At 37.8% G+C, this 72,089-nt stretch overlaps 1 protein-coding gene and 1 pseudogene across 1 annotated transcript; both read right to left on the bottom strand.

Annotated features, from left to right (window-relative positions):
- Window positions 1–14,567: 14,567 nt before the first annotated feature.
- On the bottom strand, window positions 14,568–16,748 carry LOC145802175 (lignin-forming anionic peroxidase-like; annotated as a pseudogene).
- A 6,075-nt stretch (window positions 16,749–22,823) lies between these two features.
- On the bottom strand, window positions 22,824–23,385 carry LOC145802176 (uncharacterized). Its single transcript, XM_082894843.1, has 2 exons — window positions 23,317–23,385; window positions 22,824–23,159 (listed from the first exon to the last, which is right to left on the bottom strand). Exons 1-2 carry the CDS (start codon window positions 23,383–23,385, stop codon window positions 22,824–22,826), a joined length of 405 nt encoding a protein of 134 aa, XP_082750969.1.
- Window positions 23,386–72,089: the final 48,704 nt, after the last annotated feature.

Consider the following 72,089-nt stretch of genomic DNA (forward strand, 5'->3'; position numbering starts at 1 on the left):
TTTGAAGGGGGAGGTCGGTCGGCTTAGCAAAGAGGAGAGTCAAAGTTAATGGTAGTGGAGACAAGACTAGCTGATTCACCACCCATACTTCGAGAGGTTCCGTCACCAGCTCTGCAAGTTGAAGTCAAGGTCGTCATTTTTTTTTGATGGGCAAAACAAAGAAACTTTATTGATGTAAAGCATAATACAAAGTACAAAACAAAATACATCAATAAAGAAAGGCAAGTGCAAAAGCATCAGAATGGCCTAAATCATCCCAACTATGTTGATACCAAAAAGTCCATTCTATCATTTGTTAGCTCCCTGAGTTGGTGAACAACAAACCAAAGAAACAAAAAAAAAACAAAAACAACCACCAACTACCACCAACAGCCCACCAGCAAGAGCAGGAGAGCATAGATGCAGATTACCAACAGAAAAACAAAGCATCACATTAGTGCCGATTCATCCTCCAAAACATTAGTGCAACAGTGTAGACTCATCACAGTGCATCAATTCAAAACAAGACCATTCCACATTCATAATCAGAAAAACAAACAAGGCCTCAGTCCAAATCATGAATGCACATTAGCCATCAATTCACTTCAGATACCAGAATCAGATTCATCCTCGAAACTAGATCTAACACCCATTGCATCAATTCAAATACCAGAATCAGATCAACCATCAATTCATATATTCACTACAATAAGTTGGAACATCAATGCTGCATACAAAAGTTGTATATTATAAACCAGATCTCATGTTCATAATGTGACATAGAGCTTCAAAGTCAGCACAGTAGCACCAAACCAGAGAGCAACCAACAACACCAAACCAGTAAGCAACACCAGCATCAATCCACACCAGCACAGAAGCACCTCTGCAGAGCAGGCCAATAAAAATAGATTAACCGCCTTCTGCCAGTAACAACCATTCCTGACACAGTACTCAACACCAAAATAGACTCAACACCACAGCTCTTTTGTACTCCATCTAGTCAGAAAAACAGTTTATAGATCAAGCAACAACAGCTTCTGCTCACAGAGTAAATCAACAATAACCAGCTCCAGCAAAAACAAGATCAATGAGCTACCATTGAAGAAGCAAAAGAACAGCAAGACCTCAATCCATATGAAATCCAAATAATCCCAGAAACAGGACAGATATAACAGTTAGAAGAAACAGAACAGATCTTACACAAGGATAAAATAGACCTCAATCCATCTGTTTAAGTAGACTAGATCATACCTCAGAAACCAGGCCTTACACAAGCTCATGCACCATTTTTGCTATACAACAAATAAGCCTATCCGCCAAGAGCCTGAGCGTAGCAGGGCAGCCGAGAATCAAACACCCAGCAGCAACAAACACACCAACAGCAGCCATACTATGTTCTACCCAACAGATGGTTAGCTCAGCTCCCATTCCTAATACAGTATTGAACCTGAGGCAAATTGAAGACTACATCATTGATAGAGAACTCCATTTTAGCTGGGGAGAATTGGGCCCGCAAAGAAATTCTTGCTTTGACAACCTTACACAGTTCCTCAAAATTTGGCTGGGAACTATTAAAAACACAATCATTTCTATGCTTCTATGTGGACTGTTGGGATCTGGGATCCCGCCCAAGACCTTATAGAAATTATTCCATGTAGAAAAACACACCCACACTCAAGGAGACACAATATTTAACGTGGTTCGGCCTCAATGCCTACGTCCACGGGAGAGTAGCCGGTTATCACTATAACAATGGAGATATTACAGAAAGATTACAATAGAGGAGGTGCTCATACTCTCCTCACTTACCCACTCACCCGTCTCCCTCGCTCACACCGAGGGAGACGGTCTCTCCGCCTCACATATCTCACTCTCTGTGGCTTGCTCTGCTCTCTTTCACTGTTCTCCTCTCACCCATCTTCATGTATACACTTCAGAATGGTGGATGGAGGGGCTGGCTGTAACGCCCTCAAAATAATAACAATAAACCCATCAGATAAGACATGCATTTACATTTAAACTAACCGCATTCCTTTCATTCATTAGAATTCCAAGACATAAGTATTACATGTTAACCTCATAACAAAATGCCCTACGGGCTTACAGCTTTCCAAGTTAACACTTGGTTACAACAAAGAGTTCTAACTCGTTTACACATTAAGCCCTTGGCTTGAAATTACATGTAATACATCAAAAGTAAAACGACAAAACTATGCCCGCCACTAGCCTCCCAGCTATGTCCTTGGAGGTGGCATGCTACCTGTACCTGAAAATGATATTCCCATATAGGGTGAGCCACAGCCCAGTAGAAATACACTAAACCAACCATGGACAATGACTAAAACATTAGCAATTGATAGTTGGTCAACACTGATACAATCACATAAATTACATATTTATGTCAACGACTTACAAGTCCCAATTACTTTTCATTTTCCCTTTTTCAACAGATAAGCATGCTAGCTCTATCATCATTTCCACAGATATGTATAAAAACTATATCTCACATTCAGACAAGCATAAAAGCTATATCCACATTCTCAACAGATATGTATATCAACAATATCCACAGATAAGCATACAAGCTGTATCCACATTCTACAACAGATATGTATATCAACAATATCCACAGATAAGCATACAAGCTGTATCCACACTTCACAAAGATAAGCATATGAGCTCTATCTTCACTTCTCTAGACAAGCATATGAGCTCTGTCTACGGAGTTCATCCCCTATCTCCTCCCAATACCTATCCGGTTTAGAGGTACATCCCCTATCTTCCCCTAAACCGCGGAGTACATCCCCTATCTCCTCCTCTACACATAACGTATATAAACACATTGGTTCTATATACAATCACACAATACACACAATTAATGTATTCTATCAACCGTCAAGTTCCATGACACATTCCATTGATTAGTTTCTGTTTACCTAATCATCATGCATTGTCTACAACAATCTCGACTATCCTCTACCGATAGCCCAAAGCAGTTATTTCTAATACAGAAAATAAATGCACAAATGGATATTCAATCAACATTTCATTTCCTCATTTCTCACCAATTAATTATCCCAATTAATTAAACAATGTAATTTGGCCATTTTCCATAATTACCATTTCAACCCTTAGGTCCCGTTTTCATCAATGATTCACCAATCATTCCATTTTTCCATGCCAAACATGCATCTAGGTTTATTATGTATAAAACCCCAACCTTTGTAAAATTACACAAAAGCCCCAAACTTTCACAAAATTACCCAACCAAGCCCAACATCTCAAAATACCAAAATTTAAAGACAAAACCCATAGAGAGGAGTAGGTTATCCCTACCTCAAATTCGGAGTCCCAAAGGAGAAGACGACAAAACCCAACGTGCTCCAAAACCCGAGATTTTCAGATTAAAATGAAGCCCTCGACGATCAATAACTTTTTTGTAAAGGCCAAAGGTGAGTAAATCACTCCTACTAGATCAAAACCTAGAGAGAAGGTAGAGTCTAGAGTGAGAGGCTCAACAATGGTGATTTTGGAAAAGTAAGAGAGAGAAGAGAAAGTGAAAAAGTGATTTAAAGAGTCACAAATTCGGGACTTTAACCCAGGTCTCCGCTCGAGCGTAAAACACCCCGCTCGAGCGTCCACTCACAGACTTCCGCTCGAGCGGCCAACCTCCCGCTCGAGCGCAGAATGCACTCGCCCAGCACTTTTGCAGAGCCAGGCCTCCGCTCGAGCTCCCAACCCTACGCTCGAGCTCACAACACTGCACAACAAGATACTGGATGGATGTGATCTACGCTCGAGCGCCAACACCTCCGCTCGAGCGTACAGGCCAAAAATCTGGGCAACTAGTTTTGGTTTCTAAACTCAACCAACCTGAAACAAAACCGCCCAACACATCCTATAACTCAAATACGAAGTAAAAGGATGTAAACACAATAATAAACAACTACCAACATCCACGGACACATGTCCGGATCACGGTATAACAAGGGTAAACCCGGGATCGCTATACTGGCCAGCACATGGCCAGCTTGTGCCAACTCCTTCTTCACATGGCTAAAGGTTCTTCTTGCGTTGGCTTCCTAACATGGCCAGCTCATGTGTGTTGGCTTTGCACATTGCCAACTCTTGCAGCACATGGAGAATCACCCCTCACATGGGGTGATGATATCCCACAAATCACCTCCTCAACCCATGTGAGGTGATCCACAACACACATTACTACTAATCTTGTTACGCCCAAATTCAACACAGTTTGCATCTCCTCACTGAGACGCTGCATCCCTTGAAAGCTAGAGATAATACACCAGAGATACAAGAGGAGGAGGGAATCCTACATCCTCAACTCAACTCACACCACTCTCTGATTTGGAGAGAACCGCTGCTCCTATCTCCTATAGATCTCTTCCACGCTTTCTATCTCGGATGTCTTCAGCATAGTCTGCATCTCCTCACTGAGATGCTTGCACCCCCTGAAGCTAGAGATAATACACCAGAGATATAAGAGGAGGAGGGAATCCTACATTCTGAACTCAACTCACACCACTCTCTGATTTGGAGAGAGCCTCTGCTCCTATCTCCCATAGATCTCTTCCACGCTTCCTATCTCGGATGTCTTCAGCATAGTCTGCATCTCCTCACTGAGATGCTTGCACCCCCTGAAGCTAGAGATAATTCACCAGAGATATAAGAGGATGAGGGAATCCTACATCCTCAACTTAACTCACACCACTCTCTGATTTGGAGAGAGCCTCTGCTCCTATCTCCCACAGATCTCTTCCACGCTTCTGTCTCGGATGTCTATACCTGGTATGCTTGAACTTGCGCAACCAAGATATCCGACACCCCCTGATTGGATGTCCTACACCCCCTACTGGGATGCCCTTGACTGTCATGCATTACCGTGCAACTCCTTGCATGATGAACACGGGAGCAACTAGAAAACTTCAGAGTTTGACACATCAATATCCTCAATTTTCCTTGCTCGGAGCTTATTTCTGAACAACCAGCCTTTGCTTTCTGCACTTCAGAACAACTTCCCAGCGATCTCATATGCCCGTTGTCTGTGCTGCAATCCCTGATGTTCGGTTCTGTCTCACTTGTACATCCGTACTGATGTTTGACAATTAGCCCTTCTGCCAAGACAACTTCCACCGGTCTGTACAAGTTACCACTATGCAACTCCGTGCATAGTGCTCACACCCCCTTATTGGAGTGCATTGCAAAATGTCTCTAACACGGGAGCAAAAGAAACTCTCTTCTTCACTGGCATAGTCTCTACAGACTTGGTTTCTTTGCTCTGAACTTTCTTCAAGATTGGCTTCACTGGCTCAGATCTGTGCACCTTTGAACTGCTTCCTTGCGTTCCCGTGCACCGTTTTTGCCATTCCTGATGAAACCCTTGCTCAATCATACGCTTTGGTTGCGTATGTTCTCTCTTTGTACCCTTCGACTGGCATTTGACAACACTCATCTTTGTCAAAACTTCTCCTTCCAGTCTGTACAGTTTGTTGCACAATTTGCCTTGCAACATTGCTCTATCACCTCTGTGTACATGAAGAACCCCGCCACTAGATGAGAAACAATTTCCTTTTAGATCTAGCATACTCAGGGAGATTAGATTCCTCCGTACTCCTGGCACATGTCGGACCTCAGATAAAATTACTTTTCTTCCATCCTTAGTAAGGAACCGCACTGTCCCTATGCCGACAACTCTGTTCACTGTGTTGTTGGCCATCCGGATAATGCTACCGCTGACTCTTCGGTAAGTGGAGAAAAGCTTCCTATCCGCACATATGTAGAACGTACACCCTGAATCCAAAATCCAGCCGGGTGTCTCCAACTCTGACGAGATTGTAAGCATCACCTCTTCATCGTCAGAGGAATTCACTGCAACTGCTGTAGTTGAGGGACCTCCGTGTCCCTTAGCCTTCTCTTTGGCTTGTCTGTCCGCCTTTTTCTCTGGGCAATCTCTTATTACGTGATCCTCTTGATCACAGTAAAAACACCTCCTCGTGTTGTCCTGTCTGGACTGTGAACGCCCTCTACTTTTACTTCTTTTTACAGAAACTCTGTCTCCAAAATCTGACCGTACGGATGTGTCCGGAATACTCCAAATAGTCGGAAACCACTATTGGATCACCAAAAACGGACTCCAAATGAAATGGCTTCGATTTAGCCAAAACATTTTGTACGCCTCAAATCTGCGGCTGTACCTTCGCCGCAAAGCACTGGATCCTTCCTCCTGCGGCTGCACCATTGCCGCGTAGCACTGGATCCCTCCCTGCCTCTAGTTGACGGGGCAGACACGTGGCATACCTTTGCTGACGTGTCACTGACAGTTGGCCACGTTCCGGTGACGTGGATGGCCACGTGGCGCTGACCTGGACCGCGTCGTGGACGGACATGTGGCACCCTTTGCTGACATGTCGCCACGTGTTGACGACGTGGCACGCTGACGCGGCCTGCGTGTGTTCCAGGAACGTGGGTGGACACGCGCTGCCTGCCCACTCGTCTTCTTCCTTCGTCCGCGCGTGTGGCGCGTGGGTGAGATTGGGACCACGCGCCGGGTGCCTGCATGGCGCGTGTTGGCACATGACGCGACTGGGACTCACGCGCCAACTTCCAGTGGCGCCTGAGGGCGCATTCGGCCTCCGTTGGGTGTCTGCTTTATATTTCTGGACTCCTTTCGTCGAGCCCTTGCTCCTAGTATGCTCAAAATCTGATTTCGAGCAATACGATTTCTGGGCAGTTTCAAACATCGCACTGTTTTTGTTTCAAAACGCCGCCGACGAAGCTCTGATACCACTTGTTGGGATCTGGGATCCCGCCCAAGACCTTATAGAAATTATTCCATGCAGAAAAACACCCACACTCAAGGAGACACAATATTTAACGTGGTTCGGCCTCAATGCCTACGTCCACGGGAGAGTAGCCGGTTATCACTATAACAATGGAGATATTACAGAAAGATTACAATAGAGGAGGAGCTCACACTCTCTTCACTTACCCACTCACCCGTGTCCCTCGCTCACACCGAGGGAGACGGTCTCTCCGCCTCACATATCTCACTCTCTGTGGCTTGCTCTGCTCTCTCTCACTATTCTCTTCTCACCCATCTTCATTTATACACTTCAGAATGGTGGATGGAGGGGCTGGCCAGCACATGGCCATCTTGTGCCAACTCCTTCTTCACATGGCTAAAGGTTCTTCTTGCGTTGGCTTCCTAACATGGCCAGCTCATGTGTGTTGGCTTTGCACATTGCCAACTCTTGCAGCACATGGAGAATCATCCTTCACATGGGGTGATGATATCCCACATGGACCACAAAACAGCCAAAGGCACAACCTTCCACAGCAAGTTCTCAGTCTTTTTCTTTTTGGAAAGCGACCACCATTGCAGCAGCCCTTCCACTTAGTTTGGAATAGCCCACTGAGTCAAGGTCGTCGTTTATCGTCGAGGAAGGAATCGGCGAAGATGGAGGAGTGAGATTGAGGGGAATTGAAGTCGGTGGTGGTGGTTGTAGAAGAGGAGTATGGGTCAACCGTTTTTAGGGTTTTGATGAGAGAGGTTAGTGATTTGAAGCACAAATATACAGTTAGTTCATATGTTCTCCTTTCTGGTCAACAATATTGGCTATTGGCCATCCGTCCATGAATCATTTTACGTAAATCTATCTTTCAGATATGAGGGGGTTTGATTGTAGAGAGTTCAATCTGAACAGATAAGACACACATGAATTGATAGGTATATATATATATATTGGAAGTTTGGTCTTTTTACAGAAGTATGTCCTTATGAACATAGCAATTTAGTAACACTTTTAGACCGAAGAAATTTGAAATTGAATTTATCGAAAAATGACTTTTTTTATTGATCCCAAACTGACCCTAAATTTTTATTCCAAAAGATAATTTGAGGGGGCCCATTTGTAATGAATTGGTAAATTTCCTTGCATAAATACTCTTTACCTTGAAATTTGTGGTAATTAATAATAAATATTTTTCCTCACTAAAAACCAAAAATAGCTTGAAATTTGAATGAAAAAATCTGAAAATTTGTTGCCCTATTATGCTTTTTCCTTTTGTGTTTTTGTTTTTGTTTTTTTAAATTCCAATAGTTCTCTTCCAAAAATTCAAATATAATTTTGTGTGTTTTACGTGTCTCTGTGTCTTCGTGACATATTTGCAACTAAAATAACGAATCTTCTTGAAATTGGTAGCATCGTCAATAAAATATGAGATATTTTCGGAATATCATGTATAATCTCGACATGTAGATTGAAATCTCATAGATAGTGACAGAAACCCGATTGATCGATGACAAGCTTTCTAACTGAGACCCAAACCACGCCTTTTCTTAGCTCTATAAAGAAAAAGAAGAACTAGCGAGAGATTGACTTTGAGAAAATTGGTAAGGCAGGGTGTGCAAGCATCCACCCTTTTTGAGCGCTTGCCCAGTCCGAGTTTATGCCACTACCTCACAATAACAAGAAGGTGAGGCAGCTAGGATGTAACTCTAATCTAAGGACCTCATTTCCATTCTTCCCTTAGGTGATTCTTTAGCGGTGATCCTATCTGTGCAGATTTCCCAACGACACCAACAAGAAGTACAATACAATAAGAGTTATGGCATTCAATCTCATATTGTGAAAAATCTAAGAATTTCTGGGGGCAATAGGGGAATAATAGCATAGTGGTAGCAGAAAAAAAAATTATAAATTAATGGTAAAGTTTATACACTTTAACAATTAAAATGTTATATTTTTTTCATGATTATGTATTATCATTATTTTTTACTGTGTCGCTGTATAGTTATTTCCTCTAGATTAAGTGAGTTCCTTTGTCTCACAATTTTCCTAACAAAGGTGAGTCCGCATAGCATATCTCACTTGTAAAATTTTGAGATATGCTCTCTTCCATACCTCATCTATTCATACCTCTTCATACCATTCTTGTAGGCCCTAATCTAGATCCACACCGATAATCTAAACAGTATATCTCATAAGTTCCACAATAAAGGTCATCTATGTAAAAAATAAATTTCAGCGGACAATTAAACACATGAACAAATTGCATTTTGTTTTATAAAATAAATACTCTAAGTATATAATCATATTTGTAGTTCATTTTATAAAATAAAATGTGATTTGTTTCCAAGTTTATAATTGTCTGATGAAGTTGGCTTTTTTGCATGGATTTAAAGTGCCATGAGATAGACGGTTCGAATTATTTGTGCAGGTTCAAATTAAAGTCTACAAGAGGAGTCTGGAGAGATGAAAATATAGAGGAGAGCTAATCTCTAAAATTTTATGTTGTGTTATACGTTTGAAATATCATACAAATAATACCATATGATATTTCAAAACTATTGAATAATTACTCATACACACATTAGACACTTGTATTTGTAACAATAGCCCAAAGGGCAATTCTTAAGTTTGCAAGTGAATACCATCTGCACTTGCGTAAAATCTTACAAATATACATAAGGTGTAAAAATTTACATAATTTTGTGGGATAACTTACATATATTTGTAAGAACTTATGTGATTTTGTGAGGTAACTTATGTATATTTCTGAGAACTTATGCAAGTGCATATGATATGCACCTTGCCCATCAAAATACTTTTTCCAAATAATAGCTATAAAGAATAAAGTGGGATTGTAAGGCTCGGGAATTTTATAACAAATTTATTAAATAAAAAAAATTATATATATTTTTTGAAGAGTAATTATAATTTAATGCATAAGATATGGAAGTTTGGTATTCTTTTTGAGGGAGCCGTTAGCCAAATCAAAGTTTTGATAAGCATTCAATTCCATAGGTCAGTCAACCCAAATATCCTTTCACCTACTGCAAATTCTTATTTATCAGCAAATGATACAAAAAATTATACAGTACAAAACTACAAAATATTTGCAAAGGTGTATTTGTAATTTAGCCCAGTTGTGATTCTAATTTTAGAAATCAAACAAATGCATCCATTCTATCCAAATACATTAAACATGGAGCACTTTCAAAACAAAATTACAAATACAATTTGAAAGCGCATATATCAGCAACAAATTCATACTCAAACTAATGAAAGAGAAAGGAAAAAGAGGGGGAAAAATATATGAACCTAGTAAAATCAAACCATATTTCAGACATCAAACCCATACTAGTTTGTCTACCATCTCATCAGCTTAGATTTAGAATAAAAGTCCTATTTCATTGACCATGTAATTTTATTTTTAGTTTTTTGTTTCCCTCATTTGAAAGCCATTTCACCAACTGGAAAATAAATTGACTCTATTTGTTCATATGGTACGGTATAATGACAAAGATGGAACTTAAAAATACTTGTTATTATTACCCAACTAATCCACAGCCAGATCGCAATTCAATGACCTTCTTTCCTTGAAAAAGCATCGTCCCTGATTCTACAGCATGCTCTAAGAACTTCGCCAATTCAACTCCATTGTCCCAAAGCACTGATTCTGTTATTCCACAAGTTCCCTAAAGTTATAAAACAATAAAAACAAATAAAAAAAAATTAAAGATCTAAAAATGATCATAACTATAATATAAACAAAGTGAAAAGATGGTCAAAATAGTAAGTTACCTCACAAAATATCGCCTGGCTTTGTTTAAATATCAATATTAAATATAAGTGCATAAAAGTGTAACAAAATAGTCTAGATCAAGAAAAAAGACTATATGAAATAAAAATATAAATACATGAGATTAAGTGGGTTAAAAAATTCTTTTATGAACTTATTGGGTTAAAACACTTCTAAATGGGATTTATTAATAAAAATTTCAAATTAAAACATCATATATAATCTGATTAAACTAAACAACTTTAATAGGTTTAAATACGTACCTTTATTCTCGCCAATGCCATGAGATATTAAACAATGATCTTCACAATTGAAAAACTCTAGCATGATTCTTCCTCTCATTTTCCTAATCTTTATGTTGTCTTTTAATGGGACTCACAATCCTTTGATCTACATATATGTAAACCTTAATACATTAGGAGAGGGAACTAAGCTTAAACAAAACAATTATGGGGTCCTCTCATTAAAAAACTCAAATAACTTAAAAAAGGCCTTACATCTCCATACTACATATAAAATTATAAACACAATAAGATGGATCAAAGCCTAAAACTTTATGGATCACAATACTAATTTTGGACTTATACCAATCAATTTGTTTGAATTACTTTCAACCAATGTTTCACAAACCAAACAAAATATAGTTAATAGCAGTCTAATTAAGAAAATTTCTTAAAGGTGAACTATAAATCCTAAATCTGATTCTTTAACCATTCCAATATAAAGAATTAGTTAATCAAATAATACATAGTAAATGGGTTAGTTTGAAAATAAATGATTCATTTTCAAATAGAAAATGGATTCAATATAATTAAAAAAGATAAGATTAAACAAAATAGAAAAAAATTCAAATAACTCAAAGCTATCTTCATATTTCTATACTGGATGTATTAGAAATTATTTCTATATATATATACAGTGGCGGAGTCAAGAAAATAAATCAGAGGGGCACTTCTTAATTATAATATTGAAAATATTTATAAAAATATTTCACATAAATTTTTACGATTGACTTTGAGAAAGATAAAAATAAATAAATAAATAATCAGTGTGTTTGGTTTGAATTTTTTGAATTAAGTTTTTTATTTTTTATTTTATTTTATTTTATTTTATTTTTTTAGTGAATATTTTTAAAATTTTAAGCATTTTTTTTTACTTTTTTAGATGCATGATGTATCTAAAAAAAATAAAATATTTGTGAAAAAATATTTTAAAAAATTAATAAATACATAAAAATAACAAAAATGTACTATTTTTTGTATTTTTTTATATTTTTGGTATTTACTGAATTTTTTAAAGATTTTTTTGCAAAAATTATACTTTTTAAATATATTTATGTTTGGTGTGTCTAAAAATTAAAAACATTGCTTAAAATATTAAAAAAATTTAATAAAAACAAAAAAATACGAAAAACAAAAACATTGAATTTTTTGAAAAGTGTTTTTAGAAAACTCAAACAAAACAAAGTGAATATGTTATTTGTAATTAGTGTATTATGGACAATATTAAAAAAAGTCATGGATATAAAGTTTTAAAATAAATTATATAATGATAACATAATTTTTTATACAAAATATGCATAAAAATGCAATATAATAGTCATATCACGCAATCATTGACATGTGATATTACCAACTAATAATAAAGAAACACATAGAGGATGAACCCTGCATATTAAATGTAACTAACAACTCAATAAATTTTATATTTTCATTGAGATTAATTATATTTACATATATTGTGATAGAGGTCACCATTATATTGAAATTTTCATAGATAATAATATCGTAGTCTCTTTATTTTCAATCAAAACAATCTTTATTGTTCTTATAATTTTAAAAATATTATTGACATTTTACTCTAAATAATATTTTTATAAATTTTTTTATATAAAATTTCAACTTTACTACAGACCCCCACTGGGGGTCGACCCCCAGTGAGGTGGCAGCCCCCTCTTTCGTCCAAATCACAAAAAAAAAAAAAAAAAAAAAAAAACAGTTTTTTTTTTACCAATAGGAAGGCTCCATTCATGACCCCAGTGACCCCCACTGGGGTCTGAGGCATTTTTCATAAAATTTTCCCTTTATGTTTGTACAAAAAAAAAAAATAAATAAAAAATTCAAAACTCAGGGGGCACGTGACCCCCCGGGCCCTCCGCCCCTGTATATATATATATATATTATATTCACCCAGTAGACAATAATACATACACCAGAAGAAGCTCATATTATAACCCTAAAAACATTTGGATTGAAAGAGCAATGCGACTCCTATTCGCATTACACGTAAAAGTATTTGGATCAAAACTGTAACGCGACCCAATGCTCAAAGTGCGTGGGGCTAGCTAGTCTTATTAGGAAAAGAATAATACTATATATATCAATTAATTTATTAATTAATATATTAACAGATTATGTGATATAATTTTAAAAATTTTAAATATTTATAATTTGTGTAATAGGTTATGTCAATAATAATATTATAACACTAATTAATATATTAGTTGGTGTATATAGTACCATCATTAAAAAAAAGTAGTATAGTTAGAGATTATTATTCCTTATTAAGCCTCGTTTGGGAGCATGTTTTTTAATATTTTTTTAACTTTTTGTCTAAAATACAACGTAAAGAAAAAATAGTATTAGGTATTTGAAAAGTTGGTTAAAAGCTGACTTTTTGGCTTTTCTAATTTGTTTTTGAATTTTTTGACTAAAAAAGCTAAAAATCTAAAAGTCAATTTTTTTGATTTTTTGGCTTATTTGGGATGATTTTTTAATTTTTTATGAAAAAATATATAAAAAATAAGAAGACAAGAGAATATTTAATTTTTTAGTATAATTTATTGATTTTTTAATTTTTTTTAATAATTTTTAATTTTTAAATTAGAAAATAATATTATCAAACGATGTCACTTTTTTGGGCAAGAACATGCTTGTGGCCAAAATCCGGCTTCCAAAATTGAAAAACTTACTTTTTCTGAGAAAATGAACACTTTTAGCCAGTATTACTTTACACTTTAGCGTCAGCAGGTAATTAAGGGTGTTTTTGAGATAAGCCTTTTTTTAGCTTTTTTTTGTGAATTTTTTATTATTATTATTTATTTATTTATTTATTTTTTAAGATCCTTCTATATTAGTTGGACTTGAAAAGTAAAAAGAAATATAAATAAATAATACGAATTTTAAAAAGAATAAACTAAAATTTAAAAAGTTAAAAAAATACAACGATTTTTACTGGTCTCAAACTCTCGCCCTAAATATTTTTTGCAAAAGATAATTTGATCACAATGAATTGGCAAATTTGTCGCCCTGTCATAATTTTTTCTTTCCTCTCCCCCAAAAAAAAAAGTTCTTTGCTGAAAGTTCAAATATCATCTTGTGTGTTTTATTTGTGTCTTCATGAATATTTGTTGCTAAAATAATCAATGTTCGTGAAATTGGTTGTGTTTTTTGGAGGAATTAGTGTGTAAAGGGGATTGGATCTGGGGGGTTCATAGCTGAAAATTTATCATTTGAGGGACTCGTGGTCCTGTGTTTGTTTGACTAGATTAATCCTTTTTTATATGAGGATTATCTAATTCCACTCCCATTCCATGGGATTATTGGTCCTCTTTATATATGGTTGTAAAATATCATTTCCGTTATATACATTATAGATAATCAAATTAAATTCGACTTGATTAAAACTCTTTTAAAAAAGACTCGAAAGGTAAACAAACTAAATTTAAATACATTTTAAAATTATTTAAGTTTTCAAACTAAAGTAAAAATAAGAGTATGGGGAGGGAAGGGGAAGAGAGAGAGAGAGAAAGAGAGAGATGGGTGTTAACAAAAAAAGAAAGAAAAAAAGTCCATGTTTATTTTTGGACTTCTATTTTTGTTTGTCCTTTCAAAAAATTAGACAATTTAACAACTTTCATCATATTAGTAATTTTTTTTTTTTTGTTTTTTCATTTGGATTAGAAATCAAACATAACAAAACCAGGCCATATATTAATTATTGATTCACAGGTTGAAGAAATAACACCAATTCATATACAATTATCAAAGAGCAAACCTAACTCCCAAAAATGAAATAAAATGAAAGAAATAAAAAGCAAAAAGCCCAAACCCATTTTTTTGACATTTGTCACACGCATTAAATTTTTTATGACTTCATCCGACAAAATTAAATAAAAAAAATCTAATAAAAAAGCATTTTCCAAACCAATCTTAATTTAAAGCACTGCAAATCCTTCTTATGACCCCATCTTGTCCAGCGAGAGGCTTTTAATATCTCCCATTTTGATCATGGCCAACGCGAAATCAGAATTGAAGGTTGAAGGGTTTTTGCTATATTCCAAGACAATATTGTCCGTTGATCCTCCATTGAAAAGTACTTGATCACTTGGAAGCAGACCCTTTTTTTGAATCAAGTTTTTGAAGTAGTTGTTGTCAAAAGAATTGGGTGTCACCAAATCAGGAGGTGCCAAATTGCTATTTCCACTGCTGGTAGAGGCAGGGCAGCCACGGCAGAGGGTGCTAGCAAAGCCGGCATCAATGTTGCTCCCATTGTCGTATATCCGGTTGCGAAATGTGAAGCATTGTGCCTGGCCGATGGTGTGTGATCCTACATATTGAATAAACCTTTTTAATTATTGTTGGTCCACAAAAGGAAATTTATAAAACTTATTTTGAAAAGTAGAGAGAGGGATGATGAGAGGTGGTTGCCAGCAATTAGAGGAGATGGTTAAAGGTGGATGTCAACTTCCAAAGGTGGTGGTTAGAAGTAGTTGTCATTGGAAAATGGTAGCCAGAGGAGGTTGTTGTCAGCAAGAGGTGGTTTTTGACAATTGAAGGTGGTTGTCGAAAAGAGGTGGTGGTAGAAGATGGGGGTGGCCAGAAACACTTTTAGGCAATGGGTACCAAAAGTAGTAATAATAAACAATTTTTTTTTTTTCAAAATAAATTATCACAATTTTATTTTATTTTTTTTGGTTACAATAAATTTTTTTTATTATATAAAGAAGATTAGATCTAAACATTTTGTAATACCTGACAAGGCAACCATGTCCCTTGCATTGAGACCCTTCCTAGCAAAGTTGGGGATAAGTTGGCCAAGGCCACTTGTAAAACTTGGAAGATCACTCTCTGCTAAACTACGACTTGCTTTTGTAGAATCTCTTCTTCCAAGCTTCGCTGTCCATGACGGTCCACCCACCTGATTGATTAACACAAAACCAAACAAAGATTAGTACAAGTTTTATATTCACACTCTCTTAATTAAATGTAAATATCCAAGAATTGGCATGGAATGGAATTAATTTTGAAATGTATTTACCTATATCTATATAATAAAATAGATTAGTTTTTAAAAAATTTGTGTGTCTGTGTTAGTTAGTGTAGTATTTACTTACATAAACGGAGGCATCACGTGCTGCTACTACAAGTATGTCTGCACAAGAAACAACTCCTGGACATACTTTCTTCACCGCAGACTTAGCGGCTTCCACCACTTCATAACCTCTTATGGAACCCTTATTAGGCCCTGCACTCCTCTCGCTCGTGGGGGTAGCCGATTCATCAAGTAAGATTGATGCTTCACAACCCTTTAAAGCCAAGAACATTATAATTAATACAATACCCGTAGACAAACTAAACTAAATTTGGACAAAACATGCACAGAAGACATATCCAAATTTGGTCAAAATTACATAGACAAGGTTTTAAATAATCATGATCGTTTTTGTCAAAAATGGGCGTAGGGGTATTTTTGTCAAAATATGAACAAATATATAGATGCAGGGTTATGTGGTTGAGAATCATTTACAACAAACTAGATAAATTGGAGATCAAATTTATGCAATTAAAGTATCAAAACACATGCTACTTTGGGGATTAATAGTGTATTTTACCGCAGTGGGTTAAAGTGTGAATTACCTTAACAAATCAATCGTGGAAATGGAGGCGAATAAGTGATGCAGTCATTTGACGCTCAAGCGAAATCGATTGTTGAATAGAAGTTCTAATAGCGCTCAGTGCATTTGGACATGTTTGGTCATAAAAGGTGGAAGATAGTTGTGCATTACAAGGTGCGTTCGAATTCAAAATCAAAAGCATGAGAAGCATGAAAGAAGCAATAGTTGCAGAAAATTTGGTAGAAAAATTCATTGGTGAAGAACTCATTTCTAGTAATTTAATAGATAGCCTAGAAATACAAGGCAATACAAATACAAGCTCAAAATGCAATGCAATGCAAGTGAGCAAGAGATATGTAGATTTTAGGAATGAAGATGATTGAGAAAGTGTAAGGGACATGTATCAATTTATAGGGCAATACACTGCAATGCAATGGAATTGGCTCAATGAAGCTTTAAAAGTCATTATTGTCAAAATGCAATGCAATGCAATGCAAGTGAGTAAGAGATATGTAGATTTTAGGAATGAAGATGATTGAGAAAGCGTAAGGGACATGTATCAATTTATAGGGCAATACAATGCAATGCAATGGAAGTGGCCCAATGAAGCTTTAAAAGTCATTATTGTCAAAATGCAATGCAAAGCAATGCAAGTGAGTAAGAGATGTAGGTTTTAGGAATGAAAATGATTGAGAAAGTGTAAGGGACATGTATCAATTTATAGGGCAATACAATGCAATGCAATGCAATGGAAATGGTTCAATGAAGCTTTAAAAGTCATTATTGTCAAAATGCAATGCAATGCAAGTAAGAGAAATGTAGATGTTAGGAATGAAGATGATTGAGAAAGTGTAAGGGACATGTATCAATTTATGGGGCAATACAATGCAATGCAATGGATCTGCCAAACCGTGTAGCCAATGTTCAATCTATAGTTGCAATATGACCTGGTCTTGATTGGCTACATGCCTTGAAAAATATACATTTATTAATACATATTTACCTACTACAATACTCAAATTTTTAATAACGTGACACAATATTTAGTGCAAATTAGTTTTGTAGTTTATCCCTTTTACCAATTTGGTGCCCATAGTAATAATTTTACCATTTGATTTTATATAAATATATATTTTTTTTCAAATTAGTCTAATTGATAATTACCAAGAAGATAAAAAATTTCCATGTGCTGCACATGTGCCCATTTTTCATGGGCATAACAAACAAAACATGAAAAAAATAGTATTTGCACTAATGGTCCCTGTGATTTGCTTTTTGTGGCAATTTTGCCCTTGTGATTTTGATTGATTGGAATTTGTTCCTTGTGTTTAATATTTACAATAGAAAGTGATTGTGAAACTCCTTGATGTTAATTACACTTTCACCAAATTTTTTTATCATATTTTTTATTTTTAATTGTGATTTTTCTTCATAGACTATATTTCTTCATCCATTGCAGTACTCCATTCTTTACTAACAGGGGATGAGAGAGCCTCTTTGAGATTCTTAGGCTCTATCTCATCACTCGGAGCAATCATTAATGTTTTCCCTTCAATCTCAAAATGACGACGGGGTATAGCTCCACGTTTGCTTCTACGTAGTTGAGAATCCTGAGAATCCTCATCCATTGGATCTAATCCATGGGCAGGTAGATCGCTTCCATTGTCCCTAGGAGCTTGAGGAATTATCTCCTCATTCTCTACTAGGCTACTAGGTGCGCCTTCAAGTAGATCTTCCATCTCATAGAGTTCTACTTCTCTAGTTACCTCACCTCTGCTAGGGAAATCCTCCTCTAGGAAATCCACATCCCGTGACTCAATTTCAGTTACACTTCCATGCGGATGCTCCCCAACAAACACATAGCCCTTAGAATGCTCACTATAGCGAATGAAGATACACTTCTTTCCTCTAGGGCCCAACTTCCCAAACTTATGAGAAGCGTTGTGTATGTAAGCTGCCGAACCCTAAGGCCGCAAATTGCCCAAATCAGGCTTTTTGCCAGTCCACATCTCATACGGGGTGGAAGGAACTGATTTGAAGGGCACACGGTTAAGGACGTAGGCAGCAGTCAACAAAGCATCTCCCAATAAGAAATGGGAAGATTAGCTTGCGCCATCATTGATCTAACCATGTCAAGCAATGTGCGATTCCTTTTCTCCGCTACACCATTTTGCTACGGAGTCCTAGGAATTGTCAATTGCCTGATGACTCCTTTTTCCTCACAGAACACTTTAAATTGCTCAGATAGATACTCACGTCCTCGGTCAGTCCTTAGAGCCTTAATGCTCTTTCCTAATTGATTCTCAACCTCATTAACATACTGTCTAAAGCAATCCAATGCTTCTGACTTCTGAGAAATCAAATAGACATGACCAAAACGCGTGCAATCATCTATAAATGTGATGAAATAAGGGACTCCATGCCTTGCCCTTACATTCATTGGTCCACATATATCAGAATGAATAAGTTGTAATGGGATAGATGCCCTTATGGCTTTCCCAAATGGTTTCCTTGTTGCCTTACCAGCAAGACAATGCTCACAAGTAGGCAAAGTGACTCTAGCGAGTGGGCCTAAAAGACCTTCTCTAGCCAATCTAGTCATCTTGTCTTGCCCTATATGGCCTAATCTAGCATGCCATCTCATAGAATCATTATCACAAAAAGATGCAATATTCGAAACAGAGCCATTGGCATTTTTATTATAACTAGAATCATCCACATCCAAAACTAAAAAACCATCTGAAAGATAACCAAAACCATAAAAAATTGTTCCCAAATAAATGCTAACACCATTATTCTCAAAACAAAAGCTAAAACTAAGGCTCATCATGCTAATAACTGAAACTAAGTTTCGCCGAATATTCGAAGCATAAAGAACATCATGAAGATACAAGGTGCGCCCTCGTCGCATTTCCAGCTTGTATGTGCCAATGCCAAGCACCTCCACACTGGTCTCGTTCCCCATGTAAACTTTTCTGCTCCTAGCAGGTACTCGGCGATACTCAACGAACCCTACTCTGTCCCTCGCGATGTGGTCTATTGCTCCGGAGTCTACAACCCAAAAATAAGGAGAATGAGCAATTAATGCTTGACTAGACACAAAGCATTGAATACGAGAAATTAAGTAAGGGAGTACCTTCTTCTGCTCAGGGCAATCCCGAGTGAAGTGTCCTTCTTTGTTACAGCATGTCAATTTAGCCTTTACCTTCTTGCCACCTCTCTTGCCCCTACGCTTGAAATTTGTAGCGCCATTGGGCTTTAGCGCAGCTGCTGCTTGCTTCTTAGGGGCACCTTTTGCTTTTCAACGTTTGAACTGAGAAGTCCTACATGAGCTCGACTAACCACCATAGCAGAACCATTAGACTTAGCCTCCTCAAGGCGCTCAGCCTCTAGCTTCAAATGACGAGATATGTCTTCGAATGTTTTCACACTCTCATTATGCATCCATGTTTTGCTTCATCTGCTCCCAAGAATTTGGCAGAGAGCGAATCACAGCTTGTACTTGATGCTCTTGAGTCAAATTGTGCCCAGCAGTCGCAAGCTCACGTATCATGGCTGACATGACTCTCAAATGCTGCTTCATCGAGTGATGCGCCCTTTTCTGATAGGAGTCAAACTTCATAGTCAGCCCACGTAGCTTTGCCAAAGAGGTAATACCAAACTTTTGCTTGAGAGCTTCCCACATCTCAAATGCAGTCGGGCAATGCTCAAACTCACTAATCAAGTCGTTGTGCATGCTGCTCAACATAGTAAAGCGCGCACACCGATCTTTGTTACGCCAAGTCTGAAAGACTTCAAGATCACGATGATGTTGAGCTATATTGCCCTGCTCTGGCTCAACCATCACTTGTTCAAGTGTGGTCAACGCTTCTTGCTCATTGAGGAGGTATTGGATCTTATGGCGCCATATATCATAATTGTCGCCATCCAATTTCTCTCCCTTAGTTAAGTCTACCACCACTGTCTTAGCAGCCATTTCTACATACAGAGTAAACAAATGCGCAGGGGATATTAATGATAGCAACACAAAAAATTATTTTGCAGCAAAAAAACTAAATTAAATAATGATAATATTACACATGTCTCAAGATCGAAAATTTGTTATGCTCGTAATCATCTCTTGCGGCTCTAGTGATACATGTGGCACAAGTGATTTTTTTTTTTTTTTTTTTTTTAAGAGCTCAACTAAAAGTAAAATAATTAAAGTAAGATTTTTCTTGAAAGTGTAGAGGATGAATAGTGGGATTTTATAACATAATTAAATTAAGTTTAGATAGATGTTATAAGTGGCCAAGCCATTTCATCAAAATTGTTCACCTCATATACATATAGAATATGATAGGTTCTACTTTTTTCTTTTTTTTTTTTGGGTGGTTAAATTACACTCTCATCCTCAGTCTTTTCCCTAGATTTTGCTTTGGTCCTACCTTTTAATTAAAACAATTAAATATTTTGACTTCAATCTGTATTTTAATGTGGTCCTCCCATCATTCCATCATTTAATTGAAAGTTAAAACATAAAACACCAAAGTGGAATTTAAATGAAAATTAAAGGGTGAAGAGTATAATTTTTCATACAAATTATTTCCTCTAAAGCCCTAAAATATGATCACTTGGCCACATGACCACTTTTGGTCTAAATTTTTAATGGTAAGTGACTGGGGGATTAAATTGAAACAAATCACAAGAGCACTTTCTATCTAAAATTTTAAGAATAAATTACTCGAGGATCAAATTGAAACTTCCGTCTACAAAAAATAAAAAATCAAATTGAAGCACATTTAAAATTTAAGAACTTAATTATTATAATAAAAAGAAGAAAGCTAAAACAGAAATTTAGGTGAAAGCTTGGGACAACAAAGTATAATTTATTATTATTTTTAAATGACTTTTACATATATTTCTGACACAAATAAATGTAAAAAGAGAAATAAAACAGTAAAAAAAATGTTATGATAAATATATAATTATTTAAAACCAAAGGTGAGAAAATGAGAAAAAGATGCCAAAAATGTGTTCTATTTGGGGCTTTACTTTTGGATTTATTCAAATCATATATAATTATTTAAAACCAAATGTGAGAAAATGGTAAAAATATGCCACTAATGTGTTCTAATAGGGGCTTTAACTTTTGGTTTTATTCAAATCAATGGGATTAGGATTGTTGAGACCTACAAGAATTTGGGCATCATGTGTGCCCAATGGTCTTTATGGTTAAAAAAAAAGTGATTTGAAGTCAAATGCAATGCTTAGACGACCAGCTTGAACTCTATGCATGGATTGAAACTAACAACCTTATACTTTGTCTCTTTATTTGTGTTATAATTCTTTCGTCACTCACCGTTATAAAAATAGATTTATAATTTGATTAATTATAGTCTTTATTTTAATAGTTTGATTCAAATTTTACTTTAATTCTTATAATTTTAATTTAAATAATTTTGTTCAAATAAATTACACTTCCCACATTTTAGTCCTTGTCTGTTCTTTTGGATCAAATGGGCCGATTATATATTAAGGAGGGCAGGCCACCCAATTTAAGGCAGAGGCCCTCCTAGTCTAGCTCTAGCAATCCAATGCACCGCTTCATTGGCACGTCTTGAATACCACCTAAAGGTTAGGATGAGGCGCTGAGCCAAAGTTCCTGTTTGGTTTGTTTTTCTGAAGAATTTTTATTTTCTACAAATAAATTTTAAAGAGTAATCAAACTAAACAATTTTTTTAAAAAAAAATCTCAAAATTTTATTTAGTTACCTACTTTCCAAAATTACTCTCTTTCATACACATCAAATCAATCACTCTTTTTTTTAAAACTCTCTCCCCAAAATAATTTTTCAAAACCATTTCTGAAAAAGGTAAACCAAATAAGTTTTCGTACTTTTTATCTCAAAAATTACTCTACAAACACAAAACCAAACACACTCTAATGTCTGCAAATATAGTAGCACACTTCCATGGAGGATCATCTTCAGAGACACAAAGTTAAAGCACGCTCTTGTTGTCTCCTTCTATTTCCACCCTACTTAGATTCAGAGTAGCAAACATGACACAAGCAAGCCGAATTGCTAAGGCTTCACCCTGGAACACCGAAGTGATATTAAGGCCAAATTTGGGAAGTCTCAAAAAAGTCAGAAAGTCAAAAAGTTACTCAAAAAGTTAAAAAGTTATTACTATTCACCAAAAGTCAACAATTACGGCTGCACAACTCCCAATACTAATTTTCCCCTACACATTAATTTATACAATTTTTTAATACACATTTTTTCATAAAAAGTCAAAAAATTAATCCAAACATTCATATTTTCAACCTCAACTTTTTAGTCTAAAAAGACAAAAAATACACTTATTTAGAACACCCTAAACAACCCTTAACTTCCTGAGCCAACCCATCAACAAGCTTTCCTTCATCGTTGCACAGTAGAACAGCAGTAGCTCTCACTTTTGATCTCACGTTAACGGCTACATCACAATTTGCTTTGAGTGACCCTTGAGCTGGGGGAATCCAAGTACCATGAGCAGCACTAATTGGGTTGGAAACAAGAGATGGAGGTATCACCGTGGTGTGAGCTATTTCAAACTCAATAGCTTCCCTCACTGCCTTATCAATCACCAACTTCGGATCAACTGGCACTTGGTTGAATATTTGATCATTACGCGCTTTCCATATATGCCAACAGATCTATGCAGCCCTGCTGATAACCTCATGACAGTCCTAAGAACTATCTAAGTTAACCATAACATAATCCCACTAAGCCATATTTGAATCGATTGAAAATGAGAGAAGTCAATCTGAAATCCAGGCCCACTCCTAAACCAGACAACCTGTGTTTACTCACCCAACTAACAAGTGTTCTATTGATTCCACCGTATGATGGCAAACTTGGCATTAGTTCTCTGTAGCACATTTTTGCGAAAAAGATTCAGGCGAGTGGCAAGACAATTATTACACACTCGCCATAAGAAGTGCCTGATTTTAGGGGAAACATTTAAACCACACATGAACTTCAACTCCTTTTTAGACCAACCAAAAGAAGAGGATGAAATTTCAAGGGAAGAGGCAGTACCTTGATTCAAAGCAATTGGGTAACTAGATTTCGCAAAGTAGGAGCCCTTTGGGTGATGAAGTCAGCCTAGGGAGTCTTCATTGCTTTCCAAAGATATTGGAATTGCAACAATAACATCTCTTTTTGCTGAGGTAAATAGACCACTCAGCTTAGATTTGTCCCATGATCTAGTGAGCGATAGTGTCACATCTTGGACTAGTTCGACATCACAACCAACTTGTCTCCTAGATTGCACTTGAAAGCCCTTCACTGTCAGCACCCACTTGTCCTTCCAAAAATAAATAAAAATACAATTGAACACTTGCCATCTTGAGCTTTCCTCTAATATCTAAAATCAGTGTTTGGAAAATAGACGCCTTTCCTCATTTGAGCAAAGGAGTTTGGGGAACTCATGAGCCTCTACCCTTGTTGAGCTAGCAGAGCCTTGTTGAAAAATTTCAAGTCAGGAAAGCCCAACCCCCCTCACATCATTTTGAAAGCACCAATTTACTCCATCTAGCCCAATGAATAGCCCTTCCATCCAGATTTCCTTTCTACAAAAAATTACGTATGAGTGAGTTCAGCTTGTCACAAACCTTGTTTGAAAACATGAAACAGGCCATCACATACGTTGAGATTGCGTGAGCCACTGATTTGATGAGAGTTTCCTTGCCACCTTGTGATAACAAATGGGCTTTCCAACCTTGGAGCTTGGACAACACTCGCTCGATCAAGAAATTAAAAGCTTCAAACTTGGTCCTACCCCAACAAGAAGGTAGGCCCAAGTCTTTCGCTCCATCTTGAACCGGAGGAACTCCAAGCACCCTACCCAGCTGAAGTTGAGTGACCAGATCCACATTTGCTAAATATTGCACTCCCGACTTTGCAGAATTAATCTGTTGGCCCGAAGCATCCCCATAAACTTTCAGAATGCAAAGCCTCACATTAATTACTCTTTGCTTTAAAGAACAATATAGAATCATCGACAAAGAATATGCGTGATAGGACGGAGCAGGTGCTACGAATATGGAGGCCCGCCAGTCACCCCTCTTGGACACTTCTCTGAATTAACCGAACAAGAAAAGGAATAGAACTGGGGGCACACGGTGATAGAGAATCCCCTTATTGCAGTCCCCTTGATAGTTTAAAGCTAGCTCTTTTGGCCCCATTTGCATCCATCGAAAATGTAATTGTAGAAACACATTCCATGACCCCTTATAAACATTTACCGCAAAAGCCCAGTTTAATCAAGACAGCTCGTAGAAAGTCCAACGGAACTGTATCATAAGCCTTGCGAAACTCTAATTTCAAAGCCAAGTCCTTTGCCTTCCCCTCTGAATTTTTGAGGTATGAAAAGCTTCATGAGCCACTATAATATTGTAACCCTGACATGTGATTAACCTAGAATCTATGATTCAGAATGTCTAGTAAGTAATTAAGATGAAATTCTGTATTAATTGCATGTGTTATATGGTATTTGCATTTATATCTGTCTGTTGTAGAAAGATCTGTCTGTATTTTCAATTCGATATGCAAATTGAAGGCCTTATCGGCATTCAATCACGAAATTAACTTAGTTTATGTATTGTTTGGAATTTTTAGAACATTATGGTAGGTTTAATTGGAATTCGATTCGGAACCAAATAATTAGAATAAAATAATGCCCATTTGATTAGTGGTTAGCTCAGTTTGATTAAGTCCACTAACCAAGCCTATATAAGGCTTATACACACATTAGAACTCTTTTGGTTCATCATCTTTTTGAGGAGAAAAACATGAGTGAGAGAGGGAGAAGGAAGAAATTGAGATCAAAGTTAGAAAATGGAGATTAACTAGGAATTTTGGAGGAACTAGCTTGGAGACTTTGAAAATTGGTCATTTAGAGCCCAATTGAACACTTAAGGTATGAATTCAGACCTTTAGGTTGTACTTGAGTTGGTTAATGCATGAATTCAAGAGAATTGAGCCAGGAGATGCAAGAAATAAGGTATAGAAGTAGAATTGAGACCATATCAAGCATACATGTACATATCATGGTATTTTGAAGTTGTTTACCCCAAAAATTTCTCGTGCATGACCTTACCTTGGCTGTGTTTTGAGACTTCAATATGTTTTTGTACCAAACATTTCAATTGATCATGGTTTGAAAAGTTAAAGCTCATATCATTACATGCATGTTATGTTTTGGAAGGTTCAAGTTGAATTTTGGACATACTTTTGGGACTTGATTTTGCAAAATGATCCTTAATTCTTGATGTTTTACAAGTTTAGACATGTTTTCTCAAGTTATTGGCCCAAATGATGTATTTTAAAGCTTTGAATTTGAGTTTTGCATCTTGAACATTAATCTAGAAATTCTAGAATTCTACATCATCGCTCCAGTGACAGAACCTATGCTCGAGCGACCACCATTTGTTTTGCACTTCCACTCGAGTGACTAAAAGTTGGCTCGAGCATAAAACTCATGCTCCCAGTACTTTTGTAGACATGAGTCTCCGCTCGAGCGAGGGAACCTACGCTCGAGCTATCGCGTCTATTTTTGAACCTTGGCTCGAGCAACCACAAGTTGCGCTCGAGCGTAAAATGAGAGCTCCCAAAAGTTTTACAGAATTTTGCAGTCCGCTCGAGCGATCAAAAGTACACTCAAGCGAAGACCCTGTTTTCAGAAATTTTACTAAGTGTTACAACATATATTTTGGCATTCTCATTGCATCTTAGGCATTCCTAAGACTTAACTAAGACATAATAATGAGGATAAGGATTAGAAACACACAAAGATAGAAAAGAAGCAAGTTAAGTGTTTTCAAAATGTGCGTCTCATTGTGTATCCGCTATGTGTTTGTGTAGGTCACGCACCTTAGCTGCTTAGTTGTTTGATTCGTCTACTTTGTTATCGGAGCCATCTGTGAGTAATAACTCTGTAAAGTTATATTTAACTTTAATTATTTTCTGATGATATGAAATGATCAGTTTTCTGAAATGCTATGTTTTGTATGAATGAATGATTGTCTAAGTTTCTGAAATGTATTCGTGGCATCTTTAGCATCATATGATATGCGTCCCTTTGTGGGTCATCAGAATGCCTTTATGGTCGTCCCTTTTATGGGTCATCGGAATGCCTTTATGGTCGTCCCTTTATGGGTCATCGGAAATGTCTTTGTGCACATGAGTCATCAGAATGCCTTTATGGCCGTCCCTTTTATGGGTCATCGGAATGCCTTTATGGCCGTCCCTTTATGGGTCATCAGATTTGTTAGCGCCAGCAGATGTACAACGTATATGATCATATGGAATATGTGAACTTTGAATATGAACATGAATATGAATATGAATTTGTTTATGATTTCTAAAAGTGTTATGGACATTATTCATTAAAACCTTTACTCTGTTATTATTCACTAGGTTCCAGCTCACCATATTATTTATGTATATAGATGATCAGATGCGTGATCAGGCCCAAGCTGCTACCTGGATTCTTGTGTGTCGGCCAGCCACTATGTCTCCCGAGGAGGTTCCCGTTTTGATGTGGTCGTATTCTATTATCGAGTTTTGAGTTTTTGGCTTTCTTTTGTTTGTCTGAACAAGTTTTTGTAAGTTGTATTTATGTGGGTTTTGGTGGCGTAAGACTAATGTAAATATGATGTCACTGATATGTATATAAAGTTTTAAAATTTCTGTCACTTATATGTTTGTATTTGCTTCCGCTAGCTCCTGTATTCTATTTAATTCGTTCAGAGGCCTTTGGTAATTCCAGGATTATTGGCCGGTTATGATTCTAAACCTATAGAGGTGGGTTTGGGTCGTAACAAATATAATCTTGGATGAGCCTACTAGGTACAAAGGTTGATTGACTTGGTGATACAATAGCCCCCAACACCCTTTTTATTAGATTTTCCAAAATCCTCGGTACAATCTTCAGACTAAAATTGCATAGGCTGATTAGTCGGAAATATGATAGCTTCTCTGGTGCATTGGTTTTGGGGATCAAAACTAGAGTTGTCATGCCCCAACCCTGCCCCTAAAAGATCGGGCATGACCTGTGCGGAAGTAGACACTAAACCTGGTATAAATATATATAACATAGGGGCCTGAACGGAAGCATTGCCGACAAAGATAATATAAGAAAGTATGACATCCATTGAGCTACCACTATCATGCCAGGATCACAAATATCGCATAAGATGAATAGATATAAGGAGCACACATTTGAGAACTAGATATTTATATATATATATATATATACATACATAAGCATATACAGAACCAGCCCCAAGATTGGCCATAGAACAAAAATATTATATACATTACCCCCTAAGCCAATAACGAAAGTATACGCCATGATCTAGCAAAACATTACATAAAAGAACGGCTGCGACCAAGGGCCTGGCTATGCTTAGGCTGACAAAAGTGTGACGGTGGCCGGCTAGGACCGACCTCCAGCTTGGTTACCTACAGAAATAGTCATAACATAGAGTGAGCCAGGCTCAGTGAACAATAGTATTTAAGCGCTTCGATACATTATTAACATTGTAATACATATAAAAGAGTAAGTAATGCGGAGATCATGTAGCGAGTCTGAATTTGTACACATTTACCGAATAACTTTATCGGTTCATAGTCTCACAGATTGGCCCTTGGCCTAATGGGTTCACACGTTCACAACTTAGCCCATGGCTTCATAATTCCATAACTTAGAATCATAGTTTCACAATTTGGCCCTCGGCCTCTTAAATCCATATTTCACAAGTTGGCTCTCGGCCTCATGGATTCACATTTCACAAGTTCTTTCGATGTTTCCATAGTTCACACTGGGTCTCAATTTTATGACTTCACAAGTTCTTTTGGTACTTTCACAACTTCACACTGTTTCTTAATTTTATAACCTCACATTTCTTTCCACGTGGCATATATATTAAGTACAATGTTAATAACAATAATACTTAGCGAGATTAAAGTACATCTAGTACTATTACTCACTGTGTTGCGGCAGGGCACTTGATCCTCTTGAAGCGTGTCCTACACATGCACAAGATGCACATTAGTTTCCCTCTTTCTTGTTAAATCAATTCTTGACTCATTTTTCTTCGATTAATTTAATGAACATCATAACAATATCAATTGCAGGTTGTGACAATATTAGAGGGTCCAACATGCAAAACGGAGCGACCCGTGTTTCCCAGCTTGAGCTGCACGTGCGGCTAGGATTCTCGCACGTGCGGCAAAACCTCCCGCACGTGCGGCAATGATGCCCCGCACGTGCCTTTTTAGCAGTGTTGAACTCCAAAATTTGCCATTTTTCCCGCACGTGCGGCTGGGGCTCCCGCACGTGCGGCGATTTTGCACAAAAAAGTCCGAAAATTCTGCACAATTCCATCCTTTTGCAGATATGTTTAGGGCCTCAAAACTTAATTATAAATTGCTAATGTAATGGCTCAAATGCATGTGAATAAGCATCAAAATACATACTTCATTTGAATATAAGTTAAATCATTAATCCACACTCATAAACACTCCCCATTTCATGAGATTCCTAACTTTACACACATATATAGACACATATACTCAAAGCCATGTCAAATAATAAAAGTCAAGCAACTCAATTGAGTCATAGCTATTTTAAATTAAGTCAAAACATTCACATTAACTTCTTACACACCCTTAGAACCACAATTCCAACCCTTGAGTGCCATGATTTTGAGTATACCTCTCACTATAGAAGAAGAAGGAGAGTTGTAGGAGTTAATTAATATAACATCTACATACCTTGTGCTAAAGTTTCTCAATTCCCCACCTTCTACCCTTCAACCTTTCTCTCCTCTAAGCTTTTCTCTCCGGAGCCATGTATTGAGTTAGGAAGTTGTTTTTGTTTTATCATGTGGTCAAGGAACACACACATACATATATAAATATAAGGAGGGAATAGGACAAAAATTAATCGTTTAATCGTCCCAAATTGAAATTTCACAAAAATGCTCAATATTACTTAAAAATTATGCTGATTCCAATTGCGTAATCACTTTCGGATTATTAAGCCTCTAAGGCCCTCAATTTTTGTTTCTAATTGTCACAGATACTATCCTTACCTAACAGATACAAGTTCAATTCATAAAATATACATACTTAAACTTAATTTCCCATGAAGTTTCACAGTAAGCATTTGAAAGGGCATAATCAAAGATTTAAAATATCTCAGAATCACATACGCGGGTCGGGTTATTACACTCTCCCCCCCTTAAATAAGTTTGGTCCCTCAAACTTGCTTTTACCTTAAAACGGAAACAAATGCGGGTATTGATGTTGCATTTCCTCCTCCTTTTCCCAAGTTGCCTCGGTCCCGTAATGTTCTTGCCACTCTACTTTTACCATTGAGATTTCTCGATTGCGTAACTGCTTTACTTGTCGATCTAAAATTCGAAGTGGTTTTTCTTCATAGTTTAGTTTGTCGTCTAACACAATGTAGTGGTGATCTATGACATGAGATGGATCGGGCAGGTATCCTCGAAGCATAGAGACATGGAATACGTTGTGTACTTGACTCATGTTCGGTGGGAGGGCCACTCGGTAAGCTACCGGGCTTACTCTTTCCAGAATTTGAAAGGGACCAACATACCGGTGTGTTAACTTACCTCTTTTTCCAAATCTCGGATGTCCTTTCAATGGGGTGATTTTCACGAACACATGACTATCCACCTCAAATTCCAAATCCCTTCATCGGTTATCCGCATAACTCTTCTGTTTTCTTTGAGCCGTTTTCAATCTTTCCCGGATAATTTTAAACTTTTCAGTCGTTAATTGCATAATTTCAGGTCCTAGCAATGCTCTATCTCCAACTTCGGCCCAACATACCGGGGAACGACATGGTCTTCCATATAGAGCTTCATAAGGTGCCATTTCGATACTCGAATGGTAACTATTGTTGTATGCAAATTCTATCAACGGTAGATAGGTTTCCCAACTTCCTTGAAAATCTAGCACACACATTCGGAGCATATCTTCTAGAGTCTGTATCGTTCTCTCGGATTGACCGTCGGTCTGAGGGTGAAAGGCTGTGCTGAACTTAAGTTCCGTATCCATGGCTTCTTGCAGACTTTGCCAAAATCTCGAAACGAACTTGGGGTCCCTATTCGACACAATTGAAACTGGAACGCCGTGAAGTCTTACAATTTCATTTACATAAAGTATTGCAAGCTTATCTGCATTATATTGAGTTTTCACTGGCAAGAAATGAGCAGACTTAGTTAACCGGTCTACAATGACCCATATCGAATTCATGCCTCGAGGTGTCCGTGGTAACCCCATGACAAAATCCATGGTCAAACGTTCCCATTTCCATTCCGGAATTGGAAGGGGTTGTAATAAGCCTGCTGGTCTTTGATGTTCCGCTTTTACTTGCTGACATTGCAAACACTTAGAAACAAACTCTGCGATTTTTTTTTTTTCATACCTGGCCACCAAAAATTTTGCTTCAAATCCCGGTACATCTTAGTACTTCCCGGATGTATTGAAAATCTCGAGGCATGTGCTTCTTCCATCAATTTTCGTTTAAGTTCCAGCACATTGGGGACACATATTCGGTTTTGAAACTTAAGCACCGAATCCATAAAGTTGAACCCCATTTTTGGTTTCATCTCTAACTCATTACATATCTTCCTTAGAATGTCATCCTCCATTTGATGTAACTTAATCTCTTCCAATAAAGTCGGTTGAGCCATTACTGCTGCTAGTACTGCCTCCTGTCCACGTACTACAAGGGTCACATTCATTTTATCTAATTCAATCTTCAGCTCCTTTTTCTCCGTCAATAGGTTTGCCAAATCTCTCGTATTCTTCCGACTAAGTGTGTCTGCAAGTGTGTTGGCTTTACCAGGATGGTAATGGATCTGTAAGTCATAATCTTTAATTAACTCTAACCATCGCCGCTGCCGCATATTCAATTCCTTCTGGGTAAAAAGGTACTTGAGACTTTTGTGATCGGTGTAGACTTCGCAGGTCGTGCCATAGAGATAGTGCCGCCATATTTTCAAAGCAAAAACTACTGCCGCTAACTCTAGGTCGTGTGTGGGATAATTCCTCTCGTGGGGTTTTAGTTGTCGGGAGGCATAAGCGATAACGCGTCCATTTTGTATAAGTACACAACCAAGCCCTTTGTGTGAAGCATCACTGTAAATGATAAACCCTTCGGTACCGGATGGTAAGGCCAGAACTGGTGCTGTAGTCAACTTTGTTTTCAATTCTTGGAAAGCAGATTCCCGTCCCTCTGACCATTCAAACGCAACTCCCTTTCGAGTCAATTGTGTAAGCGGCACAGCGATTTTGGAGAAATTTTGAACAAACCTTCTGTAATACCCAGCTAATCCCATGAAACTACGCACCTCAGTTACGTTGGTAGGAGTTGGCCAATTCACAATCACCTCAATTTTGTGCGGATCAACAGAGACTCCCTCCTTGGTTACTACATGCCCCAGAAATGCCACCTCTTGTAGCCAGAATTCACATTTCTTTAGCTTTGCATACAATTTCTTCTCCCGGAGTGTTTGAAGGATTAGGCGAAGATGATCCTCGTGAGCCTCTGCACTCTTTGAGTATATAAGAATATCATCGATGAAGACCACCACAAACTCGTCCAGGTAAGGTTTAAAAACACGATTCATTAAATCCATAAATGCTGCTGGTGCATTAGTAACTCCAAAGGGCATAACTAGAAATTCGTAATGGCCGTACTGAGTGCGAAAAGCTGTCTTCTCCACATCATCAGCTTTAACCTTCAATTGATGGTATCCAGACCGTAGGTCAATTTTTGAGAAAACTTGTGCCCCTTGTAGCTGGTCAAATAGATCATCAATCCGTGGTAAGGGGTACTTATTTTTTATTGTTACTTTATTGAGTTCCCTATAATCGATACATAGCCGAAGTGTTCTGTCCTTCTTTTTCACAAATAAAACTGGCGCACCCCAAGGAGATACACTCGGATGGATAAATCCTTTATCAAGCAAATCCTGTAATTGAATCTTTAATTCTTTCATTTCAGCTGGCGACATCCTATACGGAGTCTTGGAGATAGGTTGAGTTCCTGGCGCCACATCAATGATAAACTCAATTTCACGGTCTACCAATTGTCCTGGCAATTCTTCGGGAAAAACATCCAGAAATTCACGAACCACTGGAATCACGTCAATATCCCCATTCATCACTTGCCCCTCCAAAATACTACATAAATACCCCCAACACCCTTTTTGAATCAACTTACAAGCCTTTATTGCCGAAATCAGATAAGGTGGCGAAGTTACTTCCTGTCCCTGAACAATAGACTTGCTTGGCCCGGAGGGTAGAAATTGATTTGCTTAGTCAAGCAGTTTATAATTGCACCATAATCACTCAGCCAATCCATTCCCAGAATAACATCAAAATAGGTCATGTCGAGAGGTAATAGATTAGCATACACCCGAATATCCCCAAGTTAAAGTTCACAAGCTAAGTACACAGAAGCACAGAGCATAGAATCTCCCAAAGGAGAAGACACACACAACATATAAGACAAATTCTCCTCAGTTTTGTCTAAATTAGGAGCAAATAATTTCGACACAAAAGAGTGGGTGGAGCCAGAATCAAACAATACATGCCCAGAATGACCATGAACAATAAATGTACCTGACACCACTGTTGCCGCGTTTTGTACATCACCGGGAACTAATGCGAACACCCTACCTTGCCTTGCAGTATCTTGATTATTCGTAGGTTTAGCGGCTGCCTTTGCGTTAGGGGTTGGTGTAGATCTCGCGGAACTAGTGGCAGTCCTAGTGCCCTTTTGTTGAGTCCACTGTGGGCAATCCCTTACCAAATGACCCGTTTTACCACACTTAAAACAAGCTCCAGTCTTCCAGTGGCAAGTCCCACGATGCAGCCTTCCATAGTCTGGACACACAGGACTGGAGTTTTGAGCAGGGGTGGTGGTGCTAGAGTTCCCTGAATTAAGCTCCTTATGTGGTGGCGTAACTGCTCCCTTTGACCATTGATTGTTCTACCTCTTCCCTTTCCACTCGGAAATCCGATTCTGCACAGTAAGATTTCCTTCTGCTATAACGGCCCTTTCTAATACATAAACATATGTAGGTAGCTTTAACATATTGACCCGGTCTAAAATAGCACTCCGTAATCCCCCTTCAAATTTCCGTGCCTTCTTATAGTCCGTATCCACCATATGAGGCACAAACCAAGCTAGTTCTGCAAATTGGGCTTCATATTCAGCAACAGTCTTACTTCCTTGTCTAAGGGTCTCAAATTCAGTCACTTTTTTTATCTCGCATACTTTGGGGGAAGTACTTATCATAGAACAACTCCAAAAATCTATCCCATGTTAAGTCCCGATGCAACGTTCTCGTAAGCATCCACCATCTTCACGCCTCGTCTTCAAGAGTAAAGGCGGCAAGTTGCACTTTCTGGACTTCAGTACATGGAAATACTTCGAACAATTTCTCTATTCCCAGCACCCATGCTTCAGCTTTCATCGGCTCTATTCCTCCCTTAAATGACGGTGGTTTCATCTTTTTAAACTCCTTTGTGAGTGTAATGGTTCGGTCCTTAACACGGAAGTCTTGTACTGCAGGTGGAGGTACCGGTGGCAGTGGCGGTTGCGGTTTTTGCTGTTGTTGCCTTAAGGTCTCCGCCATTTCCATCATCATTCTTTCCATTCGGTCTAACCATGCTGCAGTAGCATCTTCTGGATCTTCTGCCCTTGTTCTCACCATAACCTGCATATCATTCAAGTATATCCAATAAACATAATTCAAATTGTTAGCATTAGTAGAGTACACTAAACGTTGCCATCGATCTCTCATACGTTCTAGGATGTCATGCATGATGCCTAAGTCTTTTCTAGACATCCTAAGGCTCAATGGATTCGTGTGTGAGATAGCAACTCGTGCTCTGATACCACTCTGCCACGCCCCAACCCTGCCCCTAAAAGATCGGGCATGACCTGTGCGGAAGTAGACACTAAACCTGGTATAAATATATATAACATAGGGGCCTGAACGGAAGCATTGCCGACAAAGATAATATAAGAAAGTATGACATCTATTGAGCTACCACTACCATGCCAGGATCACAAATATCGCATAAGACGAATAGATATAAGGAGCACACATTTGAGAACTAGATATATATATATATATACATACATAAGCATATACAGAACCAGCCCCAAGATTGGGCATAGAACAAAAATATTATATACATTACCCCCTAAGCCAATAACGAAAGTATACGCCATGATCTAGCAAAACATTACATAAAAGAACGGCTGCGACCAAGGGCCTGGCTATGCTTAGGCTGACAAAAGTGTGACGGTGGCCGGCTAGGACCGACCTCCAGCTTGGTTACCTACAGAAATAGTCATAACATAGAGTGAGCCAGGCTCAGTGAACAATAGTATTTAAGTGCTTCGATACATTATTAACATTGTAATACATATAAAAGAGTAAGTAATGCGGAGATCATGTAGCGAGTCTGAATTTGTGCACATTTACCGAATAACTTTATCGGTTCATAGTCTCACAGATTGGCCCTTGGCCTAATGGGTTCACACGTTCACAACTTAGCCCATGGCTTCATAATTCCATAACTTAGAATCATAGTTTCACAATTTGGCCCTCGGCCTCTTAAATCCATATTTCACAAGTTGGCTCTCGACCTCATGGATTCACATTTCACAAGTTCTTTCGATGTTTCCATAGTTCACACTGGGTCTCAATTTTATGACTTCATAAGTTCTTTTGGTACTTTCATAACTTCACACTGTTTCTTAATTTTATAACCTCACATTTCTTTCCACGTGGCATATATATTAAGTACAATGTTAATAACAATAATACTTAGCGAGATTAAAGTACATCTAGTACTATTACTCACTGTGTTGCGGCGGGGCACTTGATCCTCTTGAAACGTGTCCTAGACATGCACAAGATACACATTAGTTTCCCTCTTTCTTGTTAAATCAATTCTTGACTCATTTTTCTTCGATTAATTTAACGAACATCATAACAATATCAATTGCAGGTTGTGACAATATTAGAGGGTCCAACACGCAAAACGGAGCGACCCGTGTTTCCCAGCCTGAGCCGCACGTGCGGCTAGGATTCCCGCACGTGCGGCAAAACCTCCCGCACGTGCGGCAGTGATGCCCCGCACGTGCCTTTTTAGCAGTGTTGAACTCCAAAATTTGCCATTTTTCCCGCACGTGCGGCTGGGGCTCCTGCACGTGCGGCCTTGGACCCCGCACGTGCGGCGATTCTGCACAAAAAGGTCCGAAAATTCTGCACAATTCCATCCTTTTGCAGATATGTTTAGGGCCTCAAAACTTAACTATAAATTGCTAATGTAAAGACTCAAATGCATGTGAATAAGCATCAAAATACATACTTCATTTGAATATAAGTTAAATCATTAATCCACACTCATAAACACTCCCCATTTCATGAGATTCCTAACTTTACACACATATATAGACACATATACACAAAGCCATGTCAAATAATAAAAGTCAAGCAACTCAATTGAGTCATAGCTATTTTAAATTAAGTCAAAACATTCACATTAACTTCTTACACACCCTTAGAACCACAATTCCAACCCTTGAGCGCCATGATTTTGAGTATACCTCTCACTATAGAAGAAGAAGGAGAGTTGTAGGAGTTAATTAATATAACATCTACATACCTTGTGCTAAAGTTTCTCAATTCCCCACCTTCTACCCTTCAACCTTTCTCTCCTCTAAGCTTTTCTCTCCGGAGCCATGTATTGAGTTAGGAAGTTGTTTTTGTTTTATCAAGTGGTCAAGGAACACACACATACATATATATATATATATATATATATATATATGGAGGAAATAGGACAAAAATTAATCGTTTAATTGTCCCAAATTGAAATTTCACAAAAATGCTCAATATTACTTAAAAATTATGCTGATTCCAATTGTGTAATCACTTTCGGATTATTAAGCCTCTAAGGCCCTCAATTTCCGTTTCTAATTGTCATAGATACTATCCTTACCTAACAGATACAAGTTCAATTCATAAAATATACATACTTAAACTTAATTTCCCATGAAGTTTCACAGTAAGCATTTGAAAGGGCATAATCAAAGATTTAAAATATCTCAGAATCACATACGAGGGTCGGGTTATTACAAGAGTAGTGTGGTTTATCTCTTTCAACATAAAGGCCTTCCAAAGAAACTCCTTACTACGTTGCACACATCAATACCCACGACATTCCAATATTGCTAATAAAAAATCCCCAGGACACCATTCAATCTAGATGCCTTTAGAGAGCCAAGCTGAAAGACTGCACCCTTAATCTCCATATCTGAAACTTCGTGAACCAAGCCTTCATTCATATCATTTGAAATAACGAGATCTAGGACATCAAGAGCTTTCTCGGGTTGGCATTGTGTCTTGAAGAAAATTACTTAAAAAGATGCTTGTCAATTTCCTTCTCTTAGGATAACCACAATCCATCTTCCGTTTGCAGTTTTAGCAGTTGATTTCTTTGTTGTCTCTGGGTAATAGTCGCATGGAAGAAAACTGAGTTTTTATCCCCGAATTGTAACCAACGAAGCCTAGAACGTTGGTGAAGATACATTTCTTCCCTAAGCAACACTACCTCGATTTCGGACTAACTGTGACTACTTGGCCAAACTTTCCGCAGACGGTTGTAGCCCTAGAACTATAGCTAGCTAGCTGATATTGTAGAGCTGCCAATTGAACCTGCCCATTCCTAAACTCCTATTTGCTCATTTTTTGTAGTCCCCGCTTGCAAACTCTTGAGTCGTTGAGTGAGTTGGAACATTGGAGACCCCATCTAAACACCCTCTCAAGCCTGTTGGATGGTTAGAACACATTTCGGGCTAGTTGCCCACATAGACTCAAATTTGAAACATTTAGGATTTTGGCGATATGCAACAATTTAGAATTAGAGGACAATGATTAGACCCTAAACACACATCATGGAGGACTTGTGCATAAGGAAAGAGAGACTGAAACTGGATTTAAAATATAAGAACCGAACTCTTCATTTTAAAACATTAGAAGCCAAAGTAAAACTTAAGTCTAATTACATGGGTTAAAAGTGTAATTAATGAAAATTTTTAATTTTTTACTTAAATTTTAAATGTTGGGTGAGAGTAGGATAACATTAAGAGTGGTGCTATTAACATCCTATGAATTTATTTGGAACCCCACTTATAAATTTTGAAATCCTTAAAAAAAAAAATTCCCTCCTCAAAGAATACCAAAATTAACCTTGTGAAAACTTACACCCATTGAATGCCCCCCACACCACAAAAAAAATGGTAACAAAGCCCACGAAGAAGAAGAAGCAATGTGATTACTGTCTCTGCTGCCCCATCTACTATTGTCATAGTTGGTATGCTCTTTCTCTCTCTCTCTTTCTCTCTCTCTCTCTCTATATATATATATATACATAATTTCTTAGTTTTCTCATAATAATCTTCTCTTGCGGAAAAAAAATTATAATAATTGGTTTAGTTTTCTCAGTAAAACAGGTTTGAACCTATGAATAATGTTCGATTACTTGTTTCCAAACAAATAATAAATGTTCGGTTACCAGTTCTCGAACAAATAAACAATGTTCGGGGTCTGTGTTTCCTAATTTCAATCATATGTTCGGGAGTTCAGTCTCGAAAAAATGTCGAGCAAATTTTATTATTTTTACTATTTTTTTCAAGAAACTTACTCTTATAAGGCCAATATCTTCTGAACTAAGAACAACATCAAAGCTATGAATTTTATCTAAGTTTTTATTGTTGTACTCCTCTCATCTTACGGAGTTGTGGTTGTCAGAAAAATTTTAACTCATTGTCATTGCCGAAGAAGTGTAGGTAATCAAATAGTTGCCACCGTTACCGCCGGAATATTGCCGCCAAAAGATTTTCAAGGTTTTAAGATTGTGTAGGTTTTGAAGGTGGGATTTGGGAAAGATGGATGAGTGGTGATGGAGGTGGGTACTCTCATAAATCCCAATTCATAATGTAATGGGTATATAGATTTAATTGTGAGATGGGATGTCTTAAAATTAATGATGTCCTTTCTAGTAATTTTATTTGAGGTTATTATTGTAATAAAAAAAGCTAAAAATTGAGAACTTCAAAATAATTTATGAGGTGCTAATAGCAGCACTCTAACATTAAACCTTGAGTTGAAATCTAAAGACTTAATTGTTGCAACTGAAAAAATGAAGAATTTAATGTAAATTTCAAATGAAAGTTGAAGTATGAAAAGTATAATTCAAAAAAAAAAATAAGGTAATAGATTAGTTGGTTGGGTTTTCATTATTAATATTTGTTTGTTGGAAAAACATGCTCGGAATTTTCTGAAGTTGAAATGTAAGATCAGGACAACAATATAAACCACTTCGTATTCCAGTTTGACTGGTGAAAATTCTAAGAACATGGACATTCTTCGATTTTTCTGAACTTCTCCAAACCGAATTTTTTTTTTTTTGGATATCTTTTTTATATTTTTTACATAATTCTCCTTTTTAGACCAAATTTGGGAAATTAATTTTTATTTTGAGGATTTTTTTTAAGGTTCCTAGCATTAAGATTTTATAACATAAAAAACATTCAATATTTTCATAATATCTACGGTCCCTCAATATTGATTCAGAGAAATTTTAATCCAGAGAAATTATTCCCAGAGAAATTCTCTGCAGAAAAATTTGGACTTCCCGAAAATTTCTCTAGCTTCAAACTCGAGAAAATTGAAATTTCTTTGAGTTCAAACTAGAGAAATGTAAAGAAAATTACCCAAAGAAAATTGAAATTTCTCTGAGTTCAAATCAAAGAAAATTGAACAATATAGAAAAAATTAAATAATGCAGAGAAAATTACCCAGGGAAAGTCTCTGTTAGTCTCGCCGAAATCACCTTGTTTCAAGTATTTGTGGTTCATGTTGTCCCTTTGCACATGCTCATTAATCTGTAAAAACAGGGGAAAAAAAAACAAGGTAAAATAAAAACGTCTTACCCATCGAAGCCGAAGGTTCTTTTTTCACACTCCAATGGCAAACCAGATACGAAACAAAAAAAGGACACTGGAAAATTTTCTCACCAAAAATTAACTTAAAAAAACTGTCACGCCCCCAAACCGCCCCTAGTAGTTTGGTGCCGTGATGGCCAGTAACCCGAGGTTACCGAAGGCCGTCTTACAAAAATCACACACAATCAGAGTATGAAATATGGGGCTTACAAGAGCGGAAGCAAAATATACATATAAACCGAGTTGTCCATGAGAGCCGTGCATAAGTCCAATGGAATGCCATACATCAAACATCTTTACAAGTCTTACAATTTTAGATACAACAAAATGGAACACAAAATACATCCTGACCAAAAGGCTTCTCAAGCCGACATATGCCAAAACAAACAAAGAAAACATAAGCCGAGAAGCATAATCTTCAAGACGATGCAAAACGCAAATCCAAAACATGTCGGCAAAGCACCCAAAACACATCGGCAATCACGTCTAGGCCTCAATGCCTTCTTGTTCATCACCTACATATATATAGAGAGGGTGAGCTTGGATACTCAGTGAATGATACTAGAAATAAAGGTTTTGCACGATTGATATCCAAGATTTCTTTCAAAACTATACATAGCATACTTTTCGATCAAGAGGGAAATCAAGTTCATTTGCCGGCTTTCATGTTCCTTGGATGTTAATAACATCTACTTATTTCAAGGGGTGATGACATATCAAGACAAGAGTTTCAAGACAAGCTGTGCTGCGAAAGTTTAGAGTCCTCTAGCACTAAGGACTGTCAAGACAAGCTGTGCTGCGAAAGTTTATAGTCCTCTAGCACTAAGGACTGTCAAGACAAGCTGTGCTGCGAAAGTTTAGAGTCCTCTAGCACTAAGGACTGTCAAGACAAGCTGTGCTGCGAAAGTTTAGAGTCCTCTAGCACTAAGGACTGTCAAGACGAGTCATCAAAACAAGATAGCATTTGATATACAAAATAGGGGTAGTCATTCATGCTAGATCAAGTACTTTTCAAAACAAGGCAAAACAAGATTTATCAAAACAAGTGTAACATAGCTTTATTAGAAATACCACTCACATCGTTTCTTCACACGTCGGGGTCGAGACAAGCCCAAGTCATACAACACATGGCAAAGCCTATTGAATGCGCTTTCAAACGAGTCTCTCATGTACACAAATGTTTTCGGAAAACATGCTGGGCACCAACCAGGTCTAGGCCGATGTTCCACACCTCCTTGCCGAGGTGTGTTCCCGAGGGCCACATGCAAGGAAAAGAGGTCGGGAAACTCTGGGTTCCCCTCTGTTGATGAACATGAAGAACATGGGTGTGAAAACATGAAAAATACGAATGTTTGATCATAATCTGCCATCACAAATCTGGGATTTTCGTGCTATGAGTTTGAAAACATGGACCTGGGTACCCGTGCTTGAAATCCTTGCGGAAACAAACACAAAATCATGATTCTTTATGCAAGCTTTCGGATCAAACAAGACTTTTCTTGAAGAACACATGAATGTCATTTTCTCTTTCTAAAATCGAGCTTCAAAACGATGCATGGCTTACAAATCATTTTCAATCATGCAATGCAATAACATAAACATAAAGAACATTACGAGTAGATCAAGAATCTAACCTTAGAATGCGGATCTAACGGTTGGATCTCTAGAAATCAAGCTTGAAGATCTACTTCTCTCTCAAGAACTCTTCTCCCTCTTCTAGAGCTTCTCTCTCTCTACAAGGCAAGTTTATGATACCAAATGATAGTTTTCTATACCCGGTTCTGGGGTTAACCCTCTGCTGAGACACGTGGCGGCGATTGGTTGGGTTCATCCTGAAAAGGTGGCTGACAGGCCAGACAAAGCATGGTGGAAGGGTGTTCAACAAGCAAAGCGGTATGGGCTCTCTGACAGGCTATGACATCGGCTAACAACGAGGCATACTAAGATGACAATGACCTCGGCTAGGAGGGACAACACTTTGACTAAGCTGTGCCACATCTTGGCCTAGATGCGCCACACCTCGGCCTAGGTCATACCGCTCCAGGACGAGATCACTTGGGTGCAAGGTATCATCTCGGCTAATGTGGTCAAGGCAAGGACTGAGGTCAACAAGGGGTTTCAAGATACTAATACTAGACTAAGGATGACCTCGGCATTGGAATAACATCGGCTAGTATAACTCAAGCAAGGCGTAACCTAGGTTTCGCATTAAGGGAGAAACAAGACAAGCACACTACACTTAGACAAATCACAAGGCTTCAAATCAAGACATGGATCGCATTAGCTCAAGCGAAACAAATCACAACATACACATGCAAGCTAAACAAGTCATAATCTTACCGATGCTCATGAACATGATGAGGACATAAAGTGTGGGTTCCTACAGTCTACCCTCCTTAAAGAAGTTTGGTCCCCAAACTTAAGTTACCTGGTCCTACGAATAACTCCGGGTAACGGATTTTCATCTCTTCTTCTTTTTCCCATGTGGCCTCCTCGCCATAATGCTTCTCCCATTCGACTTTCACCATTGATATCGACTTGTTTCTCAACTGCCTCACTTGTCTGTCGATAATTCTCATCGGCTTCTCTTCGTAGCCCAAGTCTTCATTAACTACAACCCCGGAGTAATCTATTACATGCAGTGGGTCTCGGATATATTTTCTCAGCATTGAAACATGGAACACACTGTGGACTTGGCTCAAATCTGGCGGCAAAGCGAGTCTGTAAGCAACGGTGTTAACTTTCTCAAGAATCTCAAACGGCCCAATATATCGGGGTGCAAGTTTACCCTTCTTCCCAAATCTCGTAACTCCTGTCATCGGCGAGACCTTCAAAAATACATGGTCCCCAATTTCAAATTCTAACTCCCTCCTTCTTTGATCGGCATAACACTTCTGTCGACTCTGTGCAGTCTTAATCCTTTGCTGAATGAGTTTGATCTTTTCAGTTGTCATTCGAACCAATTCGGGGCCAATTAGAGCCTTGTCTCCCACTTCAGTCCAACATATCGGCGATTTACATTCCCTTCCATACAAAGCTTCATACGGCGCCATGCCAATGCTGGCTTGATAACTGTTGTTGTACGCGAACTCTACTAATGGCAAATGTGATTCCCAACTTCCCTGGAGGTCCAACACGCACAGTCTGAGCATGTCTTCGAGTGTCTGAATCGTTCTTTCTGTCTGTCCGTCGGTCTGGGGGTGAAAGGCTGTGCTAAACCTCAACTCTGTCCCCAAGGCTCCTTGTAGACTCTGCCAAAATCTAGAAACGAACTTCGGATCTCGGTCTGACACAATGGACATCGGCACACCATGAAGCCTAACGATCTCATTCATGTACAATTCGGCAAGTCGGTTGGCATTGAATGTAGTCTTGACAGGCAAAAAGTGAGCTGACTTAGTAAACCTGTCAACTATAACCCAAATGGAATCCATAACTCTTTGCGTCCTCGGCAAACCCACTACGAAATCCATGGAGATGTGCTCCCATTTCCACTCAGGAATTGACAAGGGTTGAAGAAGTCCTGCTGGTCTCTGGTGTTCTGCCTTCACTCGCTGACAACACAGACACTGAGATACAAATTCGGCTATCTCTCTTTTCATGTTTGGCCACCAAAAGGTCCGCTTTACGTCCTGATACATCTTGGTGCTCCCTGGATGGATGGCAAACTTGGAACTATGGGCCGCTTGTAAAATCTTCCTTTTTAACTCTGGTACGTCGGCCACGCACAATCTTTCTTCGAACCTAAGCACCTGATTCTCCACTGTGTAACCTGGCCTCGGCTTCGAGACGAATTCATCAATTACCTTCTTGAGGAATTTATCCTCCCTCTGTCTGGTCTTCACTTCCTCAATAATGGTTGGTTCCACCGAAACCGCTGTCAGGCACGCCAAACTTCCAACTAACTTCCTGCTCAATGCGTCGGCTACGGAATTTGCCTTACCTGGGTGGTACTGAATCTGCATGTCATAATCCTTCAGTAGCTCGAGCCATCTTCTCTGCCTCATATTTAATTCTTTCTGGGTGAACAAGTATTTCAGACTCTTGTGATCGGTGAAAACTTGGCAAGATGTCCCGTACAGGTAATGACGCCATATCTTCAAGGCAAAAACCACGGCAGCTAGCTCCAAATCATGGGTAGGATAATTCTTTTCATTGGGCTTCAACTGACGAGACGCGTACGCTATGACTTTACCTTTTTGCATTAAAACGCAACCCAAGCCTTTGTGTGAAGCATCGCTGTAAATCTGAAATTCCTCATTAGCTGATGGTAGTACCAAAATTGGTGCTGTAACCAACCTCGCCTTCAGCTCCTGGAAAGCTGATTCTCTTTCGTCGGTCCATTCATAAGCTGTTCCCTTCTTCGTTAGTCGTGTCAATGGCACTGCAATCCTCGAGAAATCCTTTACAAACTTTCTGTAATAACCTGCCAAACCCAGAAAACTACGAATCTCGGACACGTTGGTCGGCGTCGGCCAATTCACAATGGCTTCAATCTTACTGGGGTCAACTGATATACCGTCTTCATTAATCACATGCCCTAGAAACGAAATGCTGGAAAGCCAAAACTCGCATTTACTTAACTTGGCGTACAACTTCTTATCTCTCAAGGTCTGCAGGGCAAGTCTCAGATGATTCTCGTGCTCGCTCGCACTCCCAGAATAGATCAATATGTCGTCGATAAAAATAATGACAAATTCATCTAGGTACGGCTTAAAGACTCTGTTCATCAGGTCCATGAATGCTGCTGGGGCATTGGTTACTCCGAAGGGCATCACCAAAAATTCGTAGTGGCCATATCTTGTCCGAAAAGCAGTCTTCTCGATATCCTCGGCTTTAACCTTCAACTGGTGGTAGCCCGACCTAAGGTCAATCTTGGAAAAGACTCGTGCTCCTCGTAGCTGATCAAGCAAATCATCGATTCTTGGCAATGGGTATTTGTTCTTAATGGTCGCCTTATTAAGTTCTCTGTAGTCAATGCAAAGACGAAGGGTGCCGTCCTTTTTCTTAACAAATAAAACGGGTGCTCCCCACGGTGAAGTGCTCGGCCTGACGAATCCCTTATCCAACAATTCTTGTAATTGCGATTTCAGTTCTCTAAGTTCAGCTGGAGCCATTCTGTAGGGTGTTTTGGAGATAGGTTGTGTTCCTGGCAAGACGTCCACAGTAAACTCTATTTCTCTATCGACAAGGTGGCCAGGCAACTCAGTCGGAAAGACGTCGGAGAATTCCTCCACAACGGGTATGTCGGCTAACTCAACATTTCCATTCAGATCACTTAGTATACTGCATAAGTAACCCTTACATCCTTTTTGGATCAACTTGTAGGCCTTCATGGATGAGATTAAGTAAGGTGGGGGTACAACTCCTTTACCCTGGAAAATGACCTCGGCTTGACTTGGGGTCTTCAATGTGACGTTCTTAGTAACACAATTAATGGATGCATGATTCGCCGCTAACCAGTCCATTCCCAATATAACATCGAAGTGAGTCATGTTTAATGGCATCAAATCAACTAACAATTCTACACTCTCAATCATAGCAATACACGCCCTATAAATGGATGTAACAATCATATTTCTCCCAGATGGGGTAGACACAGATAATACATAATCAAGGGGTTCTAATTCTCTATCCAACTTCTCGGCGAATATAGTGGACACAAATGAATGCGTAGAACCCGAATCAATCAGTACGTATGCATCTTGAGAACAAATTGAGAGGGTACCTGACACTACCGCCTCGGCATTCTGGGCGTCTCCTGGTACTAATGCAAGAACTCTGCCCTGCCTCGCCTGTATTCCCCCGATGTTATTCTTCTGTGTAGAGCCCGAGGTGCTTCCATTCCTCTTCCCATCAGCGGTCCTTGCTTTCGGGCAGTCCTTCACGCGATGGCCTATCTCGCCACACTCATAACAAGCTCCCGTTGCCCAGCGACAAACCCCGAAATGTTGCTTTCCACAACTCGCGCACATCGGCTTGGCGTTACCTTCCTGATTTGAGTTGCTGGAACTGTCTGTGCTCATTCTCTTCTTGGCATTGAACGGAACTCGGCGACTATCATAATTCTGTCTCTTCCTCTGACCCTCACTTGAACTCTGGTATCGGTTTAAATTAGCTTCAGCCAGGATGGCCTTGTCCAGTACTCCGGCGTACGTCGGCATATTGAGCATATTGACCCGATCTTGTATCGGCCCACGCAACCCACTTTCGAACTTCCTCGCCTTTCGATACTCGTCATCAACCATATGAGGCGCATATCTCGCCAGTTCAGTAAAGGCACGATCGTATTCTGCGACCGTCTTGTTCCCTTGGACCAGATTCTGAAACTCCGTGGTCTTTCGGTCTCGGACGCTGAGGGGGAAATGCTTGTTGTAGAACAACTCCAAAAATTTTGCCCAAGTCAAACCCGGATTGCTTTCTCGGACCATCATCCACCACCTACGAGCATCGTCGTCTAACGTGAATGCTGCCAGAGATACCTTCTGAGCGTCTGTACTGGGGAAAACTTCAAACAACTTCTCCATCTCTAAAATCCATGCCTCGGCTTTCATTGGTTCTATGCCTCCCTGAAATCTCGGCGGTTTCATCTTCTTGAACTCTCTGATTAGAGTTATCGTGTCGTTCCCATACAAAGCTTGCTGCGGAGGCACTTGTGGCACCGGAGGGGGTGGAGCTGCATATCGGCCATTCGTCTGTTCGGCATGCATAGAAGTGGTACCAGTATCCTGCGGCCTAGATTGCCTCTGCTCACGAACCAAGCCTTCGACTAACCTTTCCAATCTCTCCAACCTGTCTTCCGATCGATCTCGGCCAACCGGGGGTCTACCTCTCCTCATGATGCTAGGGGGAATGCAAGATGAGACTTTAAAACAACTAAACAAATAACACATACGCAAGTAACGAGCGTCTAATCCAAAACGAGGCACACATAGTCAAGTAGCAAGCAATATGATGCAATCTTAACTTTCTTCTAAGGGAAATCCTAGGCTCTCTAGAACTCAAGGTGTGTGATTAACGTACTACAAGGATCTTGTGCTCTGATACCAATCTGTCACGCCCCCAAACCGGCCCTAGTAGTTTGGTGCCGTGATGGCCAGTAACCCGAGGTTACCGAAGGCCGTCTTACAAAAATCACACACAATCAGAGTATGAAATATGGGGCTTACAAGAGCGGAAGCAAAATATACATATAAACCGAGTTGTCCATGAGAGCCGTGCATAAGTCCAATGGAATGCCATACATCAAACATCTTTACAAGTCTTACAATTTTAGATACAACAAAATGGAACACAAAATACATCCTGACCAAAAGGCTTCTCAAGCCGACATATGCCAAAACAAACAAAGAAAACATAAGCCGAGAAGCATAATCTTCAAGACGATGCAAAACGCAAATCCAAAACATGTCGGCAAAGCACCCAAAACACATCGGCAATCACGTCTAGGCCTCAATGCCTTCTTGTTCATCACCTACATATATATAGAGAGGGTGAGCTTGGATACTCAGTGAATGATACTAGAAATAAAGGTTTTGCACGATTGATATCCAAGATTTCTTTCAAAACTATACATAGCATACTTTTCGATCAAGAGGGAAATCAAGTTCATTTGCCGGCTTTCATGTTCCTTGGATGTTAATAACATCTACTTATTTCAAGGGGTGATGACATATCAAGACAAGAGTTTCAAGACAAGCTGTGCTGCGAAAGTTTAGAGTCCTCTAGCACTAAGGACTGTCAAGACAAGCTGTGCTGCGAAAGTTTATAGTCCTCTAGCACTAAGGACTGTCAAGACAAGCTGTGCTGCGAAAGTTTAGAGTCCTCTAGCACTAAGGACTGTCAAGACAAGCTGTGCTGCGAAAGTTTAGAGTCCTCTAGCACTAAGGACTGTCAAGACGAGTCATCAAAACAAGATAGCATTTGATATACAAAATAGGGGTAGTCATTCATGCTAGATCAAGTACTTTTCAAAACAAGGCAAAACAAGATTTATCAAAACAAGTGTAACATAGCTTTATTAGAAATACCACTCACATCGTTTCTTCACACGTCGGGGTCGAGACAAGCCCAAGTCCTACAACACATGGCAAAGCCTATTGAATGCGCTTTCAAACGAGTCTCTCATGTACACAAATGTTTTCGGAAAACATGCTGGGCACCAACCAGGTCTAGGCCGATGTTCCACACCTCCTTGCCGAGGTGTGTTCCCGAGGGCCACATGCAAGGAAAAGAGGTCGGGAAACTCTGGGTTCCCCTCTGTTGATGAACATGAAGAACATGGGTGTGAAAACATGAAAAATACGAATGTTTGATCATAATCTGCCATCACAAATCTGGGATTTTCGTGCTATGAGTTTGAAAACATGGACCTGGGTACCCGTGCTTGAAATCCTTGCGGAAACAAACACAAAATCATGATTCTTTATGCAAGCTTTCGGATCAAACAAGACTTTTCTTGAAGAACACATGAATGTCATTTTCTCTTTCTAAAATCGAGCTTCAAAACGATGCATGGCTTACAAATCATTTTCAATCATGCAATGCAATAACATAAACATAAAGAACATTACGAGTAGATCAAGAATCTAACCTTAGAATGCGGATCTAACGGTTGGATCTCTAGAAATCAAGCTTGAAGATCTACTTCTCTCTCAAGAACTCTTCTCCCTCTTCTAGAGCTTCTCTCTCTCTACAAGGCAAGTTTATGATACCAAATGATAGTTTTCTATACCCGGTTCTGGGGTTAACCCTCTGCTGAGACACGTGGCGGCGATTGGTTGGGTTCATCCTGAAAAGGTGGCTGACAGGCCAGACAAAGCATGGTGGAAGGGTGTTCAACAAGCAAAGCGGTATGGGCTCTCTGACAGGCTATGACATCGGCTAACAACGAGGCATACTAAGATGACAGTGACCTCGGCTAGGAGGGACAACACTTTGACTAAGCTGTGCCACATCTTGGCCTAGATGCGCCACACCTCGGCCTAGGTCATACCGCTCCAGGACGAGATCACTTGGGTGCAAGGTATCATCTCGGCTAATGTGGTCAAGGCAAGGACTGAGGTCAACAAGGGGTTTCAAGATACTAATACTAGACTAAGGATGACCTCGGCATTGGAATAACATCGGCTAGTATAACTCAAGCAAGGCGTAACCTAGGTTTCGCATTAAGGGAGAAACAAGACAAGCACACTACACTTAGACAAATCACAAGGCTTCAAATCAAGACATGGATCGCATTAGCTCAAGCGAAACAAATCACAACATACACATGCAAGCTAAACAAGTCATAATCTTACCGATGCTCATGAACATGATGAGGACATAAAGTGTGGGTTCCTACAAAAACTTTCACAATAATATTCCCAAAAAATTATAGACATAGACAGGTGATTTCAGAATTTCAAAGTTTCATTAGTATCCAAGGCCAAAAAAACTAATTCAACAAAGTCATAAAAACATCATTACAAAAACCTCTTGCATTGTTGAAACAATTTAAGGAGTGTTTTTTTTTTTTTTTCATTAGATTGTACTATTATAAATCTCCAACCTTCTGCAATCGATGTAAGCATCTAACAGTCGAAATCACCCTACGTACGGATTTGTAGATTAGCACCAGCAATCGAAACACATTTCGTTGTGTCGACATCATTTTCCAGCATTGAGAGACAGAGATCTGAGCTGATCTACATTGGCGGCGACTTCAACGGCGATGAAATTGACTCCGACGATGATGGTATTTGTGGTGGTGGTGGTGACAGTGGCCATTGAAGGGAGTGAAGTGAGGTTTGATGTGAGAAAGTCAAATTTCTCTGTGATATATGAGTGTGGGGTTGAGGAATCAAAGACATCATAAAATAATATTGTGGATTTCTTCTATTACTAAAAATGAGAGAGGGACCTTAAATTAATTTTTCCTTTTATTCTTTTATGATTTTTGACCGCATCTGATCAACATTTTTAGAAATTAGAACTTTCCAACTAAATTAAAAAGAAAATGCATTATTATTCAAATTTAAAAAAAAAAAATTAAAATTTCTAAATTTCACAATGGGTTAATCACATTTTGGTCCCCAAAAAGTGTTTGGTGGTTCCCTCAATTAGGGTTCCCCTCAAAGACTCTTTTGGAGTCAAATGTTCATTTATTTATAGGTTTTACTAATAAGTTCTTTAAGGGCACTTGTTAAGAATATATTAATTTTAACTAATCTCACTATCATATAAAATTAAAAAGGTTATAGATATATTACTTCGTTTGTCTCAAAATATTAGTTTTTTATTCTATTTTTTATTGTCACAAAATATTAGTCAATTTTCAAAAATTAAGGACTGAAATAACATAAATTTTCTATTTTGCCATTGTTTTAAATTCATAAACACAAAAAGTACAACTGATGTTTATAAAAAAATGTACCGTCTAAAGGGTAATTTTGAAAAGTTAATATTTTTAAAATATAATAATTATACTATCAAAAAAAGTTAAATTTCTTAAATGGAATAATATTTTGGGACGGATGAAGTATATTGTTTGAGACCAAACTACATTTTTCTTTAATTGCATATATTTTTATATACTTTTCATAATGAAATTTTTTAAACATTTTTGTAATCATGAAAATGAATGCCCTTTATTTTTGTAAATGACATTTCGTGTCTTTTTTGTTTTTAATTTTTAAAATTCAATCATAATTAAATTATATGGTGTAAGGAAAATTAATCTAAAAATTATAAAAAATATATAAAAAAAATTCATAATATTAATCAGCAAAGGAATTTTACTTTTAAATAACATTTCGTGATTTTTTTAAATGTCCTTTATTTTCAATTATAATTAAACTATACAGTGTAAGAAAAATAAATTTAAAAATTATAAAAAATAAAAGGCATTTAAATTTTTTTAAAAAAAATCCCAGGAAATGTTATTTAAAAATAAAAGGGCATTCACCTTTATAATAAAAAAAAATTTAAAAAAAAATTCATTATTAAAAGTATAAAAATATTAAAATAGAAGGAATTAAGAAAAGGGTAATTTGGTCTCTAACAATATAACATTTATAATTTTTTATGATAGTGAGATTAGTTTAGATAATTTAAAGCATCCTTAGACCACCAGGGTTGGTGGCCTAGTGGAGGATGCAGCACATTCCCTAGACGAGAGCCAGGGTCGATTCTTAGGAGGGGCGTTTAAAATCTCTCTTGAGAATACGCTCATACTCCTTTCGAATCCTGTCCTCTGCTGCGGCGTATGGTTGCCTTCCATTGGTGCCCTGGTGGTGGATCTCTCACTTGGTGGGAGTTAATTCCGAGCTGGCAATCAGCTACCCCGGGGCTAAGGCCCAACGGGCCATGATGACACCATAGAGCTCTTTTTTTCATGTTAAAAAAAAAAAAAAAACCAGATGGCCTATCAAAATCCTTTTTTTATTTATTTCATTTATAGTTTGTAAAGCGTCTCTTGCAAGCTTAGCTTTTGTACCTGCAAGACAAAAAGGAAGAAAAAGAGACTTTTCTCATTCAATTCAACATCACAGCAGCAACAGTAGAGAACCGAGAGAGAGACCAAAAATAGAGAAGTTTGGTAATGTTTGGTTTAATTTTTAAAACATGATTTTGATTTAGTTAATACAAAGTCCTTTATATTATGCTGTATTGGCCCGGTCCGGCTCAACGAAGGTTCAACCCAAAGTTTATATACATTATGAATTTAATTGAAACACTTTATATACATTAAAAATTAAATTGACATAATTTAAACATCTGAAATTTAAATGACACAAAACATAAACTTTGAAAACTAAAAATATAATCAATCCTTTTGCAGTTATTCTAACTTTTGGATAGAATTCTGATGAAGTCAAATTTGGTTAATTGATGTGAATCCAAAGCATTGAAGGTTTTGCATTTATTATAATCTTTTGTTCTTTATTTTGAAGCCGACTTTGAAGAAGTATGCTTTAAGCTTTACCCAATATACATTAGCAATTTTGAACTAGCATTGTAAACTTTTTTTTGGAGGTATATATTCTTCAAAAATATATTTATAGGAAAAATTACCAAAAAAAATAAAAAAAAAAACCTTGAAGGTATGTTTAGCAAGGTACATATTTCTTATAAAAAATGGGGACAAACTTCACTTTACCTCATCTGATTTGATTTATTTGCGGTTTACCTGATAATATTTGAAAATGATCACATAACTCCCACATGGTTTATGGACCGAAATGTATCGTTAAACGTTTCGTCTAAGTTAACAGTACGTGTGAAACACATGACAAACTAAGAGGGTTATATTCACCCAAAAAAAGACTAAGAGTGTTATATGCTTATTTACAAATTTTAAGGAGATAAAATGACACATGGGAATTAAAATGCACTCTATGTTCTAAATAAATGACGAAAATGCATGGGTATTTTAGTCTTTTTTTTTTTTAAATCGCTAATGGACTAACGGTACACTTCAATCTACAAAACATAAGATGGGTTATGTGGTCATTTCTAAATGTTAGAAAGATAAATTACACATAGGCCAAATCATAGGAGGTAAAGTACTGTGCACCCAAAAAAAAAAAAAAAAAAACATGCTCTTGGCCAAAATTCTTCTACTGAAATTTAAAAACCTACTTTTTGTGAGGAAATGAATATTTTTAGCAACTAATATTTTACACTTTAGCATTGACCTGTAATTAAGGGTGTTTTTCAGATTGGCTTTTTGTTTTATATATATATATATATATTTGGATTTTTAAAAATATTTCCCTTACATTTTAGATCCTATGTTAGACAGATTTAAAAAGTAAAAAATTTTAATAAAAATTTGAAAAAAAAAATTCACTAAAAGCAAAATTGTTTTTAGAAAAGAGAAAATTGTCAACAAATCAATTTGAAGAGGGTATACGACATTAGGTCCAGTGGATATTTTTTTGTCAGTGAGAGGTCCACATATTGTGAAATAGTTCGGTGAGAAGTTTTTTTTTTTTAGTTTTGAAGGACATTTTGTTTATAATTTTTTCCCTTAACCTATTTGTTGAATTTTTTTTATCTGTTCAATTTTTTGCGAACCTATCTGTTTAAATTTATATCTATCTTTTCAATTCTTTTCTCTATCAATTCAATTTTTATCTGTACAATTTTTTTTACTTGTTAAAATATATAGCAATTTAATTTTTTTTATCTGTTGAAACAGATCTGATCTTTTGTTTTATCTGATGAAAATTAATTGAAAAACGAGAAACATATACATCATTTCCCCCCATGCCCAATTCCATGATCTGTTGAATTTCTCTCTCTTCACACTTTTCTTCTCTCCAAATCCAGTCTCTACAAACATCGACGTCTAATAATGTGGCATTTGGTTCAGGTAGTTCCTAGGTCCGTCAATTGTGCTTGGTAAACAAATCATATTGGATGTTGAATACATTGATTTTCGTAAATTTAGTCCCTCTTTAGAGAGCTGAGGGATGCGAGGAGCTTGGTTCGCCTAATCGGCGCCATTACTAATTAGATTTGTCAAGAACTCAATGTCCTTGCGAACTACTTGAACCAAATTCCCTAAGTTTTTTATAACAACGTGACCTTGCCTTTGTTTCGTCCTCTTCTTTATCGTCTTTCCAACCGTCGCTTGAGTCAAGCAATAGACTAGGGATGCCGGAGGCAGCGAAAGTGCTCTGCTTGCCATTTTTGAAGGTGAAAGAGAGTTTTGCATGAGAAAAATGGAAATGCTGGAGAGAGAGGGAGAGAGAGAGAGAGAGAAGGGTGAGTCTGTAGCCAGTGCTTAGTGGTTTATGTAATGTAAAGGGATGGGGTTTTGAAGGGGGAGGTCGGTCGGCTTAGCAAAGAGGAGAGTCAAAGTTAATGGTAGTGGAGACAAGACTAGCTGATTCACCACCCATACTTCGAGAGGTTCTGTCACCAGCTCTGCAAGTTGAAGTCAAGGTCGTCATTTTTTTTTTGATGGGCAAAATAAAGAAACTTTATTGATGTAAAGCATAATACAAAGTACAAAACAAAATACATCAATAAAGAAAGGCAAGTGCAAAAGCATCAGAATGGCCTAAATCATCCCAACTATGTTGATACCAAAAAGTCCATTCTATCATTTGTTAGCTCCCTCAGAGTTGGTGAGCAACAAACCAAAGAAACAAAAAAAACAAAAACAACCACCAACTACCACCAACAGCCCACCAGCAAGAGCAGGAGAGCATAGATGCAGATTACCAACAGAAAAACAAAGCATCACATTAGTGCAGATTCATCCTCCAAAACATTAGTGCAACAGTGCAGACTCATCACAGTTCATGAATGCAAAACAAGACCATTCTACATTCATAATCAGAAAAACAAACAAGGCCTCAGTCCAAATCATGAATGCACATCAGCCATCAATTCACTTCAGATACCAGAATCAGATTCATCCCCGAAACTAGATCTAACACCTATTGCATCAATTCAAATACCAAAATCAGATCAACCATCAATTCATATATTCACTACAATAAGTTGGAACATCAATGCTGCATACAGAAGTTGTATATTATAAACCAGATCTCATGTTCATAATGTCACATAGAGCTTCAAAGTCAGCACACTAGCACCAAACCAGAGAGCAACCAACAACACCAAACAAGTAAGCAACACCAGCACCAATCCACACCAGCACAGAAGCACCTCTGCAGAGCAGGCCAATAAAAATAGATTAACCGTCTTCTGCCAGTAACAACCATTCCTGACACAGTACTCAACACCAAAACAGACTCAACACCACAGCTCTTTTGTACTCCATCTAATCAGAAAAACAGTTTACAGATCAAACAACAACAGCTTCTGCTCAGAGAGTAGATCAACAATAACCAGCTCCAGCAAAAACAAGATCAATGAGCTACCATTGAAGAAGCAAAAGAACAGCAAGACCTCAATCCATATGAAATCCAAATAATCCTAGAAACAGGACAGATATAACAGTTAGAAGAAACAGAACAGATCTTACACAAGGATAAAACAGACCTCAATCCATCTGTTTAAGTAGACTAGATCATACCTCAGAAACCAGGCCTTACATATGCTCATGCACCATTTTTGCTGTACAAAAAATAAGCCTATCCGCCAAGAGCCTGAGCGTAGCTGGGCAGCCGAGAATCAAACACCCAGCAGCAACAAACACACCAACAGCAGCCATACTATGTTCTACCCAACAGATGGTTAGCTCAACTCCCATTCCTAATACAGTATTGAACCTGAGGAAAATTGAAGACTACATCATTGATAGAGAACTCCATTTTAGCTGGGGAGAATTGGGCCTGCAAAGAAATTCTTGCTTTGACAACCTCACATAGTTCCTCAAAATTCGGCTGGGAACTATTAAAAACACAATCATTTCTATGCTTCTATGTGGACTGTTGGGATCTGGGATCCCGCCCAAGACCTTATAGAAATTATTCTATGTAGAAAAACACACCCACACTCAAGGAGACACAATATTTAACGTGGTTCGGCCTCAATGCCTACGTCCACGGGAGAGTAGCCGGTTATCACTATAACAATGGAGATATTACAGAAAGATTACAATAGAGGAGGAGCTCACACTCTCCTCACTTACCCACTCACCCGTCTCCCTCGCTCACGCCGAGGGAGACGGTCTCTCCGCCTCACATATCTCACTCTCTGTGGCTTGCTCTGCTCTCTTTCACGGTTCTCCTCTCACCCATCTTCATTTATACACTTCAGAATGGTGGATGGAGGGGCTGGCCAGCACATGGCCAGCTTGTGCCAACTCCTTCTTCACATGGCTAAAGGTTCTTCTTGCGTTGGCTTCCTAACATGGCCAGCTCATGTGTGTTGGCTTTGCACATTGCCAACTCTTGCAGCACATGGAGAATCACCCCTCACATGGGGTGATGATATCCCACAAATCACCTCCTCAACCCATGTGAGGTGATCCACAACACACATTGCTGCTAATCCTGTCACGCCCAAATTTAACACAGTTTGCATCTCCTCACTGAGACGCTGCATCCGTTGAAGGCTAGAGATAATACACCAGAGATACAAGAGGAGGAGGGAATCCTACATCCTCAACTCAACTCACACCACTCTCTGATTTGGAGAGAACCGCTACTCCTATCTCCTACAGATCTCTTCCACGCTTCCTATCTCGGATGTCTTCAGCATAGTCTGCATCTCCTCACTGAGATGCTTGCACCCCCTGAAGCTAGAGATAATACACTAGAGATATAAGAGGAGGAGGGAATCCTACATCCTCAACTCAACTCACACCACTCTCTGATTTGGAGAGAGCCTCTGCTCCTATCTCCCACAGATCTCTTCCACGCTTCCTATCTCGGATGTCTTCAGCATAGTCTGCATCTCCTCACTGAGATGCTTGCACCCCTGAAGCTAGAGATAATACACCAGAGATATAAGAGGAGGAGGGAATCTTACATCCTCAACTTAACTCACACCACTCTCTGATTTGGAGAGAGCCTCTGCTCCTATCTCCCACAGATCTCTTCCACGCTTCTGTCTCGGATGTCTATACCTGCTATGCTTGAACTTGCGCAACCAAGATATCCGACACCCCCTGATTGGATGTCCTGCACCCCCTGCTGGGATGCCCTTGACTGTCATGCATTACCGTGCAACTCCTTGCATGATGAACACGGGAGCAACTAGAAAACTTCAGAGTTTGACACATCAACATCCTCAATTTTCCTTGCTCGGAGCTTATTTCTGAACAACCAGCCTTTGCTTTCTGCACTTCAGAACAACTTCCCAGCGATCTCATACGCCCGTTGTCTGTGCTGCAATCCCTGATGTTCGGTTCTGTCTCACTTGTACGTCCGTACTGATGTTTGACAGTTAGCCCTTCTGCCAAGACAACTTCCACCGGTCTGTACAAGTTACCACTATGCAACTCCGTGCATAGTGTTCGCACCCCCTTATTGGAGTGCATTGCAAAATGTCTCTAACACGGGAGCAAAAGAAACTCTCTTCTTCACTGGCATAGTCTCTACAGACTTAGTTTCTTTGCTCTGAACTTTCTTCATGATTGGCTTCACTGGCTCAGATCTGTGCACCTTTGAACTGCTTCCTTACGTTCCCGTGCACCGTTTTTGCCATTCCTGATGAAAGCCTTGCTCAATCATACGCTTTGGTTGCGTATGTTCTCTCTTTGTACCCTTCGACTGGCATTTGACAACACTCATCTTTGTCAAAACTTCTCCTTCCAGTCTGTACAGTTTGTTGCACAATTTGCCTTGCAACATTTCTCTATCACCTCTGTGTACATGAAGAACCTCGCCACTAGATGAGAAACAATTTCCTTTTAGATCTAGCATACTCAGGGAGATTAGATTCCTCCGTACTCCTGGCACATGTCGGACCTCAGATAAAATTACTTTTCTTCCATCCTTAGTAAGGAACCGCACTGTCCCTATGCCGACAACTCTGTTCATTGTGTTGTTGGCCATCAGGATAATGCTACCGTTGACTCTTCGGTAAGTGGAGAAAAGCTTCCTATCCGCACATATGTGGAACGCACACCCTGAATCCAAAATCCAGCCGGGTGTCTCCAACTCTGACGAGATTGTAAGCATCACCTCTTCATCGTCAGAGGAATTCACTGCAACTGCTGTAGTTGAGGGACCTCCGTGTCTCTTAGCCTTCTCTTTGGCTTGTCTGTTCGCCTTTTTCTCTGGGCAATCTCTTATTACGTGATCCTCTTGATCACAGTAAAAACACCTCCTCGTGTTGTCCTGTCTGGACTGTGAACGCCCTCTACTTTTATTTCTTTTTACAGAAACTCCGTCTCCAAAATCTGACCATACGGATGTGTCTGGAATACTCCAAATAGTCGGAAACCACTATTGGATCACCAAAAACGGACTCTAAATGGCTTCGATCTAGCCAAAACATTTTGTACGCCTCAGATCTGCGGCTGTACCTTCGCCGCAAAGCACTGGATCCTTCCTCCTGCGGCTGCACCATTGCCGCGTAGCATTAGATCCCTCCCTGCCTCTGGTTAACGGGACAGACACGTGGCATACCTTTGCTGACGTGTCACTGACAGTTGGCCACGTTCCGGTGACGTGGATGGCCACGTGGCGCTGACTTGGCTGCCGCGTGGCGATGACCTGGACCGCTTCGTGGACGGACATGTGGCACCCTTTGCTGACGTGTCGCCACGTGTTGACGACGTGGCACGCTGACACGGCCTGCGCGTGTTCCAGGAACGTGGGTGGACACGCGCTGCCTGCCTACTCGTCTTCTTCTTTCGTCCGCGCGTGTGGCGCGTGGGTAAGATTGGGACCACGCGCCGAGTGCCTGCATGGCGCGTGTTGGCGCATGACGCGACTGGGACTCACGCGCCAACTTCCAGTGGCGCGTGAGGGCGCGTTCGGCCTCCGTTGGGTGTCTGCTTTATATTTCTGGACTCCTCTCGTTGAGCCATTGCTCCTAGTATGCTCAAAATCTGATTTCGAGCAATACGCTTTCTGGGCAGTTTCAAACATCGCACTGTTTTTGTTTCGAAACGCCGCCGACGAGGCTCTGATACCACTTGTTGGGATCTGGGATCCCGCCCAAGACCTTATAGAAATTATTCCATGCAGAAAAGCACACCCACACTCAAGGAGACACAATATTTAACGTGGTTCGGCCTCAATGCCTACGTCCACGGGAGAGTAGCCGGTTATCACTATAACAATGGAGTTATTACAGAAAGATTACAATAGAGGAGGAGCTCACACTCTCGTTACTTACCCACTCACCCGTCTCCCTCGCTCACACCGAGGGAGACGGTCTCTCCGCCTCACATATCTCACTCTCTGTGGCTTGCTCTGCTCTCTCTCACTGTTCTTCTCTCACCCATCTTCATTTATACCCTTCAGAATGGTGGATGGAGGGGCTGGTGTAATGACCCTCACCACTGATTACCGTTAAACATTGATGACTGATAACTGAACTGATCATGACTGATAATTGGACTGATTAAAAAAATACTGAACTGACTGACTGAAATTGGAAACCGAATTGACTGAGTATATGTTAGTTAATTGCATTCTATCTGTTTGACTGTATGTTTATCTGTTTATGCTTATGTGTTTAAACTGCTAATTGAAGGCCTTATCGGCGGCCGAATTAGAAATTGATTAATGTTTTATGATCATCATAATTAATGTGATTTTATGGTATAATTATCTGAAAATTGATTAGGTATGATTAAAGTAGATTAAATATTGATTAATCGCATAGTTCGGCTTATTTACCATCTCGCCACTTAGTGGCCACCGCTTCACACCTCATGAACCTTGTATACACTCCACGTATTTGATTAAACCAGCATTTCTTCTCACCTTTTGAGCCTCAACCGACCTTAGAGAGAGAGAGACTATGAGGAGTTGGTTTTCATCTTGAATTGTTTGGAATTGCTTGAGGATTGATGTGTTGATTGCTACTTTGAGCTCCTAGACCTTGAACACAAGACTAAGGTAGGACATCCATCGCCTTGTTGTTGTCTTAGAATTCATTCTTGCACAATTCATGCTTCAATTGTAGAGCTAAGCCATGTTTTGGTGCATACATGTTGTTATAGAGTGTAATTCATGCATGCATGTTGGAATTAATGAGTTTGGAGTTGAATTCATGGTAAATTGGTGCATGCATGTTCATAATTTTGTAATAGTCCATGATTTCACCATGTTTTGAAAAGAATTAGCTCCTTAGAACATCAAATTGGAGCTTTGAAATGATTTGAATTCATGCATGTTTGCATGTTCTTCATGTTCTTGAAAATGGTTTGAAATTGAGTTTGAATTAAACACCCTTGGGCTTTGATTTCTCAAATTGAGCTTTGAAACATGTTATTCTATGTGTTTATAAATGTTTTCCAGAAAATAGGCCCAAGAGGATCGGTTTTGATGCATTTTAAACTTGGTTTTGAGCTTGGAGGTGCAATCTGGGTTTCCCAGATTTCGCACTCCCGCTCGAGCGGAGATAGTGGCGCTCGAGCGGAGAATCCGAGCATTCAGCATCTCTCTGCACTGTTTCGCTGTACGCTCGAGCGGAGAATTGGGCGCTCGAGCGGAGTTATGTCTCAAGCTCGAGCGGGCGTCGAGCGGAGATTTCACTCATCCAGTACTTTATGGTACGCTCGAGCGGGAAAGTTTACGCTCGAGCGTGTACCTGTATTGCATGACCGCTCGAGCGGGGAAACCTGAGCTCAAGCGGGACTTTGTTTTCCTGAAAATGCTTTTAAATGTACATCTTTGCATCCTCATCCCATTCTAGGCATTCTTAGGCCTAGTTTAAGACATCTTGTTGAGGATATAGATATAGAACACACCGAGGCATTAGGGATTAAGTTTTTATCTTTCCCAACTGTATAGCTTAGTGTGTTCAATCTGTTAACTGTGTAGGGTTGGCGAATGGAGAGACACGCTCTAGCATTCTGTAGCCCAAACTCTGTGAGTAACGATTGTGTAAAGATATGTTCACAAAAGAATAATTTCTGAACAACTGAACTGTACTGTTTTCTGAACTGATTACTGTTAATTGAATGAATGTATGTCCTATATTCTGAACTGTATTGTGGCATCCTTAGCACCTACTGTTTACTGTTACTGTGACAGAATTCTCTGTCGGTTCCCTCGTGGAACCACTACTGTTTACTGACTGATGGCCATCATTACTGCTCGGTCTTTTTAGACCTACTGTTTACTGTACTGTTACGCTAACGGGTGTACCACATATGACTGTACTGACTGAATGACTGAATACTATTTTAATGAACTGTTTTCATACTGTAAGGACATTCATTCTTAACCTCTTTACGCATTATGTTATTTACTGGGCTTTAGCTCACTGCTCATATATATATGTAGGTGTTCAGGCACCAGACCGCGGCTAGGAGCGTCAGGGTTACTCCAGTTTTGTCAAGCCAACTACTGTGCCTCACTGCGAGGTTCCGAGCCTACTTGTTAAGGCTTAGGGGTGTTTTAGAATTCCCCCTTCTGTACTGTCTTACTGTTCTGTTCTGTTTTGACTGAATGTTTTCTGTACTGTTTGTAGGGATTGAGTCCCTAGTCTGATGATTGTAAATATTATGCATACTGTTCTGTACTGTTTATGTATTAATGTATGAAAAATCTTTTTTGCATACAGACTGTCACAGCTCATTGGGCATTGTTTATTTACTGTTTTGGCTTCCGCCAGGCCCTGTACTCTGTTTACTGTATTACTGTTCTGCAGGCCTTCGGTAATCTCGGATTACTGGCCGGTTACGGTGCTAAACCCATAGGGCCGGGTTTGGGTCGTGACAGCTGGCCAGCACATGGCCAACTTGTGCCAACTCCTTCTTCACATGGCTAAAGGTTCTTCTTGCGTTGGCTTCCTAACATGGCCAGCTCATGTGTGTTGGCTTTGCACATTGCCAACTCTTGCAGCACATGGAGAATCATCCCTCACATGGGGTGATGATATCCCACATGGACCACAAAACAGCCAAAGGCACAACCTTCCACAGCAACTTCTCAGTCTTTTTCTTTTTGCAAAGCGACCACCATTGCAGCAGCCCTTCCACTTAGTTTGGCATAGCCCACTGAGTCAAGGTCGTCGTTTGTCGTCGAGGAAGGAATTGGCGAAGATGGAGGAGTGAGACTGAGGGGAATTGAAGTCGGTGGTGGTGGTTGTAGAAGAGGAGTATGGGTCAACCGTTTTTAGGGTTTTGATGAGAGAGGTTAGTGATTTGAAGCACAAATATACAGTTAGTTCATATGTTCTCCTTTCTGGTCAACAATATTGGCTATTGGCCATCCGTCCATGAATCATTTTACGTAAATCTATCTTTCAGATAGGAGGGGGTTTGATTGTAGAGAGTTCAATCTGAACAGATAAGACACACATGAATTGATAGGTATATATATATATTGGAAGTTTGGTCTTTTTACAGAAGTATGTCCTTATGAACATAGCAATTTAGTAACACTTTTAGACCGAAGAAATTTGAAATTGAATTTATCGAAAAATGACTTTTTTTATTGATCCCAAACTGACCCTAAATTTTTATTCCAAAAGATAATTTGAGGGGGCCCATTTGTAATGAATTGTTAAATTTCCTTGCATAAATACTCTTTACCTTGAAATTTGTGGTAATTAATAATAAATATTTTTCCTCACTAAAAACCAAAAATAGCTTGAAATTTGAATGAAAAAATCTGAAAATTTGTTGCCCTATTATGCTTTTTCCTTTTGTGTTTTTGTTTTTGTTTTTTTAAATTCCAATAGTTCTCTTCCAAAAATTCAAATATAATTTTGTGTGTTTTACATGTCTCTGTGTCTTCGTCACATATTTGCAACTAAAATAACGAATCTTCTTGAAATTGGTAGCATCGTCAATAAAATATGAGATATTTTCGGAATATCATGTATAATCTCGACATGTAGATTGAAATCTCATAGATAGTGACAGAAACCCGATTGATCGATGACAAGCTTTCTAACTGAGACCCAAACCACGCCTTTTCTTAGCTCTATAAAGAAAAAGAAGAACTAGCGAGAGATTGACTTTGAGAAAATTGGTAAGGCAGGGTGTGCAAGCATCCACCCTTTTTGAGCGCTTGCCCAGTCTGAGTTTATGCCACTACCTCACAATAACTAGAAGGTGAGGCGGCTAGGATGTAACTCTAATCTAAGGACCTCATTTCCATTCTTCCCTTAGGTGATTCTTTAGCGGTGATCCTATCTGTGCAGATTTCCCAACGACACCAACAAGAAGTAAAATACAATAAGAGTTATGGCATTCAATCTCATATTGTGAAAAATCTAAGAATTTCTGGGGGCAATAGGGGAATAATAGCATAGTGGTAGCAGAAAAAAAAAAAAAATTAATGGTAAAGTTTATACACTTTAACAATTAAAATGTTATATTTTTTTCATGATTATGTATTATTATTATTTTTTACTGTGTCGCTGTACAGTTATTTCCTCTAGGTTAAGTGAGTTCCTTTGTCTCACAATTTTCCTAACAAAGGTGAGTCCGCATAGCATATCTCACTTGTAAAATTTTGAGATATGCTCTTTTCCATACCTCATCTATTCATACCTCTTCATACCATTCTTGTAGGCCCTAATCTAGATCCACACCGATAATCTAAACAGTATATCTCGTAAGTTCCAGAATAAAGGTCATCTATGTAAAGAATAAATTTCAGCGGACAATTAAACACATGAACAAATTGCATTTTGTTTTATAAAATAAACACTCTAAGTTTATAATCATATTTGTAGTTCATTTTATAAAATAAAATGTGATTTGTTTCCAACTTTATAATTGTCTGATGAAGTTGGCTTTTTTGCATGGATTTAAAGTGCCATGAGATAGACGGTTCAAATTATTTTTGCAGGTTCAAATTAAAGTCTACAAGAGGAGTCTGGAGAGATGAAAACATAGAGGAGAGCTAATCTCTAAAATTTTATGTTATGTTATAAGTTTGAAATATATCATACAAATAATACCATATGATATTTCAAAACTATTGAATAATTACTCATACACACATTAGACACTTGTATTTGTAACAATAGCCCAAAGGGCAATTCTTAAGTTTGCAAGTGAATACCACATGCACTTGCGTAAAATCTTACAAATATACATAAGGTGTGAAAATTAACATAATTTTGTGGGGTAACTTACATATATTTGTAAGAACTTATGTGATTTTGTGAGGTAACTTATGTATATTTCTGAGAACTTATGCAAGTGCATATGATATGCACCTTGCCCACCAAAATACTTTTTCCAAATAATAGCTATAAAGAATAAAGTGGGATTGTAAGGCTCGGGAATTTTATAACAAATTTATTAAATAAAAAAAATTATATATATTTTTTGAAGAGTAATTATAATTTAATGCATAAGATATGGAAGTTTGGTATTCTTTTTGAGGGAGCCGTTAGCCAAATCAAAGTTTTGATAAGCATTCAATTCCATAGGTCAGTCAACCCAAATATCCTTTCACCTACTGCAAATTCTTATTTATCAGCAAATGATACAAAAAATTATACAGTACAAAACTACAAAATATTTGCAAAGGTGTATTTGTAATTTAGCCCAGTTGTGATTCTAATTTTAGAAATCAAACAAATGCATCCATTCTATCCAAATACATTAAACATGGAGCACTTTCAAAACAAAATTACAAATACAATTTGAAAGCGCATATATCAGCAACAAATTCATACTCAAACTAATGAAAGAGAAAGGAAAAAGAGGGGGAAAAATATATGAACCTAGTAAAATCAAACCATATTTCAGACATCAAACCCATACTAGTTTGTCTACCATCTCATCAGCTTAGATTTAGAATAAAAGTCCTATTTCATTGACCATGTAATTTTATTTTTAGTTTTTTGTTTCCCTCATTTGAAAGCCATTTCACCAACTGGAAAATAAATTGACTCTATTTGTTCATATGGTACGGTATAATGACAAAGATGGAACTTAAAAATACTTGTTATTATTACCCAACTAATCCACAGCCAGATCGCAATTCAATGACCTTCTTTCCTTGAAAAAGCATCGTCCCTGATTCTACAGCATGCTCTAAGAACTTCCCCAATACAACTCCATTGTCCCAAAGCACTGATTCTGTTACTCCACAAGTTCCCTAAAGTTATAAAAAAATAAAAACAAATAAAAAAATTAATGATCTAAAAATGATCATAACTATAATATAAACAAAGTGAAAAGATGGTCAAAATAGTAACGGATTTCAATTTTTTTTTTAGTCAGCAAATGTGATATTTTCGCAATTAAAAATTATTTAGTCGGCAAAAATGTGGTTGGCAAAAGTGTAAAAAAAAAAATATCAATAGTTCACGTAGGAATGGACGAAACTAGAAATTATGTGTAAGGGGGCCAAGGTGATTGCGTATGAAATTTTTTTTTTTTTAAAATATATTTGGTACGTTATTAATAGAAAATAATTTTTTACATAAAGGATGTAAAAAAAATTATTTTATGAATAAAAATAATACATTTAACCTTTTGTTTTTTAAGCTATAAACTATTAATGAAGGCATTGTATTAGTTGACATTATCTAGTAAATAAAACTATGGAGAGTTTTTTTTTTTTTTTTTTTTTCAACTAAAAATAAAAAGAAGTGACATAGATTTATTCTATAAATAAAATTGAGTACATCATATTGATGCTATTTAAGTATTATACGAAATAAATAGAGATCATTTCATTATCTATTGCAAAAAATTAATGAAATATAAAGTTAGTAAAACGATTTTTAAAAACTTAAGAGGCAATTCTATGATATATTTACAAATACTTACAAAAATAGAGGTAGTAGTGTAATTTTCCAAAACTTGAGGGAGGTAGGACCGTAAACGAGCCAAGCCGAGTCGAGTTTTAGTATGTTTGGACTTGTTTATTAATATTTTAACAAGCTCGAATTCAAGTCCGAACTCAATAAAAATTTAACGAATTGAGCTCGAGCCGAGTTGGCTTAGATTTGACTCAAGCTCAAGTTTGTTCACGAGCTTTAATGAACCAAAAAAAAATTATAAATTCATACTTACGTATGAGACTAAAGTTACAATTGAAACTTTGATTATATAATTATATATACAATATATATATAGACATATTAAAAAAAAGTCAACATCTTACTAAAATAATAATATCTACCACTACTGTTATGTAAATGTATTATCTTGGTTAGCTATTATTTACATATAAATAACTTAAATATATAAATAACATATTTATCCTATTTCTTTTACATATTTTATATTATTTAATTTAAAAATATTTAATCTCTAAAATGATTACAAAAGTAAATATAAACTCATAAATATTATAAATTAATAAAAACCCTGTATCTTAAAAGTTTGGGTTAAATTCACTTTGCCTCCCATGTAGTTATGGGTTGAATCACTTTATCCCCCTCTGGTTCTAATATACGCAAAGATATCCCATGTGATTTTGGACCAAATTGAAACACTAATTCTTTTAGGGTTAATGGTAAAAAGACATTTATACCCTTTTTGTCTTCTTCTACAAATTGTTTCTTGTGAAAAAAAATATATTTATTTATTTTTAATTTACCAAAATAAATTTTATGTTTAAAACCTCTTAAACTTTATTTATAAATATTTATTAATTTTTAAACTTAATTAATAAACATATTTATATAATTTTAATCTAATTTCAAATTATTAAGGAAAAAAGGGTCTAATTTCAAATTTGACACATACATCATCAGTTTAAATTGATATTTATTTTTATGATTTTAATATTTTGTTCATAATCTAGTGAGAAAAAGTAGAGATTAGAGGAGGGGTGAGAGTTTGAGCAATCTGTTCAACACTTGTAGATAGCTGGAATTGCATTGCGACACTTTGAGGTATGGATGTGGATGTGTGAGATTGGTCTAGTGGAAAGGGAAATGTTACGTTTTTCAAAAGGAACGAAGAAGGAAGATGAAGTCAAGGGCAAAAATGTCCTTTTGAATAAAATTTTATTTTAATTGAATTTTTTTTGCAAATGAACTGAGCCGAGTTGAGCCGAGTTTTGTTGAGCTCAAACTCAGCTCGTTTGCTTATTGAACTCATTTATTTAGCTCGAGTTCGGCTCTATAAATAACTGGATTCAAGTTTGGCTCGACTTGATAATATTTATGAAACTCAAGTTCAGTTCGGCTCCGATTGATAAGCTTTTTTTTATTACTTATATTATTAAAATAAAGATATTTAAATTATATTATTTAATATATAAATAATATATTTATTATATAATTTAAATATATTTATGTATAATTTAATATATAAATAATATATTTATTATATAATTTAAATAAAGATAAATAAGCTGAGTCGAGCCGAACCAATTCGCGAATAGTTCGGTTCTTGGCAATCTCTATCAAATTGGATGGAAAGTGTTAAGGTTGCACTTAATCCGAAAATCATAGGGTTGTCTCTGCTTATATTTGAACTATAAGAACGATAAACTATTCCAGCGCTTAACCACAAGAGGGTAAATTGAATTTTGTTTTAAAATTTATTTCAAAAAATATCTTTAATTTTTTGTTCTGTCTTTAAAAAGTGGGAATAAGTTCCTATGGTGAATTTTCTTTATAATGGTAAAGGTAATTATCTATAATATTTTCTTATTTATCTTCTACAATAGTTACGTGTTTGTTTTTATCTAGTATTATATGCTAGATTTCGTTTATAATTTCTAATTGATTGTTTTTAAGTTTTCGCTAAGTTCTTGTTATAACTTAATTAATATATTATTTTGTTCTATTATTATTATTTGTAGTGAGATGTTATTATTTAATTTATCTGATTTTATTTTTTCAGTATATCTAATACTCGTATAATTTTATTGGTAAGATTAAGAATCAGAATTTAATACGAATTTAAATACACAATGAAATAAAACACATTATAAAGACAAAATAAAATTTTTTGATTTTTCAATAATAAAATATTTATTAAGTAGGGTCATTTAATGCAAAATGATTCATCACCTAATTTTGCTTCCCAATTCCACCTCTAATGGTGTGGGAATTGAAGGGGGTTAAAGATGAGAGAGAGAGAGAGAGAGAGAGAGAGATCGCTTCACATGGGTCTTAGCCACGTCATTGGAGGTGGAATTGGTGGGGAAAAATTATGGGATAGTAGGACTGTTTTGTAATTTATAATCTAAGGTGAAAGACTGAAAACATGCGCGAATGAGGTACCACGTGCCTTTTGGTTATGAACCGGTAAAGTGGGGAGTTTGTAATACTTGTTATACTTACTTGCAGACACCAATTTAGGGATTACCTAAGTCATATTTATCACCCTGTATTTAAAGTTTGAAATTTATTGAGACAACAAAGTGTCTTTAAAAGATCATTGCACATGTATTTGTAAGGAATAAAATTTATGATTTTGGAGCACAGCATGGCATTTGCATCCATGTATGTGAGATTGCTTAAACATATATACTTTGTTAAGATACTCTATTGGGTTTTGTGCTCACTCTTAGTGGATTTGTGTAGGAAAAGATGTGGTAATTCCACCTAACTAGAGGTGTGGAGGTATTTGTAGCGCACGAGACTCATTTCTTTTGTTGACTATTTTGGGACAAGCCAAGGACTTTATTGTTGGAAAAAATGGTTTTATGATGACTTTGATGTGAAATTAAAATAGGACCCATCCATCGGTTAAGATGGGATCAAATAGGTTTAGATTATTTGTAACAAGATCTTTACACCACAAAAAGAATGATCAAAAGCCATTAAGATTTTGAATGAGAAATTGTCTCATAAAGTTGGCCTCATGAATAAAGTAATGGGAATGGTGTATAACCACCTATCCCACATTTGTTGTAGAAGAAAGTAGTAATGGGTATTTAAACCCAAGTTTTTGATAAGGGCATGAGCCTTTTAGGACATCCAAATTTTCCGAATGAAGGAAGTTATGGATGCTTCATGTAGCGTCCCAAAATAATAACAATAACCCATCCACAATATTAAATGATTAACAACTACATTCCTAAATAATACTCTTTCCATTCACGTGATTTCATTATACAAAAGTAACATGTGCAATTATACAATCATAACTCCTAACCCTGAATATATAGCATATGCCAAGTGTGAAAGATATAGAATAAAAGTTAAATAATGAAAGTAATGTCCTAATGACTACAACTTTCCAAGACAATGCTTGGTTACAACAAAAATGAGTTTAAACTCAATATAAATAATACCCAAGCTTATACAGAACAAATACAACAAATAACAAAGAGAACCCCTTTAGGTCCAAGTTTCCTCCCAAACTATGTTCTTGGCAGGGGCATATCATCAACACTGAAAATGATTTTCAACATAGGGTAAGTCAAAACCCAGTAGAGATACTCTACACAAAGTATGAATCTTAACAAGATTATAAGGTGAATACATATGCAATGCTCGTGTCAAAAACATATTACATTTCTTTCCAAAACCATGCTATGACAAGTTTATGTCACAATTCATGAAAAACATTTCCTTTACAACAGAAAACAGGGTAGTTAGTACACACTCTGTGAATCTCTAGCTACGTGTTTGCAAGTAGGCTATACAAGCAGTACCAATTGCCAATTTTACCGGTACTAACCGGAAGACTCAACATCTATCTGCGCAAGTTTATGGACTTTCACCAAGGACACAAAGACTAACATAATACCACGACTATACCCCCTACCCAGATTCACCATGTTATTTACCCATTTTTCTCAAATAATGTACATTTTCAATGTGTTAAATATGTAACAAAGCTCAATGTCAATGAATGAGAAATTAGTTTCAATTCACCTAATCCTCGTGCAATTTCGACAACAATCATAGCTATCCTTCATCGATAGCTCAAAATAGATATATCTAAACAAACAAATAAATTTTCATTAAATATTTACTTTAAAAAATCTCGAGATGGGAGTGATAATGTATATCTAACTCCACCATCATCATCAACATCAATCCAATTTCACAAAATCCAATATCATTTCCATTTCCTCTTTACAAAATCAAATATTCATATTGTAGGGAAAAATCACCCCTCCCTTCATAAATCAATTCCAAACATAGAAATACACCATTTTATCATAACTCAACCACATTTACAATCCCACACCCATTCTCAAGATTTCATTTGAAAACCCTTCTTTTGATTTCGAACCAAAACCCCAAATTTTATCCAAAATCCTCGAATCCCATGATTTGTTTAAAAAGACAAATAACCAAGCTAAAAACCATACTGACGTGTGGAGAAGTCCTTACCTCACAGCTTGAAGGCAAGAGAGAGAGTGGAGAAACCACAACGAAACTGAAAACCAACTTTGCTTACATTATAATGAAGCTCTAAATGAGCTCTACCTTTTTATCAAACGGATTATGGTGTATAGATCAATGGATCAATGTGTATTTGAAGATAAAAGACGAGTTTTACAGAGAAAGATAGTAGATGTAGGTTTTTGAAACGTTTAGAGAGAGAGAGAGAGAGAGAGAGAGAGAGAGAGAGAAATGAAAAAGTGATCCAAAACGGACTAATATAGACGCAGACTGCTCGAGTGACCAAAATACCGCTCCAGTGACCAGACAATAAGTGAGACCACTCGAGCTAACAAAGTTACTACTCAAGTGCATAATGACACCCTCTAAGAAGTTTTGCAAACAGAGACTAACCACTTGAGTGTAAGAAAGACCGCTCGAGCCAAGACCTCTCGACCGCAAGAAAAACCGCTCGAGATAAAAACACCACACTCCTAGTAGTTTTGTAGACCTACAAAAATACTGGCAGTTCTCAAAGTTCGCTCGAGCGCAAGAAAGTTTGCTCAAACAAACAAGCCAAAACCTGGGCAGCAACAATTTTGAAAAACTCACTCCCAACCTATTCCAAATACAACAATGACACTCCAATAACTAAACTCAATGAGGGATAGGAAAAATAAAGACATGAACAATCAAATAAGACAAGGACTCCCGAATCCAAAACAACAAACAAGTCGGGTTTAAACAAGAATACTAAAATTTCCGCCCTTTAAAGAATTTCATCCCCGAAATTTAAATCAAATAACAACACCATGTTTGAACCAATTACAACAATGATAACAAGTTGAACTCATAACCATAACCCATTTACCGGCCATTCATCCTCATAATAATGATAAACAAAGTTTTCAATACTGAATATTCAATTCACCTTTCCAAAACATATACGATGTTTACATTTCACAACATAATAAGATTTTCAATACAAGTGTTCAAACATTAACAACAAGGTTCGGATGGTTCCACGGACTTCTGCCTCACGTTTCCAAGTCACCTCCTCAACACCATGGTGTCTCCACAACACCTTAACCAATGGGATCGCTTTTCCTCTCAAGACTTGATCTCGAGTGTCTAAAACTCTAATCGGTCTCTCCTCATATGAGACATCCTGATCTACCTCTAACTCGGTCCAATCCAACACATGTGAAGGATCCAGCTTATATTTCTGGAGCATACAAATGTAGAACACGTTATGAACCCCGGAAAGTTGTGGCGGCAAGGCCAAACAATAAACTACCTTCTTAATACGCTCTAAAATCTCAAAAGGCCTAATAAATCTAGGAGACAACTTCCCGCACTTCCCAAACCTTATCAAACCCTATCTAGGTGATATCTTCAAGAAGATGTGATCTCCCACCTCAAATGAAAACGGTCTCCTCCTACGGTAGGCATAACTCTTCTGAGCACTCTGAGCTGAAACCAACCTCTTACGGATAAGCGTAACCATCTTTATTATTTTTCGGACTAACTCAGAACCTATCATAGGTGCACCACCCACCTCGGCGCAACACACTGGAGATCTACACGGTCGGCCATACAAGGCCTCAAAAGGTTCCATGCTAATACTTGAGAGAAAGCTATTATTATAGGCAAACTCCACTAAAGGCAACTGCCTTTCTGACGACACCTTAAAATTAAGAACGTAACCCCGAAGAATATCCTCAAGGATCTGAATGGTACACTCTGAATGTTCGTCAGTTTGAAGATGATAAGAGGTCCTAAACGTGAATCTCTATTCGAAACAATAGTCACAAGGACCCTATGAAGTCGAACTATCACCTGTGCGCATAGGTACAAAGTGTGTTGACTTAGTTAACCGATCAACTATCACCCATACGGCATCATTACCTTGTTGAGTTCTCAGAAGACACACAACAAAATCCATCATAACAAGCTCCCATTTCCATTCAGTTATAGACAAGGGTTGTAACAAACCCGCTGGCCTCTGATGCTCAGCCTTCACTTATTAACAAGTAAGGCACCTCAAAACAAACAAGGCTACATCTCTATTCATTCCCCTCCACAAAAACTGGCTACTAAAGTTGTGATACATCTTTGTGCCTCCTGGGTGTACCGTAAGGTGCAAATGATGGAACTCTTGGAGTACCTCCTCTCTACAAGACTTTGACACAAAAAGACGATCAAGATATCTAATACTGGAGTCAAAATACACGTTTAAGCCCTTCTCTACTTGCCTACTAGATATCTTTTTCCGAATGGTTTCTACCTCATGATCACCCCGTTGTGCTTCTATAACTTGGCTCACAAGTGTAGGTTGTTCAACTATGGTAAACAAAGCTATCGACTTAACACATTCGCCAAGATGCAAGTCATACTCGCCAATAGCGCCCAACATCTCCCATTCCCTGATGGCAATACTAGCTACACTGCTAATGGATGTTCTACTCAAAGCACCAGCCACTACATTGGCCTTCCTCGGATGATAGTGCAACTCAAAGTCGTAATCCTCCATAGAATCCATCCACATTCTCTGTCTCAGATTCAAATCTTTCTATGAAAACGGATACTTCAAGCTCTTGTGATCGGAGAATACCTTAAATCTCTCACCATACAGATAATGCCTTATGTTCTTTAAGGCAAAAATCACTGTTGCAAGTTCTAGGTCATAAGTATGATAGTTTCT

This window comes from Camellia sinensis, chromosome 11 (assembly GCF_055761805.1).
Source record: "Camellia sinensis isolate YWXY chromosome 11, ASM5576180v1, whole genome shotgun sequence".
In the NCBI taxonomy this organism is placed as follows: domain Eukaryota; kingdom Viridiplantae; phylum Streptophyta; class Magnoliopsida; order Ericales; family Theaceae; genus Camellia; species Camellia sinensis.

What these genes read in the sequence shown, in the direction of transcription:
- LOC145802176 (XM_082894843.1), bottom strand. Translation starts at nt 23,385, where the DNA reads ATGTGCTACAGAGAACTAATGCCAAGTTTGCCATCATACGGTGGAATC. An exon ending in ATAGAACACTTGTTAGTTGG is followed by an intron (nt 23,160 to 23,316) that starts GTGAGTAAACAC and finishes AGGGCTGCATAG; the next exon opens with ATCTGTTGGCATATATGGAA.